General features: G+C 53.1%; 2 protein-coding genes across 3 annotated transcripts in view; one reads left to right on the plus strand and one right to left on the minus strand.

Moving 5' to 3' along the window:
• Window positions 1-3,923: 3,923 nt before the first annotated feature.
• Window positions 3,924-42,859, minus strand: CORO2B (coronin 2B). Of its 2 annotated transcripts, none has more exons than XM_054387790.1 (12): window positions 42,818-42,859; window positions 32,943-33,143; window positions 15,961-16,077; window positions 10,479-10,628; window positions 9,801-9,965; window positions 9,033-9,149; window positions 7,816-7,920; window positions 6,943-7,039; window positions 6,353-6,465; window positions 5,360-5,450; window positions 5,087-5,226; window positions 3,924-4,055 (listed from the first exon to the last, which is right to left on the minus strand). In XM_054387790.1, exons 1-12 carry the CDS (start codon window positions 42,830-42,832, stop codon window positions 3,924-3,926), a joined length of 1,443 nt encoding a protein of 480 aa, XP_054243765.1. In that variant the 5' UTR covers window positions 42,833-42,859. The 2 variants fall into 2 exon arrangements, with proteins under 2 accessions (XP_054243765.1, XP_054243766.1); XM_054387791.1 differs by lacking the exon at window positions 42,818-42,859 and adding an exon at window positions 33,284-33,322.
• A 13,125-nt stretch (window positions 42,860-55,984) lies between these two features.
• The window catches only part of ITGA11 (integrin subunit alpha 11), a 62,936-nt gene continuing 58,256 nt past the window's right edge, over window positions 55,985-60,664 (plus strand). Inside the window, exons 1-3 of the mRNA XM_054387737.1 lie at window positions 55,985-56,018; window positions 56,436-56,501; window positions 56,809-56,913. Coding sequence (XP_054243712.1) covers window positions 55,985-56,018; window positions 56,436-56,501; window positions 56,809-56,913 — 205 coding nt within the window. The remainder of the gene's footprint in view (window positions 56,019-56,435; window positions 56,502-56,808; window positions 56,914-60,664) is intronic.

Below are 60,664 nucleotides of genomic sequence, written 5' to 3' on the forward strand. Positions count from 1 at the left end.
TCGGGGGATTGTGGAGGCTGATTAAAGTTCCTGGAGGGATCCTGAAGAGAAAAGGATCAGCTTTGCTGCTGCTGCAGGAGCAAGGAGAAGCTGGGAGGCTCTAAAGGCACTGCAGGAAGGATGGGAGGGGAAAAAAAGCTGGGAGGTGAGAGAGCCATTGGTCTTTTTTTAGACCCTGGAAAATCATAGCATCACAAAATTGGTTTGGCTGGAGAAGACCTCTAAGGCCGTTGAGTCCAACCATTAACCTAAGCCCACTGTGGCCACTGAAGCAGACTGCCCAGACACCAGAAACATCTAAAAAAACCCACCCCAGGCTCATCAGCAGAGTTGTAGGGGGGTGGTGTAGGAGGAGGTCTCATGGTCTCCAGGTGACCCCAAATCAGCAGGATAAAAGGAGGTACAGGAGCAGGTCACATAGTCCCTAAGTGATCCCAAACCTACAGGATAAAAGGAGGTGCAGGAGCAGGTCTCATGGTCTCCAGGTGACCCCAAACCAGCAGGATAAAAGGAGGTGCAGGGGCAGCTCTCATGGTCTCCAGGTGACCCCAAACCAGCAGGATAAAAGGAGGTGCAGGGGCAGGTCACATAGTCCCCAAGTGACCCCAACCGAGGTGATGCAGCAGGTCCTGGCACCCAGCTGCATGAGGTCTCTGCTCCATGGGTAGGCTGCAGCAGAGCAGGGAACTCAGTGCTAAAATGGGATGGCTCAAGTGCCCCCCAAAAGGCCCTTTCTGCTTTAAATAGCAGCCAGATGGTGCGGGAGGAAACGTCAGGAAGAGCTTGAGCTGTTACCAAGAGAAGGAAAGGTGCAAGAAGAGGAGCAGTGAGCTCCTGGTGAAGGGTTTGCCCTGGAAACTGGAGGGTTTTGGTGAAACCCAAATATTTTAGCAGCCACCACATACCAAAGCCCATCCAGAGCCACCCCATGGGTCCACATCCTTCATCTCAAGCTGTCCTCCTCACCTGCAACAGCAGCAGCAAGTGCCTGGATTTGTGCTGACAATGGCAGATATGCTAATTGCCTCATTAATCATCACCACCCACGGCCTTAATTGGGCTCATTCCACAGGAATTCGAGGGGGTTTGGAGAAATCTTGGCTCTTCCCTTCCAGGAGATCATTCAGCACAATACCTCCGACCACCCCCTCGTTGAAGAGGATCCTAAGACACAAATAACCTCAGTCAGGACCAAGCCGCTGCAGCTCTGCATGAAGCAGCTCAGATGTGCTTCAGATGTGGTTTCTCCTTCCCTGCGAGGCACAAGAAACCCAGGAATCTCCCATCCTGCCACCAAATGCTCCAGCAGAACGTGAAGGACATAGAGCTGAAAGCTCTCTTCCCATGTGAGTGTTCTGCTGTCCCACACCTAGCTGCAGACTTGCTGCATTTGCCTGAAGAGCTGGGATCAGTCTCAGCACAAGAGCTTTGGAAGCTGGGGACAGACTTCTGAGCAGGGTCTCTTGTGACAGGACAAGGGGTGCTGGTTTGAACTCAGAGAGACTCAGACTGGAGAGAAGGGAGAAATGTTTGTCCCTGAGAGTGGTGAGGCCTTAGCCCAGGTTGCCCAGAGAGGTGGGAGATGCTCCATTCCTGGAGCCATTCCAGCTCAAGTTGTTTGAGGCTCTGAGCAACCAAACCAGATCTGAAAAGATCTTTAGATAAAGTCCAGCCATCAACCCAGCACTGCCAGGTCACTACCAAACCATGTCCCTCAGCTCTACATCTCCATGGCTTTGAAACCCCTCCAGGGATGGGGACTCCACCACTGCCCTGGGCATCTTGGGGCAGGTTTTAACAACCCTCAAGGGGAAGAAATTGTTCCTCATGCCCAACTTAAACCTTCCCTGGGGCAACTTGAGGCCATTTGCTCTTGTCCTGTTGCTTGTTCCTTGGGACAAGAGACTGCCCCCCAGCTTGCTACAACAAATCTAGCTGAAGATCTGCTTGCAGATGTCCCTTCTGACTGAAGGCTTGGACTAGATGACCTTTAAAGGTCTCTTCCAATCCAAACCATTCTGTGATGCCATAGATTCATCTTTAGCTGCTTCCCTTAGCCAACACAACATCCCCAGCAAACATCTTCCCCCTGTACCACTCATGCTGTAGATGAACCCAATTTACCCAACCCAAGCTGGGGCAGCTCCCAGCATCTCCTTCCCTGCACAATCAGGACTTCTGCTTCTGGTACAACACCCCTGAGCTCCATCCCACAGCATTGAGCTGAGCCTTTGGCCTTCAACAACCTCACAGCCCAGGGGGAAGAGCAGTGTTGTGAGCAGAGGACACAAAACATGTCTTTTTTGGGGGGTCCCACCACCCTCATACATGGTCCCTGAGCAAAGAAGAGAAGCTGGTGAGGTTTTGGTATCTTGAAAACATTTTATTTCCTCACTATTTCCGTGGTAGCATAAATAATGGGCAATGACAGCAGGTGGGAGGGGGAGAGGGCACAATGTGACATAAGGGTGAGGAGAAACCATTGCACAGGCAGGGCCAGGCAGGTCACAGCTGGAGTCAGTCCAAAGAGAGAGACATGTCCAGGGCTAGGACAACCAGCAGTCCCTGGTGTCCTTGTCATCTGTGCCACTGGCCTGAGCCACAGAAACATCTGCTTGTATGTACATGCTGCACCCAGCCAGCACCCAGCCAGCATCCAGCACCCACTGGTGACATCTCCTGGTGCTAGCTGGTGGTGTTCTTCACCCCTCAATATCTCTTGTGGACCATAAGGGAGAGCTGGGTGTCAGCCTTTCCTTCTGTCTCTTGGCGACCCTAAGGGAGAGCTGCTGACATCCTTCACTGCTCCATATCTCAAGGGACCCTTGAGATGACCTCCTTCTGCATCCCTTGAAGTGAGCTGGGTGACATCCTTCACCTCCCCATATCCCTTGGGCACCCTCAGTAAGATCTGGTGACATCCTTCCCCTCTCCCTAGCTCTTGGAGACCTTCAGGGTGAGCTGAAGGTTCCCCATCCCTTGGAGGGGGACATTCTTCCCCTCCTCCTGTCTCTTAGGGACCCTTGAGGAAAGCTGGGTAAGACTTTTCCTCTCTCCCTATCTCTTGGGGACCCTTGGGGTGGGCTGGTGACATCCTTTCCCACTCCATATCTCTTGAGAACCCTTGAGGAGGGCTGGGTGACATCCTTCTCCCTTCCCCATTCCTTGGGGTGAACTGGGTGCTATCCTTCTCCTCTCTCTATCTCTTGAGGACCCTCAGGGAGAGCTGGGTGACATCCTTCCCCTGTCCCTGTGGCATTGGCATGGATCCCAGTGGCCAGGAGGAGAGTAGATCCCTCTTGGGTTAGGGAAAGCAGCCTCATTTCCATCAGGAAAGACTTAGGTGCATGTGCAGGGATGCACACACAGAGCAGCTCCCTTCCCCGGGTCACAGCCTGGGGACACTCACAGGCAGCTCCTACCAAAGCCTAACCATGCCACGGCCACCACCACCACCACCATGGGGAATGGTCTTTTGTGGGGATGAAGCCCTTCCCCCCCCTCCCAGTTCCAGTTCTGTCACCTTTATTTATTTTTTTTGCATAGGAAAACAAACAAACAAACCAACCAACCAACAAAGCCCCAAAACTGAACAGCGAGGAAGCATCGCAGCAGGGTGCAGCCACCACCTGGGCTGCCCCCCACCTGCTGGATCCCACCAGAGGGGACGGGGCTCATCCTACTTACTCCAAGAGCATCACCAGGGCAGGTGGGTCCTCCCCCAGCTGCCTCTCATGCAGTAGCTTTCAGTTCTGGAGGTTTTAGTGCGAGACAAGGGCCTGGGAGGATGAGGTTCCAGTTAGCGAGTGGGCTCTTGGCAGGTCACTTGGCTTCTGGTCGGCGGTCTGGGGGTGAGGGGGGGACCATAAAATTACAGAGTGAGTATAACCAAAGAGAGTTCATCTAGAAAAGGTCCCTGCAAGTTAAGTATTCTTGGGGCTGTTCCGGAGGTTCTTCAGCTCCAGCTGCAGCTGTCGGATGCAGATGTCCTTCTGCGACAGCTCCTCCTTCAGCCGGCGGATCTCGTCCTGCTGCCGGAAGAACATCCGCAGGAGCTGGGCGGGAAAGAGGGAGATGGGTGGAGATGGGTGGAGATGGATGGAGAGGGAGGCACCATGCTGGCTGCTCACCCCTTGGGGCTTCGTAGAATCCCCCCCACATCCCGGCATGGTAGGAGTTGGAAGGGACCTCTGGAGATCACCCAATCCAACCTCCTGCTCAAGCAGGGCACCCACAGCAGCTTGCCCAGGATCACAATGGCCGGGGGGTTTGGAAGCTTTGCAGAGAAGGAGACTCCACAACCTCTCTGTGCACCAGCACCCTCACACCAAGGAAGTTTCTCCTCCTGTTCAGATGGAACCTCCTGGGTTCCAGTTTGTGCCCATAGCTCCTTGTCCTATTGCTGGGCACCACTGAGAAGAGTCTGGCCCCATCCTCTTGCCCTCCACCCTTTAGGTCTTGCTGAGCATTGAGCAGATCCCCTCCGGGGCTGCTCTTCTCCAGGCTCAACAGGGCTCTCAGCCTTTCCTGCTCACAGAGATGCTGCAGGCCCCTCAGCATCTTCATAGCCTCCACTGGACTATCTCCAATAGTTCCCTGTCTCTCTTGAACTGGGAAACCCTGAACTGGGCACTCATGCACACCCCTGCCACTCCTGGAGCTCTGCTGGGGCCATTCCATAACTCAGCTGCTCCCATGGATTGTCTCCCACCCTCAGCTTGGGGTTACCCTACACATGCAACCAGCAAACTGAGCTCCAGCAAACCAAATTCCTTCTGGGACCAAGTGCTGATGTTTGCCCAGCACTTCCCTGCGTTGTTCCTGGGAAAGATATTAAAGAAGACAATAACTGAGGACCTAAATGTGCCTCATGCTGGCTGCCCTGTGGTTAACATGGAGCAGGATGCTTCAAACCATGAGGTGACCTCAGTTTGGATGCAGAAGGAGAGAGGTGGCCTTCCCAGCTGCACCCAGAAAAATTGTACATAAGGACCTGGGGGGACTCCTTGTCCCCTTCCTCTCCATCTAGTGGGGATATATCAAGCTGTGACCACCTCCTCCTGTCCCCATGTCCGTGCTGCCTCACCTCGTTCTCGGTCCTGGGGGGCACGTTCTCCAGCAGGTCGATGCCATTGACCACCACACTCTTCTTCTCCTTCACTGGTGCCTTAAAGACGATTTTGGATGTCTTCTTGTAGCCCTCCTTCAGTGACATCAGGATGGGATCTGAGCAGGGGAGAGCAGATGAAGGGGTCAGGGGGAGAACTGTGGCCCTGTCCTTCTGCCCAGCTGTTTGGGGGGGCTGGGGGACACGACACTCTGTGCTGCCCACCCAGGGTGGTACCACCAGTGGCTTTACCTCTGTTCACTCCACTCAGCCACTCATCAGGGGTCAGGGCTGGCTCTGTACCCGGGGTCATTGGGTAAATGTCCTCTTGGTAGGTTTCTGACTAAAAAACAGGGGGAAAGAAAAGCAACAGCCTCTGTGAACCTGCTGAGATGGAACCACACATGGGGGGGAGCTTCCTTGGTGTGCACAGCAATGGCACCTGGGCAAATGATGAACTGGTGTTTGGGATGAACTCTGCAAGGCAGCATGTGGAGGGAAAATCCCAGAATCCCACCACAGTGGGGTTGGAAGGGACCTCTGGAGATCATCCAATTCAAACCCCCTGCTAAAGCAGGGGCACCCACAGCAGCTTGCCCAGGATCACAATGGCCAGGGGGGTTTGGAAGCTCTCCAGAGAAGGAGACTCCACAATCTCTCTGGGCAGCCTGCTCCAAAGAATTTTCTCCTCATCTTAACAGATGGAAAATTCCTGGGTTCCAGTTTGTGCCCATTGCCCCTTGTCTTGTTGTTTGGCAACCACTGACAAGTGTCTGGCCCCATCCTCCTGCCCCCCCATCCTTTATCTCTTGCTGAGCATTGAGCAGATCCCCTCTGGGGCTGCTCTTCCTCAGGCTCAACAGCTCTGGGGCTCTCAGCCTTTCCTCCTCAGCATCTTTGTAGCCTCCGCTGGACTCTTTCCAGTATTTCCTTGTCCATCTTGATCTGAGGAACCAAGAACTGGACCCAGTTCTCCATCTGTGGCCTCACCAGGAGAGAGCAAAGGGGAAGGAGAACCTTCCTTGACCTGCTGGCCACACACTCTATAATTTCCTAAACACATCCCCACTAAGCCTTAGGTAACTCCCCAGGTATCCCACGCCTGGGAAGTGTAATGTCTGGGAGGTATAAGAGCCAGTGGTCAGACTGGTCAGCAATGTGTTGCAAAGCAGGGACACCTCCATCCCACCTGCCCCACTTTGGATATCCCTGGCCACCACTGAGCCCACATCCCAAGGGACTCACCCTCCTGGGCACGATCATGGAGATGGGTTCAATCAGCCCCTTGAGGGTGATGAGCTTGTAGAAGCGAAAGACCTCGCAGGCCGACACGTCCAGCCCGTACTTTGGCATCACCCCTGAGGAGAGGGAGGCACAGAGCGTAACTCCTGGGTGCTGCAAGCCTTGGCACCCTTCCACTTCCCCAGCACGGAGGACCCCAGGAGGTCCTTGTGATCAGGAGACCCAGAATCTCGCTGAATGAATGTGTGTTGTCAGCCTGGGGCATGGACCAGGGCCACACTGGGAAAGGGATGAGCAGCTTTTCTTCAGGACAAGAACCCAGGAGTCACTGAGCCATGTCCCCTGGCAAAGCCATGGGCCTGTGTGACTGCAGGAGGGGTGTCACCAGACGTGGCTCCAGCCCCAGCCTGGCTGAATCACCACAGGAAGGACAACACAACCACCTGAACATCCCCCTGCAAGCCCGGTACTGATGCTCCAGAGTCAACACAGCACCCACCAAACCCACAGACCTGCAGCACTGAAGGAAGCCCCCTCCAGCACCCACCTTTGGCAGGGTGCAAGAGAAGGGGCAGCAGCCCAGCCAGCCTTACCCAGTCCTTTCTGTGGGGCTGGGGAGCGGAACTCCATCAGATAACTCAGGTAGGGCTTTTCCGAGCCGATCTCGTAGTACCGAATGTTGCCATCACCCTGAGAGCGAAGGTGGGCGTGAGGGGTGGCCACCAGGAGGTTGGACAAAGACCATGATGATCACCTCCAGCCCGTCCAGCCCTGGGAAATGCTGCAGCCCCATGCATCACCTGGTGAGGTGCTTCCTGCTTCCTGCAGCAGTGGTGAGCACCTCTCTGAACCAGGGTTTGGTTGCCAAAGAGCTGCACAATGCTTTGCTTGGGACTGAGCAGAGCCTTGCTCCCAGGTAGGTTCTTCTCCTCTGTGCTGGAGAGAGAGCCCTTTGCTTCCCATGGGGATCATAAAGTCATAGAATTATTTGGGTTGGAAAAGACCTTTAAGGTCATGGAGTCCAACCCTTACCTGCTAGGTCACCACCAAACCATGGCCCTCAGCACCACATCTCCAGGGCTTTGAAACCCCTCCAGGGATGGGGACTTCACCACTGCCCTGGGCCTTCACAACCCTTTTAGAGAAGAAGTTGTTCCTCATGTCCAACCTAAACCTCCCCTGGGGCAACTGGAAGCCATCTCCTCTTGTTCTGTTCCTTGTTCCTCAGGAGAAGAGACCAACCCCCACCTGGCTCCAACCTCCTTTCAGGGAGTTTCAGAGAGCCAGAAGGTCTCCCCTCAGGCTCCACTTCTCCAGGCTGAGAAGGTCCTTCAGCCACTGCTCACAAATCTTGTGCTGCAGACCCTTCACCAGCTTCACTGCCCTTCTCTGGACCTGCTCCAGCCCTTCAATGCCCTTCTTGGAGTGAGCTGCTGGAGCTGCAGGGCGTGAAGGCCACCCCATACCTTGCCAGCCAAGTACAACATGTGCGTGTCAGCGTCGTAGAACGGGAAGAGGAGCCCTGAGAGCCCATCAATCTCCTCCTCTATCAGGGGCATGGAGAGGTCTTCCTGTGCCAGAGGACAAAGCACTTTATGAATCATAGAATCATGGAAATTGTTAGGGTTGGAAGGGACCTCAAGGATCTTCTAGTTCCAATCCCCTTGCCATGGGCCGGGACACCTCACACTACAGCAGGTTGCTCAGAGCCACATCCAGCCTGGCCTTAAACACCTCCAGGGATGAGGCTTCCACCACCTCCCTGGGCAACCTGTTCCAGTGTCTCACCACCCTCATAGTGTAAAACTTCTTCCTAACATCCAGTCTGAATCTACCCACTTCTGGTTTTGCTCCATTCTCCCTCCTCCTATCACTGCCTGACATCCTAAAAAGTCCCCCCCCAGCTTTCCTGTAGCCCCCTTCAGATACTGGAAGGCCACAAGAAGGTCACCTCAGAGCCTTTTCTTCTCCAGACTGAACAGCCCCAACTCTTTCTGTCTGTCCTCATAAGAGAGGAGCTCCAGCCCTCTGCTCATCCTGGTGGCCCTTCTCTGGACATATTCCAGCACCTTCTTGTACCAGGGGCTCCAGAACTGGATGCAGTACTCCAGGTGGGGTCTCAGCAGAGCTGAGCAGAGAGGGAGAATCACCTCCCTCGACCTGCTGGACACACTTCTCTTGATGCAGCCCAGGATGTGATTTGCCTTCTGGGCAGCAAGTGCACACTAACAGCTCATGTTGAGCTTCTCATCCCCCAGCATCCCCAAGTCCCTCTCCTCAGGGCTGCTTTCCAGCCAGTCCCTGCCCAGCCTGGATTTGTGCTTGGGATTGCCTTGACCCAGCTGCAGGACCTTGCACTTTGTCTTGTTGAACCTCATGAGGTTGGTTTGTGCCCAGCTCTCAGGCCTGTCCAGGTCCCTCTGGATGGATCCCTTCCCTCCAGAGTGTCTGCTGCACCACACAGCTTGGTGTCATCAGCAAACTTGCTGAGGGTGCACTCAATGCCACTGTCCATGGCACTGACAAAGATGTTGAACAAGCCTGGTCCCAGGACTGAGCCCCGAGGGACTCCCCTTGTCACTGGCCTCCACTGGGACATGGAGCCATTGACAGCCACTCTTTGGATGAAGCAAGATGTTGTGTGGGGACACCAGTGGGGAGGGGTGGGGGTGTCAGCACCCACCTGGTCCCAGAGAGCGATCTGCCGCGTGTTCCAGCGTGACACCCCCGTCGTCAGCAGCCGCTTGCTGCTGCCCAGGAAGACCACCCGGTTGACACGGTGGTTCTTGCAGCTGGCCTCCTGCAGGACAGGAGTGAGCTCACCAGCAGCCTCACCAAGGCCCAGCCCTCACCCCAAGAAAGCTCTTTCCTTGGCAGCTACCCCCCCACTTGATGTCCCCCCCAAAGCCTTGTCCCTGGGAAACACCGGCTCTGTGCTGGTGGGGTGGCATGGATGGTACGGTGGAGTCATGGAGGTACCATGACCCAGAGCCCAGCTCCCTGAATATTAGCTGCCACCTCTGCTGAGGAGCCACCATCATCTAAACTGTGCTTTTTTGGGTTTTGGACCATTCTGCTTCTTTCCTTCCTGATTTCTCTCTCACAGAATCAACCAGGTTGGAAAAGACTTTTGAGATCATCAAGCCCAGCCTATCACCCAACACCATCTAATCAACTAAGCCATGGCACTAAGTGCCCCATCCAGTCTTAATTAGCCTTAATTAATAAAAGAGTGAAAGCCTCCAGCTCCTGTGCCCGAGGTGAGCCCAAGCCCTCAGCATCACCTCCACCCCAACAACCACCAGAGTGAACTGCCTGCAGACCCTGACACGTGCAGACCACCACAAGTAAGTACAGCACCAGTTTTTACACCTTTCAGTAGGATTCCTCCCCAGGACCTTCTTTCTAACCCTCCCACCCCATGCAGATCCCCCTGGCATGGACATCACACCTGCAGGACCCTCCCGGAGCGTGGCTCCACCACCCGCAGCTTCTTGTCCTTGCAGGTGGTGGCCAGGAGGCTGCCATCAGTGTTGAAGGACATGCAGAGGATGACATCTGTGTGGCAGTCGATCATCTTCACTGGCTCCCCGATGTCCAGGTTCCAGATGAGGACCTGTGGGAAGACAGTGAGGCTGCCCTGCTGTCTCTACTCCTGGAGACCTCCTGCCATTCCTTCAACCTCCACATCTGCTTTGGGCATTTGAATATCTCCTACTTTGGCCAATATCACACAGAATCACAGAATCAACCAGGTTGGAAAAGACCTTTGAGATCATCAAGCCCAACCTATCGCCCAACACCATCTAATCAACTCAACCATGGCACTGAGTGCTTCATCCAGTCTTATTTTAAACACTTCCAGGGGCAGTGACTCCACCACCTCCCTGGGCAGCTCATTCCAATGGCCCTTCATCACCTGGAGGCCCACCCTGTCCTCCTCCCTTCAGCTGCTGCTTGTGCAAAATTCAAACAGTCCTTATGATGGGGGCAAAAGAAGGTACCTCTTGCTGCAGGCATGGTGGGACATTTCCTCACAGGATCCTGTCCTGGCTACACCTAGGTAACTCCCACCCATCCCAAGAGCCAGGAAAAGCTTTGGGAGGGCCACCCCTGGGCAGTGGCTCACCTTATAGTCATAGCCAGCACTGAAGAGGATGTTGTTGGTGGTGGGATGCCACTCGACGAGGCCAACGCGCCGGCTGTGGCCGTACAGCTCCAGGACAGCCTCCGTCATGTTCCTCTTCAGGCCACCCTCTGGGATCTCCCAGATCCGCACCTGTGGGGTGGGACAAGCACTCAGATGGTTTGGGGAGCCCTGGGAGGACCTCAACGCCCACCCAGGGTGGGGGTGAATCCCTGCAGTGCCTCAACACCAGCAGTGCCTCAACACCAGCAGTGCCTCAACACCAGCAGTCTCATCCTGCACCCTGATGGATGTTCTGAAGTCAATCCAGTCCCCTGCTGGGGGAGAGCATGGACATCCCATCCCAGCAGACCTACAGACACAAAAGTAGGCACTGTGGGTGCTGAGGAGAAGGACCCAGCTGGAGAAGGACCTGATGCAGGAGTCCTGGGGGAGCAGGGCCAAAGGGAGGTCCCCCCAGCAGCTGTCAGCCTTTCTGGGAGCTGCTGCCCACCCAGTGTGGAGAACCTGAGCTGAAAACAAGCCAGCAAAGACTCTGTGCTGAGGGTGCTTGCTGAAGAAAAGGAGATGATGCATTGGGATGGAGTAAGGCTCCTGTGGTGTCTTCTTTCCACTTAAACAGCTCCAGATAATGCAGTCAAAGTGTGGTTGTAGCTGCTTTCATCTCCATGGGAGGTCTCCAGTATGAAGCTGAAGTGACACATCACATTTATCTAACCTGTCTTGGTCTGCCCCATGCCTGAGCACCCTGGACCCATCTGAGCATGAGATGCAGGGTCCTGCCAGCCCTGCAGCTTCCCAGAGGCACCCAAAACCTGGCAGTTGTGTGGTGGTGTGTACATGTCCCCATGGTCCAGGTGAAGAAAGGAGCTTCCCAAAAGAATCCTTCCCAAAAGCCTGAGCTAAGAGCTTTGTGCTCCCATCTCCTCCCCATGCTCCTGGGCCAGTGTGCTCCCCTCCATCTCTGATACCAGTTGCAGACACATCACAACACCTTTAAGTAACTCATGAAAGAAACCTCCCTGGCCAGCCTGTTCCAGTGCCTCGGAATCCTTTCTGGGAAGAAATTTCTCCTGCTGTCCAACCTGAACCTCCCTTGGCACAACTTGAGGCTGTTTCTTCTTGCCTGACCCTTGCTGCATGTGAGAAGAGACCAACCCCCACCTCACTCCAACCTCTTCTGAGATAGTTGTAGAGGGCAATGAGGTCTCCCCTTAGTCTCCTCTTCCAAAGAACCCCAGTTCCTTCAGCCATTCCTCATAAGATTTGTGGTCAAGGAACATCACCAAGGGGCATATCACCTGGTCCAGAAGCATCTCCAAGGATGAGCTGGCCTTTGGGCCAAGAGCTGCCCCAACCAGCATCACTGAGTCACAGTAAAACATTACCAAAACACAGGCAATATCTGGGAGGCCTAATCCTGCAGCCCCTTTGGCTGCTTCTCCCTCTCTTCTCCAGAAGAAAGGGAATCATGAAGGTTGGAAAAGACCTCTAAGATCACCAAGTCCAACACCACCATGACCACTAAACCACGTCCCAAAGTGCCATGGCCACACATTTCTTCAACCCCTCCAGGGATGGGGACTCCAGCACCTCCCTGAGCAGCCTGTTCCAATGCCTGACCACTCTGGCAGGAAAGAAATCTTTCCTAATATCCAACCTGACTCTCCCCTGGAGCAACTTGAGGCCAATTCCTCTCATCCAAGGGTTGTCCCATCCAGCCAAGGGCTGAGCTACACCCTGGAAAAGTTTGTTGCAGATGAAAAGACTGCACAAGCTGGGGGCAGCTTTCTGCCTGAACCTGCACAGCTTGAGGTGGAAGACACTCTTTTGGGTTGTGAGCCCTACAGAGGAAATGAGGTTCTGTGAGGGACAGGGGTAAGAGAGGCAGGTTTGGCTGGGAGGGATGATTTGGAGAGCATCAGCAGTTTTCAAACAAGGCACAATATGAGGAAGGAGCAACACAACCCTGGGCAGCTGGTGCTGAAGTTATGAAAGCAGCCGAGTTACGAAACAGCTGTTACCAAACCTCTGCATCCAGGAGGGCTCTGAGACAGATCTGCACAGAATCCCAGCCTGGTAGGGGTTGGAAGGGACCTCTGGACATCACCCAGTCCAACCCCCCTGCTAAAGCAGGGCATCCACAGTAGCTTGCCCGGGGAGGGGTTGGAAGCTCTCCAGAGAAAAAGATTCCACAGCCTCTCAGGGCAGCCTGCTCCAGGGCTCCAGCACCCTCACAGCAAAGAACTTTCTCCTCCTGTTCAGATGGAACCTCCTCAGTTCCAGATTGTGCCTGTTGCCCCTTGTCCTGTCACTGGGTATCACTGAGAAGAGTCTGGCTCCATCCTTTTGTCCCCCACCCTTGAGCTCTTGCTGAGCATTGCTCAGATCCCCTCTGGGGCTGCTCTTCTCCAGGCTCAACAGCCCCAGGGCTCTCAGCCTTTCCTCCTCACAGAGATACTCCAGGCCCCTCAGCATCTTCCCAGCCTCCTCTGGACTCTCTCCAGTGTTTTATCTCTCTTGAACTGGAGAGCCCAGAACTGGAGCTGTTACTAAAGATGTGGCCTCACTCGGGCAGAGCAAAGGGGCAGGAGAACCTCCCTCCATCTGCTGGCCACATCATTGGCTTTCTTGGCCATGAGAGTACATTGCTGGCTCCTGGTGGCCTTGCTGTCCACCAGTATAGCACCATACCAGAAAAGTACTCACTGCTGAAAGAATGAGCTGGCCAGCCCTGGGGGGACACCCAGAGCAACCTTCCTGTGATGTCCTGGCTCCCTGCACCTTCAGGGTGGGCTCCAGCAGGAGCTGCCTCCTTTCTTTCTCTGTGCACATAGCATAAAGAGTGGTTCTTAAAAGTGTTCTGCATCCACACTCCAATAGAGAGCCTCCCTGGGGCTCTCTATGGCAGCATCACCTCTGCAACTGCTTCTCATGGAGCTCCATCATTCCTTGTGTCTTCAAAGAACAGTGGGGTGAGGCCCATGCTAGGCTATTTTAGGGAGGTTTCCCCATTCCCCCATGGTGGAACTGGTTGGAGACCTAACATTGCCCTGGTGCCAGTGGAGGCATAGCTGGAGCTAACCCAAAAATCACAGTGCATGGAGAAGAATGATGAGCCTGAAGCACCTACACAGGTTGGGCAATTCCCCTTCTCATCTCCCCACTTGGTTGCTCCTGCACTTTGAAAGCTCCTTCCTAGCTTTTCAGCAGCTGGCAGCACCATGGTGGGGATCAGGAGAGGATCAGCCCTGCTGCTAATTGTCCTGCCATGACTGGAAATGAATGAATGGCCTCAGCAGCCCATGGAAGAGCATCAGGAGAGGACATCTGCTCTTATCCATGCAGGAACAGAGAGGTAGGAATGGCCACAAGTCTGGCTGGGAGGGGTTACAAGAAGGGTTTCGAGCAGGGTGATGAGATGGGTGGGCTGTGAGTGATCCTCCTCCAGCAAGGCAGCATCAAACCATGGCTGTCAAGATCCTCATCACGTCCTTGGAGAAGATTAACCCATAGTGACACCCCAGGGACAAGGTTACACAGGTTGTCCTCTCCAAGACGGAGGAAAGAGAAGACAAGAAGAAATGGGCTCCAGTTTGGGGTGGAAGGCTGTACAAAGGAGGTGGGTGCCCTTCCCAGTGTCATCTCAGTTTCCCCCTTGCTGTGTTCCCTCTGGGGTGGCTTTTAGGGTGTCAGGGGGAGAATCTGAATGCCACTGTCCGTGTCCCTCTCACTGTCATCCCACCATCCCCTCAGTGTTCCCTGTGCTCTGTGTCCCATCTAGGATGGGTTTGGGGGTGAAGAGGAGATTGGTGTCCCCTCAGCATCTCCTTCATGTCCCCTGGTGTCCCCTTGGTGTCCTCCCAGTGTCCCCTTCACATCCCCCTCAGTGTCCCTTGCACAAAGGCCTCCAGAAAACACAAAAGGAGGAGGATGCAACTAAGAGCTCCGTAAGGATGAACCTGATCTGTGGTGCCCCAGCCTGCAAAAGGGACTTCTGTTCTGTCACTCCATGGATCAGGCCACGAGAGCAGTTGCAGGCCCTGAGAGCAAGGAGGATTAATAATAGCACTGCTGTTGGGCTTGGAGAGGCAAAAAAATCCCAGACAAGCCCTCCTTGTGCACAGATGTCCAGCTGACCCCCAGCGGGGACGCAGGAAGAGCAGCGTGGGGACCAGGAGTGACATGAGGACAGCAGAGGGGCTGGGCTCTGCTGAGCAGCAGCTGGGGATTGGCACAGCTTGCTCATTGCTCTGTCAGTCACAGCATCATGGAATTGCTTGGGTTGGAAAAGAACTTAAAGGTCATGGAGTCCAACTATTCTCTAACTCTGCCGAGGCTGGGGCTAAAGCGTGGCCCTCAGCACCACTTCTTTGCAGCTTTGAAACCCCTCCAGGGATGGGGATTCAACTACTTCCCTGGGCAGCCTGTTCCAGGCTTTCAGAACCCTTTCAGTGAAGGAATTTCTTCTAATGTCCAACCTAAACCTGCCCTGGTGCAACTTGAGGCTGTTTCCTCTCATTCCATCACAGTCTCACAGTATAGCAGAGGGTGAAAGGGACCTCAAGAGATCATCAGGTCCAACCCCCCTGCCAGAGCAGGGTCACTCAGGGTAGTCTGCACAGGAATGCATCCAGGTGGGGTTTGAAAGTCTCCAGAGATGGAAACTCCACAACCCCCCTGGGGAGCCTGTTCCAGGGCTCTGTTACCCTCACTGGAAAGAATTTTCTCCTCATGTTGAGGTGAAATATTTTATGTTCAAGTTTCTATAACTTGGTCATTGGGAGACCAACCCCTGCCTGCCTCAGGGAGTTGCAGAGAGCAATGAGGTCTCCCCTTAGCCTCCTTTTCTCCAGGCTGAACACCCCCAGCTCCCTCAGCTGCTCCTCACCAGCCATGTTCTCCAGACCCTTCACCAGCTTCATTGCCCTGCCCTAGACCCCCTCCAGCACCTCAATGTCCTTCTTGGAGTGAGGGCCCCAAAGCTGAACCCAGTAGTCCAGGTGAGGTGAGTACAAGGATCTCTCATCCCATCCTCATTCCTGAGACAGTTGAGCAACTCCCCACCCGCAGCCCTTTCCCCACATCTCTGGGTGTACAAATTAATGCTCAGAGCTCCTAGAATCACAGAATCACACAACAGTTGAGGTTGGAAGAGACCTTTGAGATCATCAAGTCCAACCTCTCACCTAGAGCTCACAATTCCACCACCACTACTACTAAGCCACTTACCACTGAACCACATCCCTCAGCACCACATCCAAACCTCTTTTAAACACCTCCAGGGATGGTGACTCCACCACCACCACCCTGGACAGCCTCTTACCAGTGCCTGAGAACCCCTTCTGGGAAGAATTTTTTTTTTCCTGAGTTATCCAGCTTAACGTTTCCTAAATGTCCTAATATCCAACCTAAACCTCCTGCTGGGGGGGGTGGGGATCCAACCCCAAGCAGCACCACTCACCGAGGTGTCTTCGGAGCACGAGGCGATGATGTTCTCAATGAAGGGGTTCCACTTGATGTCCAGCACATTGCCCTGGTGACCACAAACTTTGGGGTAGTTTGGTTCGATCCGGCCTGTCTGTGATGCAAACCACAGCAAACAAAGAGAGAAACCAAAGAAAAATGAGTGATGAAGTTCAGCTCTGGAAGGATGGAGCTTTATTTATGGGAGCGAGCCCCAGACGTCTCCTTGGAATGGAGTTTTTCGGCTGGAGAAGATGTCAAAATGAGGCAGGGATTGGTTTTATCCCATCAGTTTTCCCAGGATCTGTGTAAGGATGTTGTGGAGAGGCTCTTCTCACAGGTGATTAGTGATAGGACAAGAGGGAATGGCCTCAAGCTACAACAGGGTAGGTTTAGACTGGACACTAGGAAAAACATTTCTCCCAGCAAGAGTGGAATGTGCTGCCCAGGGAGGTGGTGTCCAGAGAGTCACCAACCCTGAGTGTGTTTAAAAGTGGTTTGGATGTGTTGCTTGGGGATATGGTTTAGGAGTGAACCTTGCAGAGTAGGGTTGTGGGTTGGACTTGGTGATCCTGAGACTCTTTTCCAACCTGAATGTCTCTGTGATCCTGTGATGTATGAAGCGGGGTTCTACAAACACAACCCCGTGGGGTTGCCACCCTCAGGGAGGGGACATCACCAGCTGGGGTACAAATTCTTTTCAGGATTATCCTAAACCAGGGGTTTGGGATCTGGAAAGGATCTGGAAAGGATCAAAAATCACCACCTGGATCTCAAGGTAGGCCAAGCATTGGGTCATGCATGAGGAGCTTGGTACTTTCCTCCCAAATCTGGAAGCAATGCTGAGCAAGGTCCATGTGCCTGCACCACAGAAGAAATCCCCAGTGGCTTTTGGATCATCAACACTCCTGCTGAGTGGTGTCAGTGATCCAAGCTGTGACACCACTTGGTGGGATCCTTCCACAGGGATGAAGATCTTGCAAGATCTTCGTGCACAGCCTTGCAAGATCTTTAAGGATCATCTTGTCCTTCTACCCAAGCAGAGCAAGGACCTGCAGAGCTCCACTGCAGAGGATGCTGTGTGCTTGGGGATCTGTCCTAGTAGTGGACTTGGTAGAATAGGGTTAATGGTTGGCAAGGTCCCTCTAAATGGGAAACTATGGGCATGGATTCCTGATTTCTTTTGGTTTTTGTTGCCTTTATTGGGCAACTTCTCCTCTTCAGGTGTCCTGGGCATGGGCACAACCCACCCTTAATCCAACACAAGGGCATAGTGACAGCTCCTGTGTGCTGGCTGCCTTCACCTAATTTTGACCAAAACTCTTCATTTCTTTTTCAGGCAGAAATGATCCTTAGTAACTACCAAGCCCTGGCCCAGACTATCCAGGGCAGTGGTGGAGTCCCCATCCCTGGAGGGGTTTCAAAGCCCTGTAGGTGTGGTGCTGAGGAACATGGTTTAGTGCTGGCCTGGAAGTGCTGGGTTAATGGTTTGACTTGATGATCTTGAAGGTCTTTTGCAACCCAAATGATTCTGTGAGAGTGCACAGCACCCAGCACAACCTCCTCTTGAGGTTCCCATCTCAGATGGGTTCCAGGATGCTCCTGTACCTTGCGGGGTGCCTCCGTGAGCGGCCACCCCACTGCCCTTCCCTCCCTTGTGTTCCAGGACACTCCAGGAAGCTCCTGCACCTTGCAGGATGCCTCCAGGAGCAGCCACCCCACCACCTTTCCCTCCCCTGCTCTGTCTCCTCGCTGCAGCCTGGAGCTGGTGGCACACTTTGGAGCTTGCAACCTAAGTAGGTCAGCTCCACACAGCCACTAAATATTTCATAGCCCTTCCAGCGCTGACCTTCTAACGTATCGAGCTCCTGGCTCCATTTAACAGGAACAAAGGAACGTGCTGAGGCTAACACGCTGAGGTTCCACTCCCCACAGCTCAAGGCAATGGCCAGGAGGCCTCTGGACAGCCAGATCAGGCCCAGGGGCTCGCCCCATGACATCACTGCTGGATTGATGTATAGGAATTAATTGGGTCCCAGCGAGACACAGCTGCTAATCATACAATGGTTTGTGTTGGGAGAGACCTTTAAGAGCATCAAGTCCAACCCTTACCCCCAGCACTGCCAGGTCAACACTAAACCATGTCCCTCAGCACCACATCTCCACAGATCTGAAACCCCTCCAGGGATGGGGACTCCACCACTGCCCTGAGCAGCTTGGCCCAGGCCTTGACAACCTTCAAGGGGACAATTTTTTTTTTCTCTAAAGTCCAACCTAAACACGGAATCTTTTTAGCCATGCTTCCAGCACCAGCCAGTGACCCTCCTGCGAGGCAATGGGATGCAAAGCAGAGCTTTACTGGTTATTACATTAAGTGTGCCAAGAGACACTGCATCCTCAAACAGCTCAGATTATCGAGCTTCCCCTCTATTTCCATATTTGCATTAACATGATGTCATTACCACGCTGTCTAGAGCAGAAATCCACCCAGCAGCTGTTAAATCCCCAGCGGATGGACCTCTCAGCGGCAGCAGTTAGCATGCAGCCACTTCAGTTCTGAGCAACCAGCTGAGAGATTTCCTCTGCCAAGCAGATTTGATGGGCTTTGTCTAAATCCATTAGGCTTTCAAGGGGACAAAACTGAATTTTGGTTAAAATCATGGGATTGTTTTGGTTGGGAAAGGGCTTTAAGACTGTTGAGCCCAACCATTAAACTAGCACTGCTGGGTCTCCACTAAATCATGTCCCTCAGCACCACATCTTCATGGCTTTGAAACCCCTCCAAGGATGGGGACTCCACCACTGCCCTGGGCACCACTAAATCATGTCCCTCAGCATCACATTTTCATAGTTTTGAAGCCCCTCCAAGGATGGGGACTCCACCACTGCCCTGGGCACCACTAAATAATGTCCCTCAGCATCACATTTTCATAGTTTTGAAGCCCCTCCAAGGATGGGGACTCCACCACTGCCCTGGGCACCACTAAATCCTGTCCCTCAGCACCACATCTTCATGGCTTTGGAACTCCTCCAGGGATGGGGACTCCACCACTGCCTTGGTCACCACTAAATCCTGTCCCTCAGCACCACATCTCCACAGCTATGAAACCCCTCTAGGGGTGGGGACTCCACCACTGCCCTGGGCAGCCTGGCCTAGGGCTTGATAGTTACCAAGGACAGTTTCTGCACAAGAAATGAAGAGTTTTGGTTAAAATTAGGTAGGAGCTATCATGGTGCCCTTGTGCAAGAGCAGTGGTGGGTTGTGCCCATGCCCAGGACACCTGAAAGAGGAGAAGGAGCCCCAAAAAGGCAATCAAAAAGGCACTAAATTTGAAAAATCAGGAATTCATCCCCAGAGCTTCCCATTTAGTCACTTTTAGAGGCACCTTGCCAGCAGCCATGCATTAAGCCACGGTGAATCCTAATCACTGGATCTCTGACCTCTGGCTAAGGGCAGCTTGGTGACCCAGATACCATCCCATCAGCAAGAGCAGGCTGTGACGTGGCTCTCCAAGCTCCACAGCTCCAAGCTTTTCCACAGCAGTGGCTGGAAGGAGCAAATCCTCCGGTAAGCTCAGCCCCTCAAAGCTGGAGGGAGCAGGAGAAAGTTAGTTATAGAATTGGTTCATCTGGAGAAGACCTCTAAGATCATCGAGTCCAACCCATAACCTAAGAACACCACAGCCATTAACCCATGTTCCAAAGTGCCATTTGCATTGTGTCCAGGACAAAAAAAAAAAAAAAAAGACATTGAATTTTTAAAGCTGGTTTAATTGAGTTATTTTGTTGCTGGATGTCTTCTCCTGGGAATGGTTGGACCAGCAGCAAGGGAGGGAGACACCAGCAGTCTGTAGAGCCCAGGAGGGATATTCACATAGCTGCTAGAGGTTGGACTGCCCCAGAAAGAACAGCAGCATCATCCCTGGCAGGAGCAAAGCCTTTTTATTCTTAGAAGCACCACTTTTAAGCACTCTAAGTCATCACAGCATTGCTCTGAGCTGGGCTGTCAGAGTTCACCTCAGTGCACCTCTCGGCCGTCACCAGATTGTGTCTCTGTTCAGAACCTCTCTGCAGCAGAAGCTTCAGGCTCCTGGCAGCAGGGCTCCACATCTGCTCTACAGCCAACCAGCAGGAAGCTCAGAGAAAGCATTGCAATAAATATTTCACAAACCCTGCTTTTTATCAGGTTCCCTGGACGTACAATCCCAGAGCATTCCCAGCCCTTCACGTTTGCTGGGAAGGTCTAATAAGTGCAGTGAAAATCCTTATTCAGCACTGCTCTTAAGCCAGTCGTGGAGTCACAGACTGCTTGAGGTGGGAAGGGACATTTAATGATTATCCAGGTGAGGTTTAGGTTGGATATTAGGAAAAAAATCCTTTATTGGAAGAGTGGTCAGGCACTGGAAGAGGCTGCCCAGGGAGGTGGTGGAGTCACCATCCCTGGAGATGCTCAAGAAACCTGTGGACATGGCACCACGGGGCATGGTTTAGAGGGCATGGTGGTGTTGGGTTGGTGGTTGGACTCAGAAGCCTTTGACAACCCAAACAATCTTCAGCTAGAGCAGGTTGCTCAGAGGCCAGAACAGCCTGAACTGGAATGGTTCTGGACTTCAAACAGTTCCAGGGATGGAGCGATCACACCAGGAAGATTTTACAGAAATGAAGCATCATCCACTCAGCACCAATCCCAGCCTTGCCCCTGGGTGACAAACACCTCCTGAGGAAGGAGGAGCCACCAGCAGCCCTAGGAACCAGGCATACCACCCATCCCCACCCAGCAGCATCCCCCAGATGCTCCTTGATGCTCTATTAGCATTTAGAGGGGGAACAGGGAAGCACTGCTGGAGCCACAGAGGATTTAGAGGGTTTCCCAGGAAATCCTTGAGTACACACAAGTCTCCAGTGGCTGAGATTAAGAGTAAACACATTTACTGCTGTCTTCAAAGAAGGGCTCTCCTACTCAAGAGCCAACAAGGAGGAAATTACACACATCTCCCTGACCAGGGGCAGATCTCCAGCTGTTTGCAGTACAAGGGAAGGTCACTGCAGGTTAACTGGTCTTCATTAGGAACCAAGTCAAGCAGAACCAGAACAAGCAAGAGAGAAATTGGATAAATCCCTGACAGGGACCCAGAAAGCCCCTTGGCATGATCTTTAAGGTCCCTTCCAACCCAAGCCATTCTACGGTTCTACGAGACGCTGGCCACTTGTCTGCTCAAGGACCCTGCACATCTCCACAGGAACCAGCCTAAGGGAGGAGGAGGCAAAAGGAGGAAGGCTCCAGGCACAGGTGAGCATCCTATCTGCAGCAGGAGCTACAGAAGGAAAGAAGGATGAGAGCTTGAATTGAAGGCTCACCAGGGAGTGGAGGTGTTGCAGCAAGAGACAGCCTTTGTTACATCAGCCAGTTGTGCAGCTGCACAAATAATTCCCTATGGAAACCCAGAATCCCAGCAGGGTGGGGTTGGAAGGGACCTCTGGAGATCACCCAGTCCAACCCAGGGCATGCACAGCAGCTTGCCCAGCATCACAATGCCCAGGTGGGTTTGGATGCTCTCCAGAGAAGGAGACTCCACAACCTCTCTGGGCAGCCTGCTCCAGGGCTCCAGCACCCTCACACCAAAGAAGTTTCTCCTCCTGTTCAGATGGAACCTCCTGGCTTCCAGTTTGTGCCTTTTGCCCCTTATCCTGTCCCTGGGCACCACTGAGAAGAGTCTGGTTCCATCCTGTTTCCCCCCAAACTTTATCTCTTGCTGAGCACTGAGCAGATCCCCTCTGGGGCTGCTCTTCTCCAGGCTCAGCACCCCCAGGGCTCTCAGCCTTTCCTCCATGCTGGACCCAGAGAGCCCTGTGGTCCCACACCCCATGAAGCTATGCCCACAGCATCCACTGACAAGCAATTTGCACAGATCAAACCCCCAGAGCTTTACTGGGAGAAGTCTTTCCTCTGCTCCACAGAAGCAGTAGCCAAGGCTCAGGCTGGTTAATTAAAAAGACAAAAGCCCGTCTAATATCCCTGGCAAATTGGATTAGGGACACTAAAAATAAATCCCTGTTTCTCGGTCACAAAAAGCCCTTCTCCCACAGCCACCACACGTTTTTCGCTGTGTTTTAACCGGCAGAGGGGGCAAAGCCCAGCTCCGGCTTCCCCGGGCTCTGCTGCAGGCAGCAGCTCTGCACTCGTGGAATCGTCTGGATTGGAAACGTCCTTTAAGATTATCGAGTTCAAAGTCCTTTAAGATCATCGAGCTCAAGCATTCTTTAACTCTTCCCAGGCTGGGGCTAAAGCGTGGCCCTCAGCACCACTTCTTTGCAGCTTTGAAACACCTCCAGGGATGGGGATTCAGCCACCTCCCCAGGCAGCCTGGTCCAGGCTTTCAGAACCCTTTCAGTGAAGGAATTTCTTCTAATATCCAACCTAAGCCTCCTCTGGTGCAAATTCAGGCTATTTCCTCCTGCCATAGCATTTGTTCCTCGGGAGAAGAGAACAACCAGACTCCAACCTCCTTTCAGGGACTTATAGAGAGCCAGAAGGTCTCCCCTCAGCCTCCTTGTCTCCAGGCTGAACACCCCCAGTTCCCTCAGCTGCTCCTCACCAGCCATGTTCTCCAGACCCTTCACCAGCTTCATTGCCCTTCCCTAGAGCCTCTCCAGCTCCTCAATGTCCTTCTTGGAGTGAGGGGTCCAAAGCTGAACCCAGTAGTCAAGGTGTGGCCTCACCAGTGCCCAGAGTCCAGGGGGACAACCCCTGCCCTGCTCCTGCTGGCTACACATTTTGGATGCAGGCCAGGATGCTGGTGACCTTCTTGGCCACCTGGGCACACCTCTGGCTCATCTTCTGCCAGCTGCTGACCAACACCCCCAAGTCTTTCTCTGCTGGGCAGTTTCCAGTCACTCAGCCCCCAGCTTGGAGCATTCATGGGGTTGGTGTGACCACTCTGCCCCCAGCACTTGGATTTATTGAATTAATTATTAATTAATTGATTAATAAAAATATTGAATTAATGGGGTAAAAATTTCTCCTGTTGGCCCAAGGACCCACCTTCTCCAAGCTCATTCCCTCCTCTGACCCACCACCACCTCTCAGGCCAGCATTAAAATTATACACTGCCACTTTTTGGTCCAGGTACTTAAAGTCAGCCAGATCCCAGCTCTGGGCTTCCCACAGCTTCTCTCTTGTCATCTCCTTGATAAATGCAAGGGAGATGAGATCCTGCTTCAGCATGGAACAGTCATGCTGAACCATCAGCTTTTTGTTTGTATGCTTCAGGTCTTTTTGTTTTCTGGCCAGCTCTAGGTTAAAGAAAACATTTCCTGCAGACTAAAATCAGAGAGAGGAAAAGATCACACAACCCAAAAGAGTCTCCTGTGTCCTGAGTTCCAAGGCAGAACAGCTCCAAGGACGTGAAAATTGGTTCAGAGCACGGAGAAAGAGAGAGGAAAAAGAAAGGAGCACAGATTTTTTTGTTCCCCTGCAGAAAACCTCTTCCATGCTTTGAAGCACAGCAGCTCTGAGAAGGAAATCATCCCTGCGAGGAGCTTTGCCCATTCTCAGCTCAGGCTTGACCAGGAGGTGTCCCCACAGAGAAGAGGCAAGCACAGGAGGTCTCTTGGGTTATGCCATGAGCACAAAAGTATAGCAGATGCCACCAGGACCTTGAGCCAAGACAAAGCATCCTAGAGCCAGGGGCAGGCAGCCCACTCCTCCCGCCTGCCAGCTGCCATCCTGGCATTGGGACATCCACAGGGGTTACTGCCACAGACAGGGGATGGTGGCAGTGCTCCTCACACAGGCCCTGCTGCTCTGTCACAGCCCTTTGTGCTGGGTGACAAAGGGACAGGCCACACCTGCCCCTGGGTCCTTGCAGCACCACTCAGGCTTTGCCCAGCTGCCGTCCCTGTCCTCATCTCCCCAGGGCTGCCAAGGGGGTTTGGGATCTCATGGAGTCACAGACTGCTTTGGGTGGGAAGGGACCTTTCCAGGTCATCCAGTCCAACCCCTCTGCAGTCAGCAGGGACATCTGCAACCAGAGCAGGTTGCTCAGACCCCCAGACAACCTGACCTGCAATGGTTCCCAGTATGGGGCATCTCTCACCTCTCTGGGCAGCCTGGGCCAGGCTCTCACCACCCTCAGGGTCAAACATTCCTCCCATCTCTCCAGTCTGAATCTCCCTCTTTTAGTTCAAACCATCACCTCTGGTCCTGTCACCAATGAAAAAGGCCTCCTCATCTTTCTTCTCAGCCTCTTTAAGCACTGAAAGGCCACCAGAAGGTCTCCTTGGAGTCTTTTCTTCTCCCCAACTCCCAGCTTGTCCTCACAGCAGAGGGCTTCCAGCCCTCCCAGCATTGCTGTGACTCCTCTGGTCATGCTCCAACAGGTCCATGCCCCACCTGTGCTGAGGAGTCCAGAGCTGGACCCACTTCTCCATGGGGATTAGCAATGGGTCTGACACCTCCATGGGCTGCCTCTGCTCCAGGCAGGTTTGTTCAGACCCCCATAGCAGCAGACAGGGATATCAGTGTCCCATGGGGTCACCTGCAAGCTCCCCAAGACCTCCCTGATGCTCTACACAGCAGGGTGCACCCCATCCATCACCCAGAGCAAGGCAGAGTTGCCCCCAGTGGGGTGAGGGACCTGCCCCATCTCAGCCCCACACCATGGCCACAGCAGCTTGAGCAGTTCACACACAGACAATCACAGCCACAACAAGAAAGAACTTTGGACTTCAGCTTCCTACATGTAAACAGAGACTCTCCTTTCCTGCCCAGGGCTTCCTCCAGGCAGATAACATTGTCCAGCTGTTTCTCCATCTCCTGGAGAAACAACATCCCTCTGGTTGCAGTGCAAGCCATGCCAGCCACCCTCCTCCTGCACAGGCTTCCCTAAAGGGAGCCCTTCATCACCCCAGCAAGAACCATCACCATCACCAGGGGAGGATGGAGGAACAGCATGCAGCCATTCTCCATCTTCCCAACCTACAGAGCCTTGCAGAGTGGTTGACTTCCCCTCCCAGTTTTGGTGCCCCCAGCACAAGGACTTCACATCATTGGAGTGGGTTCAGAGGAGGCCAGGAAGATGATCGGAGGGCTGGAGCAACCTCTCCTATGGGGACAGGCTGAGGGAGCTGAGGCTGAGGGAGCTGAGGCTGAGCAGCCTGGAAAAAAGAAGGCTCTGGGGAGACCTTATGGTGGCCTTCCAGTACCTGAAGGGAGCTACAGGAGATCTGTGGAGGGACCTTTCACAAGGGCTTGTAGTGATAGGATGAGGGGGGATGGATGGAAGCTTGAGGAGGGCAGATTTAGACTGGAGAAAGAAATTCCTAAGAGTAAGGGTGGTGAGACATTGGAACAGGTTGCCCAGGGAGGTTGTGGATGCTCCCTCCCTGGAGGTGTTCAAGGCCAGGTTGGATGAGCCCTTGAGCAACCTGGGCTGGTGGGAAGTGTCTCTGCCCATGGCAGGGGGTTGGAACTAGATGATCTTGAAGCTCCCTTCCAACCCAAACCATTCCATGACAATGATGATAATGATAATGACAATGATGATGACGATGATGATGATGACAATGATGATGATTCCATCATGAGATGAAGACAGGAGGAAGCAGCATTTCTGCTGTGCAGGCAGAGGAACATATGGCTGGCTGGATGCAAACACATCATCAGTCAGAGCATGAAGGAGAGGGGGCTGGGGTGAAAGTCTCTGAGTGGAACTGAGAGGGAAAGGGGGAAAAAAGTGGGGGGGAAGAAAAGGGGAAAAAGGAAAAATGAAATAAAGGTTGGCAGCAAATCAAATGCTGATCAGATCTGCAGTATCTAGGTTACCTTAATTATGTTCAGCTAAATATGGATGCCAATTAATTAGAAGGCTGCTGATCTCTAAGAGAAAATGAGTTTGTCCTTAATGAGCTAATCAACCCCTATTTAAAAAAATAATAAAATAATCATAATAATGAAATTATGAGGTTGTACAAAGGGGTGTGCAGCCACTTGACATGGGGAGCCAAGGTCTGCTTCAACAGGGATTTCCTGGGTGCATCTTGCCTGATGATCTCTTTGGAAAAGGTTGGAAACAGCATCCTGCTCCCTCTGCTTGGCAGCTAGGACTAGGCAGATTGAAAAATAAATAAATAAAAAGGAGAATTCCCTGGCAATATTGGGTTAAAAGCTCAGAATTCAGGGTGAGGAGCAAGTGGAGCATGGATGGGCACCCTCCCAGCTTGGGAGAGAGGCAAAGGTGGGGCTGGAGCCTTCCAAGTGCTCAGACACAGCTCCTGGTTTTACGAATACTAATAAGAGCCAAGCTGTGAGCTGCAATTAAAGCACTGATTAGAATTTCCTCCATCTGTAGCTGATTCTGCTCCACAGATCCACATGAGATGGGTAAACAGCTACAAGGAACACCAGAGCCCTCCTCCATCCCAAACAGCCTAGTGTCCCCTCTTGGTTGGAATTCCCAAAGGGTTTGACATGGTGACTTTGCTGTCCAGCAGACTGAGAGGCAACCAACTTCTCTCCATGCATGTGGTGTGTCTTCATACATGGGGAGTCCTCGTGTGTGCTGTGTTCATAGAATCACAGAACCATCAACCAGGTTGGAAGAGACCTCCAAGATCACCCAGTCCAACCGATCACCCAGCCCTAAGCAATCAACCAGACCATGGCACTGAGTGCCTCATCCAGTCTCCTCTTGAACGTCTCCAGTGATGGGGACTCCACCACCTCCCTGGGCAGCCCATGCCAATGTGCAATCACTCTCTCCATGAAGAACTTCCTCCTAACATCCAGCCTAGACCTCCCCCAGCACAACTCGAGACTGGGGTGTCTTCATACGGGGTGTCTTCATAGGTGGTGTCCTCATAGGTAGTGTCTTCATAGGTGGTATCTTCATAGGTGGTATCTTCATAGGTGGTGTCTTCATAGGTGGTGTCTTCATATGTGGTGTCTTCATATGTGGTGTCCTCATAGGTGGTGCCTTCATAGGTGGTGTCCTCATATGTGGTGTCTTCATATGTGGTGTCCTCATAGGTGGTGCCTTCATAGGTGGTGTCCTCATATGTGGTGTCTTCATATGTGGTATCTTCATATGTGCTGTCTTCATAGGTGGAGTCTTCATAGGTGGTATCTTCATATGTGGTGTCCTCATATGTGGTGTCCTCATAGGTGGTGTCTTCATAGGTGGTGTCTTCATATGTGGAGTCTTCATATGTGGTGTCTTCATATGTGGTGTCTTCATATGTTGTATCTTCATATGTGGAGTCCCCATATGTGGTGTCTTCATATGTGGTGTCTTCATATGTGGTGTCTTCAAATGTGGTATCTTCATAGGTGGTATCTTCATAAGTGGTGTCTTCATAGGTGGTGTCTTCATATGTGGAGTCTTCATATGTGGTTTCTGAAAGCTTGGTCAAACCCTGGAGCAGGCTGCTCAAGGAAGTGGTTGAATCATCATAGAATCATAGACTCACCCAGCTTGGAAGGGACATCTCAAGGTCATCCAGTCCAACCCACCTGCAGCAAGCAGGGATATCTTCCACTAGACCAGGTTGCCCAGAGCCTTGTCAAGCCTCACCTTGAATACATCCAGGGATGGGGCCTCAATCACCTCTCTGGGCAACCTGTTCCCGTGCTCAACCATCCTCATGGTAAAGAACTTGTTCCTAACATCTGGTCTAAATCTGCTCTTCTCTACTTTCAAACCCTTGCCTCTCATCCTGTCACTGCAGGCCTTTGCAAACAGTCTCTCTGCAGCCTTCTTGTCAGCTCCTTTCAGGTACTGCAATGTTGCTTTTAGGTCTCCCCAGAGCCTTCTCTTCTCCAGGCTGGACACCCCCAGCTCCCTTAGCCTGTCCTTGTAGCAGAGCTGCTCCAGTCCCCTGATCGTTTTCATGGCCTCCTCTGGACCCAGTCCATCAGTCCAAGTCCTTCCTGTATTGAGGGCTCCAGAGCTGGATGCAGTAGTCCAGGTACAGTCTCACCAGAGCAGAGTGGCAGAGTCACCTCTCTCCATCTGCTGGAGATCCACAAAAGCTGTGTAGATGTGGTGCTGAGGGACAGGGTTTCCTGTGGACTTGGTGGTGCTGGTTGGACTCAATGATCACAAAGGTCTTTTCCACCTTAAATGATCCTATGATTGGTAGGTGGTGTGTCTTCAAGCTATATGGGGTAAGTTCATCCTCAAAACAATCAAGGGCAGCTCCTCCAGTGTCAAAAATGCTCCTAAAAATGAGGGGCATGGGGCAGCAAGTGATAGGACAAGAGGAAATGGCTTCAAGTTGAACCAGGGGAGGTTTAGGTTGGACATGTGAAACAAGTCCTTCCCTGCTGCCCAAGAGCTGTGGGGTGAGAGCAGGATGCCCTGGGGTGGGATGCTGGTCCCAGCTTGGAGTTGCTGGTCCCAGCTTGGAGTTGCTGGTCCACACACTGAAGCAGTTACAAGAGAGCAGCAGCTTCAGAGTACTTGTGGTACCTCACCACAGCGTTCCTGCTCTCAGGTTTCAGGAGGAAAGCAAAGCAAAGGAGATGTTTGTTTCATGCTCAAGGTCATTGCTGCCCAGTTTTGCCTCCAGTGAGCTGCAGCTCTGCATCTGCTGAGAGCTGGGCCAGGAGCCATGGCTGCTCAGCAAGCCTGGTCTCAGGGGGCAGCTTCTGAAGCATCAGCTGAATTTGAGGGCTTTTAAAGTTGCATGAGCAGGAGATGGGAGGATTCATGTGGGCACTCGTGCAAAGAGCTGGAGAACATCTGAGCTGGGGAAGGAAAAGCACAGTGTGGTGGGGAGAAAGGATCTGTGCTGCAAAGAGGGGTGGTAATGCAGAGGTCATAGAATCATGGAATGTCAGGGTGGGAGGGAGCACAAGGATCATCTTGCTGCAAACAGGAGTGGTAGTGCAGAGGTCACAGAAACATGGAATCATGGAATACCAGGTTGGGATGGATAACAAGGATCACCTGGTCCAACTTTTCTTGGCAAAAGCCCTGTCTAGACAGGCTAGCCTAGCTCCTGTCCAGCTCAACCTTCAAACTGTCCAACACTGGGAACTCTCATCCCTTCCCTGGGGAGATTATTCCAATGGCTGATTGTCCTTGGGAACAATTTACTCTTGTGTCCACTAGGAATCTCCCCAATGAACCCACCACCCCTCATCTTTTCCATGGGACTCCTTGCCAAAAAGGAGTCACCACCTTCTTTGCAGCCACCCCTTAAGTGGGGTAAGGTCGCCCTGGAGCTTTCTCTTCTCCAGGCTGAACAAGCTCAACTCTATCCACCTGTCATCACAGATGGGAGATTCCACCCCCTTGATCATTGTTGTGGCCTCCTCTGGACCTGCTCCAACAGGTCCATGTCTCTCCTTGAGCTGAGATGTGCCCTGCTGGCACATGCTTCATGGAAGATGCCAAAAACACTGGAGCAAAGAGAAGCTTTCAACCAGGATCCCATTTACTTCCTCAAGCCTTCACTAAGGCATCTACAAGTCCTCCCTTCCCCACACCAGAAAACCCCAGGAAAGGGCAGCAGAAGCTTTATGGTGGGTTGAAATTACCTCCCCCCAGCAAGATAAAATTGCCAGACCAGCTCAGGTGGAAGCAAATGAAGCTCTGTTTGCAAGCACAACTGCAATCTAAATATGAAATGCAGCCAACATGTACAAAATATACAACATTTACAGGTGTTTACATTTTATAAATAGCACAAGAAAACCCCTGGACAAGCCAGGGGGTTACCAACAGCTTCCCCCTCCCTGCTCCCTCCTCTCCCCCTGTACACAGGACAAGAGAAAGAGCAGAGAATCACAGAAACATGCAGGTTGGAAGAGACCCTCAGGATCACCAAGTCCAACCCATGACCCTACTCTACAAGGCTCACCCCTAAACCACATTCCCAAGCACCACATCCAAACCTCCTTGAAACACATCCAGGGTTGGTGACCTCCCTGGGCAGCACATTCCAGTGCCTGACCACTGTTGCTGGGAAAAACTTCTTCCTAATGTCCAGTCTAAGCCTACCCAGTTGCAGCTTGAGGCCATTGCCTCTTGTTCTATCACTACTTATCTGGGAGAAGAGACCAACACCAGCCTGTCCACAACCTCCTTTCAGGTACTTGTAGAGAGCAATGAGGTGGTTGTTAGTACTTAACCACAACAAAGAACACAGCCAAGGTCAGCAAAGCCAGGAGAAGCCAGAAGTTAGTCTCTGCCAGAGTGGGGGAAGCCAAAAAGAGAGGGAGTTAGTTTTCTACAAACTGACTTTGTTAGTAGCCAGCCCAAAGGGATTATTTAGACCTTCTCATTCTTCTCTTGCACCCAAGAGTGATTCATTTACATTCTGTCACTTGCTGACAGTGCTCTTAGACCTTCTCATTCTTCTTCTCTTGCACCCAAGAGTGATTCATTTACATTCTGTCACCTGCTGACAGTGCTCTCTGTGCCCTCATCCAGGTCATCAACAAATATATTGAACAGTACTGGTCCCACTACTGACCCCTGAGGGACTCCACTGGACTCAGGCCTCCACCTAGACTCTGTCCCATTGACCACAACTCTTTGACTTCTTTCCTTCAACCAACTCACAGTCCACCTCACTACCTGATCATCCAGACCACACTGCCTCAGCTTAATTGTAAGGATGCTGTTCAAGATGGACTCAATGATCTTCAAAGGTCCCTTCCAACCTCTAACATCCTATGACCTGTGGGAAATTTTCCTAGGAACTGCCTAAAACTACCACCAGCCTCAACCCACACCATTCCAGCAGGGAAGACAGAGCCTGCATCCCCATGCTCAGGGACCAGGCTGGGGTCAGCTCCTGTGGGTGCTGAGCTCTGTCCTGGTTTGAGGCCAGACATTACCCTCAGAGGAGCAAAAGAATGACACTCACGCAAATGGACTGGAGAGTGATGGAAAGTTTAAGTGGAAAAGCAATTAGTGCTTTACAGAAACTACAAAGCATAGTGGCAAAGATATCCCAAAGAGTAGAGTCCCTTCTACAATACCCAAAGGCCTCCCAACTCTTCCCTTCTCCCTACCTGAGAGTCTACCCAAAACCCCCAGGGCTCTTTCTTCCCTCCCCCCCCTCCCCCTGCTAGGCTAGTCTGAGGCTGGCCAGGTCTGAGACTGCCCCCACCCCTGCTTCTCCTCCTGGCATTAGGTCCAGACAGGCCTAAGATGCCTTGAGATACTCCCCCACTGTTACTCAATAGAGAGCATCTCCCATGTGAGCAGAGAGGGAAGAAAGAGGAAGAGAAGGACTTTGCAGATGGATTTCTGGGTAGAAATCCGCTGAGGTTGGACACTCAGGACACATTTCAGTGGTTCACAGTGATAGGACAACGAACAATGGATTCAAACTTGAACACAGAAGATTTCAGCTCAACATGAGGAGAAACTTCTTTAAAGTGAGGGTGACAGAGCCCTGGAACAGGCTGCCCAGGGGGGTTGTGGAGTTTCCATCTCTGGAGACTTTCAAACCCCACCTGGATGCATTCCTGTGCAGACTACCCTGAGTGATCCTGCTCTGGCAGGGGGGTTGGACCTGATGATCTCTTGAGGTCCCTTTCACCCTCTGCTATACTGTGAGACTGTGGTGGAATGAGAGGAAACAGCTTCAAGTTGCACCAGGGCAGGTTTATGTTGGACATTAGAAGAAATTCCTTCACTGAAAGGGTTCTGAAAGCCTGGAACAGGCTGCCCAGGGAAGTGGTGGAATCCCCACCCCTGGAGGTGTTTCAAAGCTGCAAAGAAGTGGTGCTGAGGGCCACGCTTTAGCCCCAGCCTCTTGAGGTCCCTTCCAACCTCTGCTATGTTGTGTGTGATGGTTTGAAATTGTCTTTTTGCTTTTTCTTCTCAAAGTTCAAGCAGAGAAACCGAAAGAGTGTAAATAAGTCACTATTGGGTATAGGAGGGCAAAATAATGATTTTTCTAAACACGTCCATTGGATAGAAAGAAATGTTTAAGAACCACTACTCAAAACAAAGTAGGGACAGTGGGAGTGGGGAGTTTGCTTCCTTGCTGGGCTGTCTGGCTGCTGCTGCTTCTTCTCTTCTGGCTGAAGACAACACACTGACCTTGGTGAGCTAAGTTAACAGCCTCTTTGCTTTTAACTAACTCTGCTTTCTGCCAGGGGAGTCTGGGGGGAGGAGGCCCCTGGGAGAGAGCCCCCTTGGGAGGTTCCCTCAGGGGAAGCAAAGGGAGCTTGGTTGTGCTTTTCTGTTGATTGTATCTATTTGCAAATGTTGTGAATTGTGTCTATTTGTACACATTCACTGCATCTCACCATGGATTGTAGTTCTGCTTGTGAATACAGCTCTCATTTGCTTTCCAGACTGAGCTAGCCTGGTTATGGTCAGTGTGTGTGTGGGGAATTTCAGCTCACACTGACACACCACTGCATCTCACCATGGATTGTAGTTCTGCTTGTGAATACAGCTCTCATTTGCTTTCCAGACTGAGCTAGCCTGGTTGTGGTCAGTGTGTGTGTGGGGAATTTCAGTTCACACTGACACACCACTGCATCTCACCATGGATTGTAGATCTGTTTGTGAATACAGCTCTCAGTTGCTTTCCAGACTGAGCTAGCCTGGTTATGGTCAGTGTGTGTGTGGGGAATTTCAGCTCACACTGACACACCGCTGCATCTCACCATGGATTGTAGATCTGCTTGTGAATACAGCTCTCAGTTGCTTTCCAGACTGAGCTAGCCTGGTTATTGTTGGTGTGTGGGGGAATTTCAGTTCACACTGACACACCACTGCATCTCATCATGGATTGTAGATCTGTTTGTGAATACAGCTCTCAGTTGCTTTCCAGACTGAGCTAGCCTGGTTATTGTTGGTGTGGGGGGGGGAATTTCAGCTCACACTGACACACCACTGCATCTCACCATGGATTGTAGATCTGCTTGTGAATACAGCTCTCATTTGCTTTCCAGACTGAGCTGGGGCTCAGTCCAGGGGGCACCCAGCCTGGAGTGCCGCAGGCTCTTACCTGCTGGATGGGGATGACGAGGAAGGAGCCGCCGCCGGCGCTCTCGGTGACGATGGCGAGGAAGCGCGCGTTGACGGCGCAGAAGTGGTTGTCGTGGACGTTCTTGGTGATGGGGATGCCGTCGAAGCAGTGCTCCCGGCTGGCCACCTTCCCGTAGACGTTCCGGAACTTGGAGCTGCGGTACTGCGGGCGCCATGACATCTGTGGGCAGACACCACCGCGTGAGGGGGCCCCAGTCGCGGAACGGGGACCGGGGTGCCGGGGGGAGGCTGCTGGGCTTGGAGGAGAGCTTGGAGACTACTGAATCCAGCTGCTCGCCAGCCCTACTGCTGGGCCCCTACCACTGAACCATGTCTGGAGAAGAGAAGGCTGAGAAGGGATCTGATCAATGTCTATCGATATCTGAGGGAGGGGACAGGCTCTGCTCAGTTGCACCCTGTGGTAGGACAAGGGGCAGTGGATATAATCATAGAATCATAGAATCAACCAGGTTGGAAGAGACCTCCAAGATCACCCAGTCCAAATGATCACCCAGCCCAACTGATCACCCAGCCCTAAGCAATCAATGGCACTAAGTGCCTCATCCAGGCTTCTCTTGAACATCTCCAGTGATAGGGACTCCACCACCTCCCTGGGCAGCCCATTCCAATGAGCAATCACCCTCTCTGTGAAGAACTTCCTCCTAACATCCAGCCTGTACCTCCCCTGGCACAGCTTGAGACTGTGTCCTCTCCTTCTGCTGCTGGTTGCCTGGGAGAAGAGACCAACCCCCACCTGGCTACAACCTCCCTTCAGGTAGTTGTAGACAGCAATGAGGTCTCCCCTGAGCCTCCTCTTCTCCAGGCTGAACACCCCCAGCTCCCTCAGCCTCTCCTCATAGGGTTTGTGTTCCAGACCCCTCACCAGCTTCATCAACCTTCTCTGGACATGTTCAAGCAACTCAACATCTCTCTTGAATTGAGGAGCCCAGAACTGGACACAGGACTCAAGGTGTGGCCTGACCAGTGCTGAGTACAGGTGACGAATAAGCTCCCTTGACCTGCTGGCCACACTGCTCCTGATGCAGGCCAGGATGCCATTGGCTCTCCTGGCCACCTGGGCACACTGCTGGCTCATGTGCAGCCTACTATCAACCAGCACCCCCAGGTCCCTTTCTGCCTGGCTGCTCTCCAGCCACTCTGTCCCCAGCCTGTAGCACTGCTTAAACTACAGCACAGGAGGTTCCACCTCCACATGAGGAGGAACTTCTTCACTGTGAGGGTCACAGAGCACTGGAGCAGGCTGCCCAGAGGGGTTATGGAGTCTCCTTCTCTGGAGACTTTCAAGACCCATCTGGATGCATTCCTGTGTGACCTGTGCTGGATTCTCTGGTCCTGCTGTGGCAGCAGGGTTGGACTCGATGATCTTCAGAGGTCCCTTCCAACCCCTAACATCCTGTGATCCTGTGATCCTACGTCCCTCAGCACCACATCCAGACAGTTTATAAACACCTCGAGGGATGGTGACTCCTCTGCCTCCCTGGGCAGCCTGTTCCAGTGCCTGAGAACCCTTTCTGGGAAGAATTTTTTCCTAATTTCCAACCTGAACCTGCCCTGGCACAACTTGAGGCCATTTCCTCTTCTCCTGTCACTTGCTGCACGACAATAAGGTTGCAACATGCCTCACTATGAACTGTTCCCCAGTGGATTTCCAGTTGCAGACCAGTGCTGCAATAGGGATTCTGCCTAAGGAGGCAGGGCAGGGTGGGGACAGCCTAGATGTACAAACATAGAATCACAGAATGGGTTGGGTTGGAAGGGACCTTAAAGATTTTCTAGTTTCAATCCCCCTGCCATGGGCAGGGACACCTTCCACTAGCCCAGGTTGCTCAAGGCCTCATCCAGCCTGGCCTTGAACACCTCCAGGGAGGGGGCATCCACAACCTTCCATGTGCAACCTGTTCCAGAGTCTCACCACCCTCACTGGAAAGAATTTCTTCCTCATCTCCAGTCTAAATCCGCCCTCTTCCAGCTCAAAGCCATTGGTCCTTGTCCTATCACCACAAGCCTTGGTAAAAAGTCCCTCTCCAGCTTTCTTGTAGACCCACTTCAGGGTCTGGAAGGCCACCAGGAGGTCTCTCTGGAGCTCTCTCATCCTGTCCCCATAGGGGAGGGGCTCCAGCCCTCTGACCATCTTTGTGGTATCAGGTAGTGATAGGACTGGGGGGAATGGAATAAAGCTGGAAGTGTGGAGGTTCAGGCTGGAAGTGAGGAAAAAGTTCTTCCCCATGAGAGTGGTGAGAGCCTGGAATGGGTTGTGCAGGGAGGTGGTTGGGGCCCCATCCCTGGAGGTGTTTGCAGCCAGGCTGGATGAGGCTCTGGCCAGCCTGATCGAGTGTGAGGTGTCCCTGCCCATGGCAGGGGGGTTGGAACTGGCTGCTCCTTGTGGTCCCTTCCAGCCCTGACTGATTCTATGATTCTATGACCCTGCTGCAACAGTTCCATGCCCTTGAGAAGATAGGAGATGCCTCCTGGGTGCAAGGCACAACTCACCAGCGGCATTGAAAGGTCGTCCACGGCTGCAGCATTTAAGCTGATCTCCTTTTGAGCATGAAGTGCTCATCTGGAAGAAGCAGTGCTGCCACTTCATGTGCACATGACAAATGAATTATGACTTTTAATGTGATGACTTGGAAATGGCTTGGTCTGGGCCACGTGGAAGGAGCATCGGGGCGGAACAAGAGCACTTAGGCAGGGCTGGAGCATCAGGAGCTGGTGCGTGGTGTGCTCAGCTGTCTCAGCTTATTTTAGACTCATAGAACCATAGGATCACAGGATCAGTTTGGTTGGAAGAGATCTCTAAGATCACCAAGTCCAACTCTTAACCCAGCACTGCCAGGTCACTGTGAAACCCTGTCCCTCAGCACCACTACTCCACAGCTCTGAAGCCCCTCCAGGGGTGGGGACTCCACCACTGATCTAGGCAGCCTGGGACAGGCTGAAATTGTTCCTCAGGTCCAACATAAACCTCCCCTGGGGCAATTTGAAGTTGTTTCTTCTCATCCTATCACCTGTTCCTTGGGAGAATACTCTGACCCCCACCCCATGAGTTGGTGATGATTGAAAAGAGAGAGATTCAGGCTGCAGAGAAGGGTCTGAGAAGGGACACTGAAGGTGGTGAGACCCTGGCCCAGGTTACCCAGAGTGCTGGGAGATGCCCCATCCCTGGAACCATTGCAGATCAGGCTGTCTGGGGCTCTGAGCAACCTGCTCTGGTTGCAGATGTCCCTGCTGACTGCAGGGAGATTGGATTAGATGACCTTGAAAAGTTCCTTCCCACCCAAACTTGGCTGATGTGAGCAGATCCCATATCCACCCAGCGTATCCCAAGCCCCAGGTGCACTTCCCATCCCACACTGGGAGGATGCACAGCAGCACCAGGACTGGAGGAGATGATGCTGTCAGCAATTCCTGGGCTGCAAGGAAAAAGGAACACAGATGCTTCAGGATCTGACCCAAAACATGAGCAGAGAGGCATTTTTTGCCTGGAATAGTTTCTGGAAAAATGCAGACTCAGATCCAACAAAGCTCTGGGAATCTTTCCCAAACCTACCCTAGCAGGGCAAGGAAAAACACCCCAGCCACAGCCTGAGGAGTGGCTTTCACCAGCTTCACTCCATCTTACAGCTTCCTTTGTCTGACCAGATGAGTTCCTATCCCAAAGTAATTGAATTTTTAAATTAAATTATTAAAGCACAAAATTTGAAGTGATTCTTTTTTTAAGCTCTCCACTCGCTTTGTTGTCCCAGGATTTGGCTCTCATTTCTGCCATCCCTCTGCTTCTACTTTGGACCTAGTGGAAAAATAATCCCCAAATTCTACCAAAAGGGCTTAATTCCAGCAAAATTGCTTCATCATTCCCCCTCTAAACCTTTCGGATCCCTCACAGGGTATTTCCATGCAGGAGAAATCCCATGGATCTACAATTTCCTGCAAGGAGGTTGGACCCAGGTGGAGCTTGGTCTCTTCTCCCAAGGAACAATGGACAGGACAAGGGAAAACGACCTGAAGTTGCCCCAGGGGAAGTTTAGTTTGGATATTATGAGTAAATGCATGCCCAGGTGGCCAAGAAGGCCACCAGCATCCTGGCTTGGAGCAGAAATAGTGTGGCCAGCAAAGCCAGGGCAGGATTGTCCCCCTGGACTCAGCACACCTTGAGTCCTGGGTTCAGTTTTGGGCCACTCACTCCAAGAAGGCCATTGAGGGGCTGGAGCAGGTCCAGAAAAAGGCAACCAAGCTGGTGAAGGGTCTGGAGAACAGGGCTGGGGAGGAGCAGCTGAGGGATCTGGGGGTGTTTAGTCTGCAGAACAGGAGGCTCAGGGCAGACCTCATCACTCTCTACAACACCCTGAAAGGAGATTGGAGCCAGGTAGATGTTAATCTCTTGTCCCTGGTCATAGGACAAGAGGAAATGCCCTCAATGCAGCACCAGAGGAGGTTTAGGTTGGACATTAGAAGAAACTTCTTGACTTGAAAGGGTTATCAAACCCTGGAATGGGGCTGAATCCCCATCCCTGGAGCTGTTTCAGAGCTGCAGAGATGTGGTGCTGAGGGCCATGGTTTAGCCCCAGCCTTGGTAAAGTTACAGAACAGTTGGACACGGTGATCTTAAAGGTCTTTTCCAACCAAAACAATTCTCTGATACTATGACTCCCTTCCAGAAACTTCTCCTGCCGTGTGGGGGGAGCAGAAATGAGTCTCCCACTATTTGCTGCCTCCAGAAATTGAGTTTCATGAGTCACTTCCAACCAAAGCACCAACCAAAGCACCCAGGAGGTGTGGGCTCACCCTTCACATGGATCCTCAGGTGTGTGCTGTTGATTCTCCCTCCCCACCACAATCCCCAGACAGGAGGCTGATGCTGCCTCCAGGCCCTCAACACTTTCCTATCTCTCTTGTTCCTTCCTGCTCTCCCTGTTTTATTCTTTCCCAAAGCTCTGGGCAAGTCTCCAGGAAGCTCCCACCATGCTGGGAGGAAGCAATAATCTCAAGTGCCTGTTTTCTTGGAGAAGTCCAGAGTTTCTTTCCTTTCACCTCAGTCAGTATTTCCTTCAAACATCACCCCAAGGCCCTGGGGGGATGCAGACAGCCCAGAAATGCTGTGAGAATCCCTGGCAAGGGGGCCCAGGACTGCCCAGAGCCAGCATTGTGCAGCAGGCAGATCCCAGACAATCCTTTTCCTGCAGATTTCTGAGTTTGGCAGCTGGAGGAGGCTTTCCTGTGCCAGAAATAACTCCCTGTGCCACGTGGGAGAGCTGGGAAGCTGGGGGAGGGGAGGGCTTCCTGGGGGTCCCAGCCCCACAGGCTGTGGGGAGCATCAGCCCTTGGACTGGGTGTGGGAGGAGTGGGGAGAAGCAGCTGATGGGGCAGCTTGATAATGGGGAAGGGAAGGGGAGGGGAGCAGAGGGGAGAGGAGGGGAGGGGAAGGGAGGGGAGGGGAGAGGAGAGGGAGGGGAGGGGAAGGGAGAGGAGGGGAGGGGAGGGGAGAGGAGGGGAGGGGAGGGGAGGGGAGAGAGTAGGAGGGGAGGGGAGGGGGAGGGGAGGAGAGGGGAGGGGAAGGGAGGGGAGGGGAGAGGAGGGGAAGGGAGGGGAGGGGAGGAGAGAGGAAGGGAGGGGAGGGGAGGGAAAGGGAGGAGAGGGGAGGGGAGGGAAAGGGAGGGAAGGGAAGGGAAGGGGAGGGGAGGGGAGGGAAGGGGAGGGGAGGGAAGGGGAGGGGAGGGGAGGGAAGGGAAGGGGAGGGGAGAGGAGGGGAGGGGAGGGAATGGGAGGGGAGGGGAGGGAATGGGAGGGGAGGGGAAGGGAGGGGAGGGGAAGGGAGAGGGGAGAGGAAGGGAGGGGAGGGGAAGGGAGGGGAGAGGAGAGGGAGGGGAGGGGAGGGGAGAGGAGAGGGAGAGGAGAGGAATTGGTTTTGTTGGAAAGGAGCTATGAAGTCATCAAGTCCAACCATCAACCTGAGGCCACCAAGGCCATTAAACCATGTCACAAATGGTATGTCCACAGGTTTCTTGAACCCCTCCAGGGATGGTGACTCCACCACCTCCTCCCTGGGCAGCCTGTTCCAATGCCTGACCACACTTTAAGGAAAGAATTTTTTTCCTCATGTCCAAACTAAACCTCCCCTGGCACAATTTCAGGCCATTTCCTCTCATTCTATCATCTGATAGTAGGGAGAACAGACCAAACCCCACCTCATGCCACCCTCCTTTCAGGGAGTTGTGGAGAGTTTCAAATAGGCAACAGTTTTGCTGCCTACGTTAGTTAAGCATGAAGAAGAGGGTGGCCAGCAGGTCCAGGGAGGCTTCTACCCTTCTGCTCTGCCCAAGGGAGGCCATATCTGGAGTCCTGGGTCCAGGTCTGGGCTCCCCAGTTCAAGAGAGACAGGGAACTACTGGAGAGGTTCTGAAGATGCTGAGGGGCCTGGAGCATCTCTGTGAGGAGGAAAGGCTGAGAGCCCTGAGGCTGTTGAGCCTGGAGAAGAGCAGCCCCAGAGGGGATCTGAGCAATGCTCAGCAAGAGCTAAAGGGTGGGGGGCAAGAGGATGGGGCCAGACTCTTGTCAGTGGTGCCCAGGGACAGGACAAGGAGGAATGAGCACAAACTGGAAGCCAGGAGGTTCCATCTGAACAGGAGGAGAAAATTCTTTGGTGTGAGGGTGCTGGAGCCCTGGAGCAGGCTGCCCAGAGAGGTTGTGGAGTCTCCTTCTCTGGAGAGCTTCCAAACCCCCCCTGGCCATTGTGATGCTGGGCAAGCTGCTGTGGGTGCCCTGGGTTGGACTGGGTGGTCTCCAGAGGTCCCTTCCAACCCCACCCTGCTGGGATTCAGGGCTTCTGTGGTCTTCCCTCCACGTGCTGCTTTGCAGAGTCTGCTGCTCCCCGGGGTTTCCGGCCTCAGAGGGGACACTTTGGACAAACATCCTATTTCCTGACTGAGCCAGGGGAAGCTTTGGAAGCTGAGGAGGGGCTGGAGAGGACGGGGGGGATGCTGGAGAGGAGGGGGGGATGCTGGTGAGGAGAGGGGATACTGGAGAGGAGGGGGGGATGCTGGTGAGGAGGGGGGATACTGGAGAGGAGGGGGGGATGCTGGAGAGGAAGGGGGATACTGGAGAGGAAGGGGGATACTGGAGAGGAGGGGGGATACTGGAGAGGAGGGGGGGATGCTGGAGAGGAGGGGGGATACTGGAGAGGGGGGGGATGCTGGAGAGGAGGGGGGATGCTGGTGAGGAGGGGGGATACTGGAGGGGGGGATGCTGGAGAGGAGGGGGGGATGATGGAGAGGAGGGGGGGATACTGGAGAGGAGGGAGGGATGCTGGAGAGGAGGGAGGGATGCTGGAGAGGAGGGGGGGATGCTGGTGAGGAGGGGGGGATACTGGAGAGGAGGGGGGATACTGGAGAGGAGGGGGGGATACTGGAGAGGAGGGGGGGATGATGGAGAGGAGGGGGGATACTGGAGAGGAGGGGGGGATGATGGAGAGGAGGGGGGATACTGGAGAGGAGGGGGGGATGATGGAGAGGAGGGGGGGATACTGGAGAGGAGGAGGGGATACTGGAGAGGAGGGGGGATGCTGGAGAGGAGGGGGGATGCTGGAGAGGAGGGGGGGATACTGGAGAGGAGGGGGGGATGCTGGAGAGGAGGGGGGGATACTGGAGAGGAGGGGGGGATGCTGGAGAGGAGGGGGGGATGCTGGAGAGGAGTGGGGGATGCTGGAGAGGAGGGGGGATACTGGAGAGGAGTGGGGGATGCTGGAGAGGAGGGGGGATACTGGAGAGGGGGGGGATGCTGGAGAGGAGGGGGGATGCTGGAGAGGAGGGGGGATACTGGAGAGGAGGGGGGGATGCTGGAGAGGAGGGGGGGATGCTGGAGAGGAGGGGGGATACTGGAGAGGAGGGGGGGATGCTGGAGAGGAGGGGGGGATGCTGGTGAGGAGGGGGGATACTGGAGAGGAGGGGGGGATGCTGGAGAGGAGGGGGGATACTGGAGAGGAGGGGGGGATGCTGGAGAGGAGGGGGGATACTGGAGAGGAGGGGGGGATGCTGGAGAGGAGGGGGGATGCTGGTGAGGAGGGGGGATACTGGAGAGGAGGGGGGGATGCTGGAGAGGAGGGGGGGATGCTGGAGAGGAGGGGGGATACTGGAGAGGAGGGGGGATACTGGAGAGGAGGGGGGATACTGGAGAGGAGGGGGGGATACTGGAGAGGAGGGGGGGATGCTGGTGAGGAGGGGGGATGCTGGAGAGGAGGGGGGATACTGGAGAGGAGGGGGGGATGCTGGAGAGGAGGGGAGATACTGGAGAGGAGGGGGGGATGCTGGAGAGGAGGGGGGGATACTGGAGAGGAGGGGGGGATGCTGGAGAGGAGGGGAGATACTGGAGAGGAGGGGGGGATGCTGGAGAGGAGGGGGGATACTGGAGAGGAGGGGGGATACTGGAGAGGAGGGGGGGATGCTGGAGAGGAGGGGGGGACACTGGAGAGGAGGGGGGATGCTGGAGAGGAGGGGGGATACTGGAGAGGAGGGGGGATACTGGAGAGGAGGGGGGGATGCTGGAGAGGAGGGGGGGATGCTGGAGAGGAGGGGGGATACTGGAGAGGAGGGGGGATACTGGAGAGGAGGGGGGGATGCTGGAGAGGAGGGGGGGATGCTGGAGAGGAGGGGGGATACTGGAGAGGAGGGGGGGATACTGGAGAGGAGGGGGGATACTGGAGAGGAGGGGGGATACTGGAGAGGAGGGGGGATACTGGAGAGGAGGGGGGATACTGGAGAGGAGGGGGCGATTCTGGGATGCTTCTGACCCTGATGGGATTGCAGCTCAGCAACCCCCTCCAGCAGTGAGGTTTTGCAGGTGGTGCAGACGTTTCCCAGTCAGGGAGGAAAAGAGCCCTTCCCTAGAGGATTTCAACTTAAGAGAGACAAAGCAGGAGAGGAAAGGCTGCAAAAAGCCACCAGCCATTGTCCCATGCTAACCCTTCTGCCCTGTGCTTCCTTCTGGGGGGGATGGTGATGGTGCTGGGGGCTTTGCAGTGGTGTTTGCAGGTGGAGGCAGCCAGCATAGAATCAGAATCAGTCAGGGTTGGAAGGGACCACAAGGCCAGAGCCTCATCCAGCCTGGCTGCAAACACCTCCAGGGATGGGACCTCAACCACCTCCCTGGACAACCCATTCCAGGCTCTCACCACTCTCATGGGGAAGAACTTCTTCCTCACCTCCAGCCTGAATCTCCCCACTTCCAGCTTTATTCCATTGCCCCCAGTCCTGACACCCTAAAAAGTCCCTCCCCAGCTTTCTTGTAGCCCCCTTCAGATACTGAAAGGCCACAATAAGGTCACCTCAGAGCCTTCTCTTCTCCAGACTGAACAGCCCCAACTCTCTCAGTCTGTCCTCATAGGAGAGGAGCTCCAGCCCTCTGCTCATCCTGGTGGCCCTTCTCTGGACACCTTCCAGCATGTCCATATCCCTCCTGTAACAGGAGCTCCAGAACTGGATGCAGTACTCCAGGTGGGGTCTCAGCAGAGCTGAGCAGAGAGGGAGAATCACCTCCCTTGCCCTGCTGGCCACACTTCTCCTGCTGCAGCCCAGGCTCTGGTTGGCTTTCTGGGCTGCAAGTGCACACTGACAGCTCATGGTGAGCTGATGATCCCCCAGCACCCCCAAGTCCCTCTCCTCAGGGCTGCTCTCCAGCCAGTCACTGCCCAGCCTGGATTTGTGCTTGGGATTGCCTTGACCCAGCTGCAGGACCTTGCCCTTGGTCTTGTTGAACCTCATGAGGTTGGTTTGTGCCCAGCTCTCAGGCCTGTCCAGGTCCCTCTGGATGGATCCCTTCCCTCCAGAGTGTCTGCTGCACCACACAGCTTGGTGTCATCAGCAAACTTGCTGAGGGTGCACTCAATGCCACTGTCTATGGCACTGACAAAGATGTTGAACAAGCCTGGTCCCAGGACTGAGCCCTGAGGGACTCCACTTGTCCCTGGCCTCCACTGGGACATGGAGCCATTGACAGCCACATCCCTGCAGGTTGTTACCCTGCAGGGTGTTCTGCAGTCCTGCAATACAGATTTTTTTAATGAAACTTGCCCTTTTTTTGAGTAATTCCCTGCTGACCCTAATGCACATTTTTATTCTTTCCATCCCCTCACTCTCAGTGGGTCAAAGGCATTAATAAAAAAAAAAAAAATCTTGAGTTGTTGGAGTCATTTCCATCCATCTCCAGAAGCCAATGAATGTGCCACCATTTACAAGGCTCATTCTACTTCTGCATTGGTTTGGGACTCCTCCTTTTTTTCCTTTCATAGAATCAAGAATCATAGAATCAAGAATCATGACCAAACTCTTCCCTTCTGATAGCTTGAGAAGAACCTCCATGAGAAAGGAGAATAGGAGGAAGTGCTTTGAAACACTGGGAATGGATGGAAGCTTGAAGAGGAGAGATTTAGACTGGAGATTAGGAGGAAATTCCTTCCAGTGAGGGTGGTGAGACACTGGAACAGGTTGCCCAGGGAGGTTGTGGATGTTCCCTCCCTTGGAGGTGTTCAGGGCCAGGTTGGATGAGGCCTTGAGCAACCTGGGTTGGTGTGAGGGGGTTGGAACTGGGTGATCTTGAAGGTCCCTTTCAAGCCAAACCCTTCTATGATTCTATGAAATGAGGCAATAAAATAAATCACAGCCTTAACCATGATCTTCAGCACCAACCTCCAGCCTCACCTAACAAGCAGGGGCAGAGAAATTCGTGGCCCATTTGTGGCTCACTGCAATGTTGTCCTTATTTAAGTGCCTGAGGGGGAGAACATAGACCAGAAACCACCAGCTGGAAGGTGGAAATAAGATCATAGAATGGTTTAGCTTGGAAAAGACCTTCAAGCCCAACCACCAACCCCACCACAGCCATTCAACCACATCCCAAAGTGCCATGGCCACACATTTCTTCAACACCTCCAGGGGTGGTGATTCCAGCACCTCCAGGGGTGGTGATTCCAGCACCTCCAGAGATGGTGATTCCACCACCTCCAGGGATGGTGATTCCACCACCTCCGGGGATGGTGATTCCACCACCTCCAGGGGTGGTGATTCCAGCACCTCCAGAGATGGTGATTCCACCACCTCCAGGGATGGTGATTCCACCACCTCCGGGGATGGTGACTCCACCACCTCCGGGGATGGTGATTCCAGCACCTCCAGGGGTGGTGATTCCAGCACCTCCAGGGATGGTGATTCCAGCAACTCCAGGGGTGGTGATTCCAGCACCTCCAGGGATGGTGATTCCAGCACCTCCAGGGGTGGTGATTCCAGCACCTCCAGGGATGGTGATTCCAGCACCTCCAGGGGTGGTGATTCCAGCACCTCCAGGGATGGTGATTCCAGCACCTCCAGGGGTGGTGATTCCAGCACCTCCAGGGATGGTGATTCCAGCACCTCCAGGGATGGTGATTCCAGCACCTCCAGGGGTGGTGATTCCAGCACCTCCGGGGATGGTGACTCCACCACCTCCAGGGGTGGTGATTCCAGCACCTCCAGGGATGGTGACTCCACCACCTCCAGGGATGGTGATTCCAGCACCTCCAGGGATGGTGATTCCAGCACCTCCAGGGGTGGTGATTCCAGCACCTCCAGGGATGGTGACTCCACCACCTCCAGGGATGGTGATTCCAGCACCTCCAGGGATGGTGATTCCAGCACCTCCAGGGTGGTGATTCCACCACCTCCGGGATGGTGATCCACACCTCCAGGGATGGTGACTCCACCACCTCCAGGGATGGTGATTCCAGCACCTCCAGGATGGTGATCCAGCACCTCCAGGGATGGTGACTCCACCACCTCCAGGGATGGAGACTCCAGCACCTCCAGGGGTGGTGACTCCAGCACCTCCAGGGATGGTGATTCCAGCACCTCCAGGGGTGGTGACTCCAGCACCTCCAGGGATGGTGACTCCACCACCTCCGGGGATGGTGATTCCACCACCTCCAGGGATGGTGATTCCAGCACCTCCAGGGATGGTGACTCCAGCACCTCCAGGGATGGTGACTCCACCACCTCCAGGGATGGTGATTCCAGCACCTCCAGGGATGGTGATTCCAGCACCTCCAGGGATGGTGATTCCACCACCTCCAGGGATGGTGATTCCAGCACCTCCAGGGATGGTGATTCCACCACCTCCAGGGATGGTGATTCCACCACCTCCAGGGATGGTGATTCCAGCACCTCCAGGGATGGTGATTCCAGCACCTCCAGGGATGGTGATTCCAGCACCTCCAGGGATGGTGATTCCACCACCTCCAGGGATGGTGATTCCACCACCTCCAGGGATGGTGATTCCACCACCTCCAGGGGTGGTGACTCCAGCACCTCCAGGGATGGTGATTCCAGCACCTCCAGAGATGGTGATTCCACCACCTCCAGGGATGGTGATTCCACCACCTCCAGGGATGGTGATTCCAGCACCTCCAGGGATGGTGATTCCAGCACCTCCGGGGATGGTGATTCCAGCACCTCCAGGGATGGTGATTCCACCACCTCCAGGGATGGTGACTCCACCACCTCCAGGGATGGTGACTCCACCACCTCCAGGGGTGGTGATTCCACCACCTCCAGGGATGGTGATTCCAGCACCTCCAGGGATGGTGATTCCACCACCTCCAGGGATGGTGACTCCACCACCTCCAGGGATGGTGATTCCAGCACCTCCAGAGATGGTGATTCCACCACCTCCAGGGATGGTGATTCCAGCACCTCCAGGGATGGTGATTCCACCACCTCCAGGGATGGTGATTCCACCACCTCCGGGGATGGTGACTCCACCACCTCCAGGGATGGTGATTCCAGCACCTCCAGGGATGGTGATTCCACCACCTCCAGGGATGGTGATTCCACCACCTCCAGGGATGGTGATTCCACCACCTCCAGGGATGGTGATTCCACACCTCCAGGGATGGTGATTCCACCACCTCCAGGGATGGTGATTCCAGCACCTCCAGGGATGGTGATTCCACCACCTCCAGGGATGGTGACTCCACCACCTCCAGGGGTGGTGATTCCAGCACCTCCAGGGATGGTGATTCCACCACCTCCAGGGATGGTGATTCCACCACCTCCGGGGATGGTGACTCCACCACCTCCAGGGATGGTGATTCCACCACCTCCGGGGATGGTGATTCCACCACCTCCAGGGATGGTGATTCCAGCACCTCCAGGGATGGTGATTCCAGCACCTCCAGGGATGGTGATTCCACCACCTCCAGGGGTGGTGATTCCAGCACCTCCAGGGATGGTGATTCCACCACCTCCAGGGATGGTGATTCCACCACCTCCGGGGATGGTGATTCCACCACCTCCAGGGATGGTGATTCCACCACCTCCAGGGATGGTGATTCCACCACCTCCGGGGATGGTGACTCCACCACCTCCAGGGATGGTGATTCCACCACCTCCAGGGATGGTGATTCCACCACCTCCAGGGATGGTGATTCCACCACCTCCAGGGGTGGTGACTCCAGCACCTCCAGGGATGGTGACTCCACCACCTCCAGGGATGGTGACTCCACCACCTCCAGGGATGGTGATTCCACCACCTCCAGGGGTGGTGACTCCAGCACCTCCAGGGTGGTGATTCCAGCACCTCCAGGGATGGTGATTCCACCACCTCCAGGGATGATGACTCCACCACCTCCAGGGATGATGACTCCACCACCTCCAGGGATGATGACTCCACCACCTCCAGGGATGGTGATTCCACCACCTCCAGGGATGGTGTTTTCACCACCTCCAGGAGTGGTGATTCCAGCACCTCCAGGGATGGTGATTCCACCACCTCCAGGGATGGTGATTCCACCACCTCCAGGGATGGTGATTCCACCACCTCCAGGGATGGTGATTCCACCACCTCCAGGGATGGTGATTCCAGCACCTCCAGGGATGGTGATTCCACCACCTCCAGGGATGGTGATTCCAGCACCTCCAGGGATGGTGATTCCACCACCTCCAGGGATGGTGATTCCACCACCTCCAGGGATGGTGATTCCACCACCTCCCTGGGCAGCCTGTTCCAATGCTGTCCCCTTTGTAACAATAGTGAAGGCAGAAAACTGGCGAGCTGGGAAGCCTGGAGTAGGGATACAGGTCAGAGCATCCTTTTTTGCCTTCCTCTCCTTCCTCTGGGGAGGGAAGGGCTGGGCAGCCAACCCATTCCTCCTCTCCAAACAACAGAACAAAGCAGCTCATTGAGGTTTCATCATGGTTGAAACCTCAGTGATTGGACATCTGCCACCACCCAGCACCCAGGCTGGGGGAACCAGCCCTCATTCAGCAAAAAAAACCTGTCATGGAAGGAGAAATGCAGAGCAGCACTGGGTTGTTTTGGTGTCTCATTGTGTCCTTTTGGGTTTTTTTTTGGTGGTGCTCCTCAAAACCACAGGACAACAGACAGGCCCAGAGGTGGGGAGAGACCCCAGGGGCAATATTACAGGCAAGCAGCACGGTGTTGGCAGCTCCAGGTGAAGTCTCTCATGCTCCCTGGCACCTCTGGGGAGCTGCCCTGCTATCTTTTACCCTGCCCCACAGCCAGATGTGGGGAGAAGCTGGGCAGTGGAGGTCAGTTGAAGAGTTTCCACACAAACCAAGCCTGGGTTTAAGGTGCTGATGCTGAGGAGCAGCTGCTTCTCCACACCAGGGAAGGGATGGAAGGATTTTCCTCTGCAGCAGCGTGGGCTGATCCACGTGTGGAGGATGCAGAGAGCTGAATTCCCTCTTTCCCCCACATCTATCCTAGGAGCTGCAGAATTTCATCATGCACCAAACTTGGTACAGTTAGATAATGGTCTTGAGGGTCTTTTCCAACCATGATTCTATGCATCACAAGGCAGGGGCTGGAGATATCTACCCAGAGCTCCTCAGGGAGAGGGGCAAAGTGACCCTAGGGTCACTTTGCCCCTCTCCTAGGAGCTCTGGGTAGATATCTCCAGCCCCTGCCAATTCCTGCTTCTTGCAGGGTGAGGAAATCAAGTTTTTAAAGTGGATTTCTCAGGTCTTGGTTCCTTTTTAGGCCTAGGAGCAGCTTCAGGAGCAACTGCATTAAATAAAACCACCTCAAACCCTTTTTTATTTTGACTTTCCCCCCCTCCCCCCCCCCCCCTTTTTCCTCTAGGATGGATGGGGGTGGGGGGTGGTACCCACCCATCAGCCAGGCAGAGTGGATGCTGTGGGGTAGGGTGAGCTGACCTGCATGTGTCAGCAGCACACACAAACCCCCCAGGGATCAGCTCTGCCCCCATCTCCCCCTGAGGAATGAAACTTCCACTCGCCTGGAAAAAGAAAAGCAGGAAAATAACCACCTAAAATATACACAAAAAAAAAAAAAAGGAAAAAAAAGGGGGGAAAAAAGCTCTTTTTGGAGGCTTTTCTACTCTCCTGGCAGCTCCAGCCTTTGCACACCAGCAGCATGCTGGCCACAGCTCTTGTCTCCATGTGTTGATTTTTTGAAAGCATCTTTTCAAGCGTTGGGAGTCTTGGCAACAGAGCTTGGTGGGGGGTGGAGGAGGACAGGGGGGGGTTGGGAGGTGGGGAGCATGCACAAAGAACCCCTCTGCTGCCACAGGCAGATCAAATAACATCTCTCCATCCCATACCCAGAAGCGTTTCATCTGCCACCAAAGCTTCCAGAGAAGTCAATCCTGGCTTCCACCTGGACCAAGCAGGGAATCTGGGAGGGGGGGGCTGTTGGCAATGCTCCCCCCACTTCCCCACTCCTTGCCAGGCCCTTCTGTTTCATATTATGCCCCTCAGTTGTGGGCTTGTGGCACCTCCTGTAGCTTTTTGGGTTGGCTTGTAGCATCTCTACGCCTGGGGAGCATCAGCGCTGGGGGACTGAGGAGCCTCAGAGCCAAGGTGGGATGAAACCCCTTGCCAAAGGACATGGTAGAGACTGATCATGGATTTGGGGAGGAGACCAGATCCCGCAACAGCCAGAGGCAGGGGATCTGCACCAGTGGATGAATCATGGAATCATTTGGTTGGGAGAAACCTTTAGGATCATCAAGTCCAAACCTTAACCCAACACTGCCAGGTCGCCACCAAACCGTGGCCCTCAGCACCACATCTCCATGGCTTTGAAACCTCTCCAGGGATGGAGGACTGCATCACTGCCCTGGGTGTGGGGCAGAAGCTTAGGCCAGGGCTTGATAACCCTTTTGGGGAAGATTTTCAACCTTATCCCTGCCCCCATTTGTGCACATGGTTAAGTGTCAAGGTTATGGCTGACTAGCAACCATACAGTTGACCTGCAGAAAAAAGTGTGTTGGGAAAAGGAAATCCAAAATTCCTTGATGCCTACAAACTGAGGTATTCAGGAAGAGGTTTGGGACACTCCAATGACTTTCCCAAATCTTATTATTCCCTTTTTTCTTGCCTCCTGCCTGGCTCAGGCAGAGGTTCTGGTGAGCATTCCCCACCTTGGGCTCTCAAGGCACAGTTTTGAAGGAAGAAGAGCAAAGACAACTTGAAGCCACTCTGTGCCCCCTTTGTGTTTCCCATCTGTCCTCTCTGGAGCCAACATCCCTGGGAGCTGCTGGGCAGGAGTTATTTTCCATCAGAAAGGTCAGCAGTGCTCCAGTTTGACGTTGCAAGTATTGATTGACCATGAAGTGTTCCTGGGCAAAACACAAGAGCTGCTTTTTGGCAGGGCTTAACCAAGGAGCTGGCTTCATCTGTAGGATGAAGGCTTCATCTTCATCTACCCTCATCACACAGGGACACTCCTCATAGCAGAAAACAGGGGAAAAGACATCAAAATAGCTCATCTGGCTTAAGTGGAGAGGAAAAAGCCCCTAGCAGACTGGCTCCTGAGCACACTGCCATGTGCCTTCCAGGACAGAGGCACTGTCCCCAGAGTCCTCATGGGGTAGGCAAATCCAGATCTGGCCCTGACACTCCTCCATGCCTGGTGATCATCATCACTGAGAAGCCTCAGGGCCAAGAGGGGATTAAACCCCTTCCCAAAGGACATGGTGGATCATGACCATGGACCTGAGGAGGAGATCAGGTCCTACCACAGCCAGAGGCAGGGGATCTGCACCAGTGGATGAAGCAGGCACACATTTGTTTGGAAAAGACCCTTGAAATCCTGGAGTCCAACCATTAACCCAGCACTGGCAGGTCACCATGCAACCACAGAATCACAGAATTGTTTCAGTTGGAAAAGACCTTTAAGATCACTGAGTCCAGCCATCAACCTCAGACCACCATGGCTGTTAAACCGTGGCCCTCAGCACCACATCTCCAGGGCTTTGAAACCCCTCCAGGGACGGGGACTCCACCACTGCCCTGGAGACTCCACCACCTCAGGGAAGATGAGGTGAGAAGATGAGATGGGATGCTGCCCTAGATCAGCACTGGCAAACAGCCATACCTGTGTGGTGGAGGAGTCACTTGCAAAGCCACCTCACCACCCCAACAGCCTTCCTGCTCACTTTTCATAGAATCAGCCAGGTTGGAAGAGACCTCCAAGATCATCCAGTCCAACCTATCCCCCAGCCCTAAGCAATCAACCACACCATGGCACTAAGTGCCTCATCCAGGTTTCTCTTGACCATCTCCAGGGACAGTGACTCCACCACCTCCCTGGGCAGCCCATTCCAATGTGCAATCACTCTCTCTGTGAAGAACTTCCTCCTAACATCCAGCCTGTACCTCCCCTGGCACAGCTTGAGACTGTGCCCCCTCCTTCTGCTGCTGGTTGCCTGGGGGAAGAGACCAGCCCCCACCTGGCTACAACCTCCCTTCAGGTAGTTGTAGACAGCAATGAGGTCTCCCCTTAGCAAAGCTTTTTGTTCTGTTTTGTTTTCCACTCAAGAGGGCAAAAAAACCGTGAGCAGAGCTGCTGACAGGCTGCAGCAGGATGGAGTCAGCCCAAGAAGAGTCCTGCCCAGGCTCCTCTGGATGTGGAGGATGGAATGCTTCAGCAGAGCACCGTTTTGTTGGGTTTGCTGCTGCTGGAATCCACTCCGCAAAGAAAAGCTTGAATCCCAACAGCTCTATTTTGATAAGATACTCAGCACTGCCAGAATTAGTCATCAACCTCTTATTGTTCCATGCACATTAGATTAGAGCCAAACAAATGCTGATTTGAATCTCCCCAGCACTCTAATGCTCTGGTGCTTCTCAATTCAACCTTGGAAATGGCCTTTTGTGACCATTAATGGCTTCATGTTAACGAGCCTGGCTAAGACTGAACCACAGCCCCTTCTTCATTTCAATAATAATAGCCTCAAGTACCAGGGCAGCTTTAGGTTGGAGATTAGGAAGGATTTCTTGCCTGCAGGAGTGGTCAGGCATTGGAATGGGCTGCCCAGGGAGGTGGTGGAGTCACCATCCCTGGAGGTGTGGCCGTGGCACTTGGGGACATGGTTTTATGGCCGTGGTGGGCTTGGGCTGATGGGTGGGCTCAGTGATCTTGAAAGTCTTTCCCAACCTCAATGATTCTATGATTCTATAAGCAATTCCCCTATATGGTCTATGAGGATGATGAAGGGAGTGCCTGATGAGGAAAGGCTGGCGACCTGGGGCTGTGTAGCCTGGAGAAGAGCAGCCTGAGAGGGGATCTTATTAAGGTTTGCAAATATCTGAAGGATGGGTGTCAAAAAGAAGTGGCCAGACTCTTTTCAGGGGTGTCTTGTGATAGGACAAGGAGCAATGGATGCAAACTGGAACACAGGAAGTCCCACCTCAGCATGAGGAAAAACTTCACTGTGAGAGTGACAGAGCCCTGCAGCAGGCTGCCCAGAGAGGTTGTGGAGTCTCCTCTAGAGACTTTCAACACCCATCTGGTTGCATTTCTGTGTGACTGGCCCTAGGTGACCCTGCTTTGACAGGGGGGGTGGATTCAATGATCTCCAGAGGTCCCTTCCCACCCCCACCATTCTATGATTCAATGAGTCAATAATTCTATGGTTCTGTGGTTCTATGACTCTATGACTCTATAATTCTGATTCTATGATTCTATGACTCTATGATTCTATGAACTATGATTTATGACTCTATAATTCTATGATTTTATGATTCTATGACTCTATGATTCTATGATTCTATGACTATGATTCTATGACTCTATGAATCTATGATTTTATGATTCTATGATTCTATGAACTATGATTTATGACTCTATAATTCTATGATTCTGTGATTCAGTGATTCTCTGACTCTGTGTTCACATGGTGTGGGCACAGCTCAGCCACCAAACATCCCTGAAAGTCCAGATTCAGGACTGATGCTTCCTAAGCTGGGGCCCTGAAACAGCCTGAGCTTGACTCAGACAAAGCTAAGAAATGCTTCAGCCTTTGGTGGAAATTAAGAGGTTTCTTTTTTGTTTTTGGTTTTGGTGGGGATTTTTTTTGTGCCAAGGGATCTTCAGAGCAGAGCCAAGCAGTTGGGTTTGCTTGGCTTGAGCTGCAGTTCCTGCCCATCTCTGTGTGCCAGCCTGACTCCAATGCCCTGTGCAGGACACTCACCAGGCTGCCGTGCTTGCTTCCCAGCACGCTAGGCTTGTGCAGGTCTCTCATTGACTCGACAAGAGCTCTGTGCAGAGAGGGAAAGCAAAGACATTCAAGTCACCAGCCTGGGAGGCTGAGAGAGAACACACAAACCCTTCCATCTCCTCCTCCTCCTCACCAATCCCCAAGGTAAAATCCCAGCCTGAAGGAGATGCTCTTGAGTTGGTTTTCTATGAGCTGGAGCACTGCTGGTGGCAAGGCATGAGCCTGAGTCCTCCCTAACACACCCCCAGCCACCACCACACCAACCCCCAGTGACTGCCAGCCCTGCTTAGGATAATTCTGCTTTGCTGCCTACTTTCTTCCAGAGAACAAAGTCATTCTAATGTGGTTTTTGCTCCTGGGACCCTCAGCTAATGGAAGCATTTTGTACACGGCACATTACCTGACTCATGCTCAATTAATGTGCTCATCAACCTGTCCAGAAACCCTGGGATCAGCAGTGGGATGGAAAGCAACATCTATTCATATGCCCAAGTAAACTCTGCTGGTGAGTCAGCTGCTTGGCCAGAGCCATCAAAGCACCAGCATGGGCATGACAACCACTCCAAATCCTGCTTGGAAACAGCCAGGGGAACATCTGAGGGAAGTGGGGCTCTTCAGCCTGCAGAAAAAGAGGCCGAGGGGAGACCTTCTGGCTCTCCACAACTCCTTTAAAGGAGGTTGGAGCCAGGTGGGGGGTTGGTCTCTTCTCCCTAGGAACAAACAACAGGAGAAGAGGAAATGTCCTCAGGTTGCTCCAGGGGAGCTTTAGGTTGGACGTGAGGAAGAACTTCTTCCCCCTGAGGGCTGTCAAGGTCTGGCACAGTCTACCCAGGGCAGTGGTGGAGTGCCCATCTCTGGTGGTGTTTGAAAGCTGTGCAGATGTGGTGCTGAGGGCCATGGCTTAGTGGTGGGTGCTGGGTTGATGGCTGGGCTGCATGGCCATAGAATCAGAGCATCATGCAGAGAATGCATTGGGTTGGAAGGGACCTTTGAAGGGCATCCAGTCCAACTCACCTGCAGTCAACAGGGACATCCCCAAAATATATCTTAAAGATCTGTTTGTACCAAAGTGATTCTATGAGGTGGTTTAATATTAGAAGTCTTCTTCTAATGTTGTTCTTCTCTGTAAGAAGCCCTTGCCCAGCTTCTGATAAAAGGCAGTTTGCATGAAATCCAGCACAAGCAGATGGATGCAGCATACTGAGGAGCTCTCAGCCCCTGAGAAGCAGCCCCAGGGACACTGACCAGAGCCATACCAGGCTGACAAGATGCAATGATGACAATTGGAGCCCCAAAACAAAGTCCTGTCAGGTTGAGAAAGAGACAGAGTCCAGTGGGGGAAGAAGAAGAGGCTTAATGGTTGCATGAGGTGGGTTCAGGCTTCTCTCTTGACCACTAAGCAGCAGATTGTGAGTCTTTAGGAGAGAGGCAGAAGTGCCCATCCCATGACAGAACCATGGGACATGAAACACAGGCATGATCTACAGATAATGAAGGCTAAAGCTCATCACCAAGCCTCCATGAAGCCATTATGGTTTGGATGGCTCAGTAGTTATGACTCCAAGATAACACAAGCAGTGCCCTGGCACCTCATCCATCTCCTGCTGCAGTGAAAGCCTGGTGGCTCCTGGCATGGGATTGGATTCCCCCAGCCCCTTGTTCCAGGGTCTCATGTAGACCCTGACAAGCCCCTCTATGGTGGCTCATGGGCAGAAATGCCCCTGGGAATGCTCCACTGCCATTGGCAGGGACACAAATCCAAATGCCACCAACACTTTTGTTTCAAATCAGGTTTTCCCATGCATGCTTTGACCCCTCAGTAAAGAAACAAATCATAGCCCAGACATTCAAGAGCAGAGAAGGAGGTCTCTTCCAAAAGAGGAAGGAGACCCTTCCTCACATGGGTTTCATCCCCATGAAGAGCTTAGGAAAGCATTTTTTTTTTCACTGAAAGGGTTGTCAGGCTTTGGAACAGGCTACCCAGGGAGGTGGTGGAGTCACCATCCCTGGAGGTGCTTCAAAGCTGCTGTAGGTGAGGTGCTTGGGGATATGACTTAGTGATGAACTTGGCAGAGTAGAGTTAATGGTTGGACTCCATGACCTTGAAGGCCTTTTCCAACCTAAATGGTTCTATGAGAGAGCTGAGCAGCCTGCAGAGCCATGGCCATGCTGGTCTTCACCTTTCCCTTACCAGGTGCCTATGGCAGGGTGAGGTACCATCAGCCCCATCTTCTCTCTAGGTGAATTAGCCATGCAGGGAGGGGGTCCTCCTGATTCTACCAACTGCCAGCTCTGTTTTCACCATCACCTGCTGGACATAGTGCTGGAACATCCACCTCATGACACATGCATGTTTGCACCACCGAGGAGAGACCTCATCTCGCCCAGCCCCACCAGCACAGTCCCTGGAGCAGGGCAGAGCCCTCCTCCATCCTCTTCTTGACAGCCCCTTGGAGACCCAGATCCCACAGTCAGCAGCCAAGCTCCTTGTTTTCTCCTTCTTTATGCATCTGGCTGATGGCACAAACAGCTGGAGCAGCAGAGAGAAGCTGAGCAAACAACTCCAGCTCTGCACCCACCACAGGAAACACCTTTGGGCTCTGATAAACACCGGAATGGATGCACAGCAGGCAAGCATCTTCCTGCAGAGCAGGCTGCCACCTCCCCAGCCCCTCCATCCTGCCCAGCCCAGCTGCATGACAGCACTGAGGAGAAGCTAAGAAACTCTGCTTGGCAGAAGTGGAGGTGGCTGGAGGTTGGTGTAGGTTGCAGCTCAGGTCTCATCCCGCACAGCATCCCACTGGCAGCTCTCTTCCAGCAGCCTGGTTCACTGCTTGCTCCCCAGCAGGGCTGCCAGACCATCAGAAGGCACATGAGGCATCCCGAGTGTGGCATCAGCAGGACCCCAAGACCAAAGGGTGTGTCAAGTTTGCATTAAAAAAATAACAGGTTTGGGGTTTGGTGCTGAATTCAGCATGTCCTCACCCATGGGGTTTGCTAGAGAGAAGGAATCTATGTTCCTCCATGGCATGGGATTGTTTTGGTTGAAAAAGACCTTTCAGATCATTCATTCCAATCACTAACCCAGCACTGCCAGGTCACCACCAGACCATGGCCCTCAGCACCACAGCTCCATGGCTTTGAAACCCCTCCAGGGATGGGGATTCCACCACTGCCCTGGGCAGCCTGGGACAGGTCTCATTAACCCTCAAAGGGAAGAAATTGTTCCTCATGTCCAAACTAAACCTCCCCTGAGGCAGCTTGAGACCATTTCCTCTTGTCCTGCTGTTTGTTGCTTGGGAGAAGACACCAACCCCCACCTTGCTACAACCAAAGATTGCTGATGGCAACAACCAGAGCTGATGAGATGATAGCTTTAGGGGCCAGGCTGCTGGAGCAGTGGCTGGCACTGCAGAGTGTTCTTGTCTCTATTCGACTTTTTGTGATTGTTCCATTGTTAGGAGTACATAGATGCTCTGTAAGCTCCTTATCGCACGATGTCGCATGTCGGGGATCCAGCTGCAACTGGAAGTAATTCTAAGTGCGGACCATAGGCAGATGCTAGACGCTGAGGCTCCCAGAGCTAACATGGATTGGCGCTTAGCGCATGTTTGCCATCGGCCACAGTCCCTGCTAGATGGTAGCCGATATCTGCCACACCAGGCGTATGCAGCAGCCTACACAACAAGCGACGTCTTGCAAGAGAATTCTTAAGGTTGTGGTGATTATTTGTATCAAACTCAAGATATTTTCCTGTTTCTCAGCATGACGGACTTTGCCTCGTACAAGAGCACGAGTCTCCTCTACACCATATCGACTGATGGGTAGCATTCTGACAGTAGTACCATGACATCCGAGAGCTCTCTGAGTGCATACCATCCTGTTCCCTCTCTCGCGAATCCCACTGATGCGGCCATCATGAGATAACCCTGACATGACTACGACTAGTGCGCATCTATATGACCTGTCTGATTGGAAAGGATCCTTCTTACGAGATCATCATCGCCCCCAACTGTGAGTGATCAAACGATGATGATATAGTGAGTAATTCGTAAGGATGCCTACATCTGGCCAGGCGTGAGAAGCATAAGCATGAGTCGGCGCTGCATTCTCTCTCATGCAATCCAGAGACAAGCAGGACACCTAGGCAAGATTCCTAGTTGTAGCCTAGTGCACTAGGGAAGAGCTCTACAATTGATCAGTGTCTGCGCCCATGACTACAGACGATTCCGCCAGCTCTCATATTGGAGTCTCCACACATCCCTCACAGTTCACACTGCAACCTCATGCACGCTGGATGCGTCTAATCTGACTCTTGCAGTCTACCGAAAGTCGGACGGAAACTCAGAACCTGTGCGGAAGCGCAATCGATCACTCACGCAGCGACTTGGGTTTCGGATAACCAGAGATCTGCTTTGCTCCCATAGCGGGAGGCGTCCACTATGTGTAGCATGGAGGCAGGGGGGGGGGGGGGGGGGGGGTGGATTGGGGGGAAACCTGGGCCGCGATAGTGGGCGGTGGGGGGGGGGCCGCGGGTGGAGGGAGGGGCTCATGGGCTGTAATGCTCCATAGGAGTCGCAATCAAGGTCCTTGAACTGATGCACCTTCCTCAGAGGACGGTGCGTCCAATCTCGCAACAGTCACATCGTCTACCTAGCAGATGGCTTGCCCTAAAGCAGTCACAGGTATGTCAGTTCGCCTGCTTATGATCGCTCCAGTGCGAGTCTCTAGATGGGGGTTGCCTGGGCGGTATGACCCACACACACGCCAGTCTCGCACTCGCAGCCGTCGCAGCCTTCCTCACACTCCCTCTACCGAGCCCTGTTCGGCCCCGCCACCTCCGCAGCCATCTCTCTGACAGCCTTCAGCCAGTCTCACATGGACACCGACAGCACCCATTTTCCTCCTCTCCATCACACTCCTCCTACAGTTCGCTCCCCATCAACCTCGCGAGCCCACACTTTATAACCCTGGAGTAGTGTCATTTCAACACAGCTCGCCTTAACTCTACGAGAAACACATACAACCTACCCGAGAAATTACAACCTGCGAAGTAATACCCCTCAGGGCTGGGTGAGTTTTTGACAGAGGTCAGGGTTCTGACTTCTGCTATGTGTCTATTCACACACAGGTTTTTGTTTCTTCCCTTCACTGTTATCCCAGAGAATAGGAAGCGACTGTAGTGTAGCACACCTATCGTTGATCTGTAATGACTTGTCAATAACGCTTGAAGACACAGCTAGTGATCATCCCATGCCCATATAAGTCTATGAAGACCTATCCTAACAAGAGCACACCAGGCTATGAGCATAGATCCTTGAGCATCGGTATATAGCTGGTATATCGTCAGCTCAGGCTCGACGCTTTTGTTCCAGCCATGGCAAGAGCCAAGTGCACTGTAGGATCTTCCTGGAACAGATGGTCTGAACTTGCCAAGCAAAGCCAATTTCGGTGCGTTGTAACTCATACGAGACCTACCTCGGACGCCATGAAAAGCTCTCTACGCATTTCTTGTTCACTCTGGCAAGCATCTAGCTCGGCGAAACTACATACGACAAGGCACCCCCTGACTGGACCAGGCAGGCGCCCAGCTAACGTCGTGTCCGGGAGGAATTACCAGTTGCCAAGGGGCTCCACATGTATCAGCTCGTGGCACTAGATGCCTTCCAGCATTCAAGAATTAGGACTCAACAACACGGGGGGCCCACGAGACCCATTGCGCTGCTTGAGCTCATTAGAGTTGTTCTGGAAACTGAGGAAGCGACAGTCTAGCCCCTCTCTGCCTCCTTACCTTAGCTATCGAGGCTGCTTCCGGCACTCTTGCGCACTCACGAGCGGCACCGCCTAACCTGCATTGTGTGCCTTCTACAGAGGCTCAACGCATAAAGGGGAAAAAGAGCTATAAAACAAAACACAACTGAGACAGACAGTGATAATTAAGGCGAACAAATGAGTATGAGCGAAACAAAACCAATTCTTGAGTACAATAGTATTTACACAACAGATCCGTATACAGTAGAGACCTGTGTCTGACGAAGGAGGGCCTACCAACATAAACTGCTTCTCGTTCTGCCACCAATTGAATCACGCAAGTTATCCAGATACTGCCACTGATTGCCTCTGCTGTCTGTTTTGGTTTGACCTATTCTGGAATGGCCTCCTTGGAGCACGTCTGTTCCTAACAGCTGAAACTTGTATCCATCTGGAGGAAGAGGAATCAGAATCATCCCCCTTCATCAAGTTGGATATGGAGGTTTTAAGTTTCCTCCTTCAGCTCTTTCATGCAATTCTTCATTTCTCCAGACAAAGTTTCAATGGCTGAAACCAAAGAAGTACGTGCAAGACTATCCTCCAACTGCCTCATTTGGTCAGTGAAATGGCCAACAGTGGGAGGTGCTCCACCATAATTTCTTGCCACAATCCTGCTTGCCAGAATAGTAGCATAATTAGGAGGAGCAAGCTTAATGAGCTTTTTGGCAAGGCCTGTTCCAACAGGAATTTCATCAGGATTCAGAGTCTTATGATCTCCATACATTACTTCTCTCACAGCAAACTCTCTCAGACGCTTGATTCCCTCAGCTATTGTGGTCCAAGGCTTAGGGTTCCATGGTAAATCATCTCTGCTGGGGTACCTCAGCGAGACTGCCAGTAGGAGGCGTGCCCACAGAGAAACTTTACCAATGCACTTGCCTAGATGCCTGTCTATGCCTGTATCCTTTGAGAGCATCCCCAACTGAGAGGCCGACTTGTCGCCTACCACCAATGCTGGGGCTCCCATATCAAAACACCTGGCTAGCCAAGACAGGACTGGCTCATTATCTCCTCTGATGTAATCCTTCCTCACATGTCTAATTTCCTGTCTGGGTGCATTAGCTGACTGTATGTCATCCTCCATCATCCATCATCACATCATCATCATCCTGAGGTCGCTGTCCCCATAATCCTATTGTAAATCCTCCGTTGAATTTCCTTGAGTTCAGAGGCACTACCAGCAGTTGCTAATCTACAGGTCTACATCCTGACCTACATCTCCATCATCCATCGTGGGGTCTCAAGAGGTCTGCCAGAGTTTTAAGGCTAACCTTCTCTTCCTCACCAGAAGGATCTTTCTTAACAGAGGGACCCTGATAGAAGGACCCTTATCTCCATTTGCAACCATCTCCTGCAGCAATCTGCATCGCCTCCTGCAGCTCCTTTGCGCTTTATGCTGATAGTGGCAACCAAATTCACTGGTTGAGCTTTCACCATTCACAGCAGAGTTAGCAGGGCAGCGTTGGAAGGAGTAGAGGAATTTTGAGCAGGGTTAGCAGGTAGCAGAGGGAGTCTTGAGCAGGGGATTGGCAGGAGGTGTGCTTTGAGATCCTGCAGCCACAGCTGCATCCGTCTGGGCAGCAAGAGGGAGAAGGAGGAGACTGTGCCTCGTTAATGGTGTCTGCCTGCACAGCTCATGTCTGCCTGCGCAACCATTTCCTACTGTGTAACTATGACTGGTCTGCGCAAACCATTTCTCTCTGTGTAACTATGTCTGTCTGCACAGCCATTTCTCTCTCTGCGCAACTGTGTCTGTTTTGTGTAGCCCATGTCTGCCCGTGTACCCCACTCTTGCCCCACTGTGTATAATCGAGTCCTGTCTGTGTAACTATGTCTGCCTGTGTACCCGAGTCTGTTTATCTCAGATTCTGGCACAGGTCCTGCAGCTAGCATGCTGCAGGCTCAGAGTCAAGGCTGTCGGCATCTTTCTCACAAACCTGAACTGTGATTTCCTGGTCACTGTAATCAGAACCAGAAACCAATTCCGAACCCTCTCTGAGCTTTTCTATATTTCCTCTTACATCTACGCAGGTCGGAAGAGCGAGTAGCCTTATGTCTTTCTTGACACAGTGCTATCAGTAGCCATATGATTCATTCCCAAGAAACAACAAAATTAAGGCTAGCACAAGATACCACAGGGTACCACTGGTTCCAAAGACCCTCCTGTAGTTGTAAGAGGAGTAACAAACTCAAATGTGTCGCTAGCAGATTCATAGTTGAGTTACCATATCTTCTTAGCCCAATAAGACCACAACAAATTCACCAACATTCAGTAACTTGTTCTTAACCCAAAGAAATTATATATGCCACATATCTCACAATCTTGTCTATAATGCAGAAAACGGCCCATCTGTAGACAATCATAC

Source organism: Indicator indicator, chromosome 16 (genome assembly GCF_027791375.1).
Source record: "Indicator indicator isolate 239-I01 chromosome 16, UM_Iind_1.1, whole genome shotgun sequence".
NCBI lineage: Eukaryota > Metazoa > Chordata > Aves > Piciformes > Indicatoridae > Indicator > Indicator indicator.

What these genes read in the sequence shown, in the direction of transcription:
- CORO2B (XM_054387790.1), bottom strand. An exon ending in TCGTCATCCCCATCCAGCAG is followed by an intron (nt 16,078 to 32,942) that starts GTAAGAGCCTGC and finishes TTTGCATCACAG; the next exon opens with ACAGGCCGGATCGAACCAAA. An exon ending in GCTCCGGGAGGGTCCTGCAG is followed by an intron (nt 9,150 to 9,800) that starts GTGTGATGTCCA and finishes CCTGTCCTGCAG; the next exon opens with GAGGCCAGCTGCAAGAACCA.